Genomic DNA, 71,355 nt, shown 5'->3' with positions numbered 1-71,355 from the left:
CGGAGAGAAGTGAGATCTGAAATGGGGTGATTCATCTGCCGAACAAGGACATGTTAGAACTCCATTCTCTCCAGCTTCTGTCTGACCACCTCAGCTATTTCTTCCCCATAGAACATTTATAAAATTCTATTGCATCCTTGGGCGCAAAGAAAAAAGTTTTTAAATTTTAAATTAGAGATTTTATAGGTCACAATCTCTTACTATAATCCAAAATTTTCAAATAAAAAAATGGGGCTGAAAATATTCTTAACTACTGGGGAATTAATAAACACAGTTCTAGATAATCCATGGAACAAAAGAAATATTAAAATGAAAACTAGGGGAGCCTGGGTGGCTCAGTCAGTTAAGCATCCAACTCTTGGTTTCGGCTCAGGTCATGATCTCAGGGTCCTGGGATCAAGCTCTGCATTGGGCTCCAGGCTCAAGGAGGAGTCTCTGCTTAGGGTTCTCTCCCCTCTTCTCTCCCTCTGTTCCTCTCTCATGCTCTCTCTAATAAATAAATAAATCTTTTTTAAAAAGGGGGGGGATTAAAAACCATGTAGAAACAGATAAAAAGGAGAACATTTATTTCAAAACCTATGGGATCCCCCAAAAAAGCTCAACTCAGGGGAAATCAAGGCCTGAAATGCCTTCTTATTAAAGAAGAAAGACTAAAAATAAAGGAGCTGAATACACATCATAAGGAATTTTTTTAAAAAAATAAGTGAACAAAAAAAGTACAAAAAGGGAATTGATCAATAACTGAAATCAATGACATAGAACATAAGAGAAAAGAATACAAAATTCACAGAACAGGTGCTTTGAAACCAGAGCTGGCAGGAGAGATCACTGGTGTCTCAGGGCAGAACGAGGGGGGGCTCTGCTGCATATGTGTCCCCCTCGTGCCCAGCCCCGTGGGTCAGGAGTAGGCTCCCAGGTGGGAGTGGCTTCCTTCCACCTGGCCAGCGCATGGCATCGTCTGGCGGTCTGACTGCCCACCCGAGACTCCTTGGAGTGGAGTCGGGAGCACTTCCTCCCAGAAATAAAGCTCCTCCGTCTGGGCTTATTAGGCAAACGAGTCAGTTTTGTGTTTTCAGCAATGAAAGCTGCTGCGGTTTTGTTTTCTCTCTGTTGCCAGGAGTCAAGAGGAAGTCTGTGGTTAGACATCTTCGGGTGGAGACGTACACAAACACAGCGGCTAGAAATGAGCTCCTCGCACTCAGCCCGCCCTGCCTGGTGGAAGGAGGCTAACGCAACTGAACACACGGAGCAGGGGGAGGTGGGGAGAGACACCGAGGAACGACCAGACCTGCAACACCCCTCACCCCTCCTCTAGTCCCCGGCCGGCCTCTGCTTCCCATTCTGACAGTGGGATCCTGTGGATCCATTTTCTCTTGCAAGGATGAGGCAACCCAGTCTGCCTTCTCTAGGTCCAGAGACTGAATATAAAAGATCCCCGTGAACTGAGTGCCAGTCTCAGGAGATCTCTGAATCTCCTGGCAGGTGCTGCCAGCTGCCCGCACTGTGGGTCCCAGCCTCCCCCTCTTCTGCAACACAACCCTGGACTTGTTCCTATAAGCAGTTCAGGGCTATCTTCACTCTCGCTATACCTCATTCCCCACGTATAGAAACTGGAAGTGCCTTGGGAACCATGGAGCGTGTGAACTGAGCTTGGCCCCACCGGCTAGCACCAGGAATTGACGCATTCTGTTATTTGAAAATCCAACACTTCCAATCAAAAGATCTAGGTTCAGGTCTTGGATTTCCCCCCTAACTTGCTATGAGCTCCTGGGTGGGACAAGTCTCCAAAAATCTCCCTGCCAACATCGGAATGGCAGCCCTTCTCCTCCAGAGGCTGTAATCATAAATTCAGAGATCTATGATAATATATGGTATATGACAATCAGCCTAGAGATTGTAATCTCTAAGCACTCAGGATGTCAAGGAGAACACTTTGTGCATGATAAAACACTGATGTCCTTATTATGGGGCTGTTATCATGATAACTTCGGTCTGTCTCGAGGCTGTGACTCGTCCCTCAGCTCGGTCCTCCTTGTGGTTGACACGTAAATGACAGATATGTTTCACATGCCTTCATGACCACCGATCACCATTTGTCAACCTCATGGGAGCTGAGAACGTTGATTTCATGAGCAGGCATGAAAGGATATTGTTAGTGTTACCGTATTTACCTGCTCATTAAGGAAGGCTATTTTATTTCCTAAGTCCTTCACTTTCTTAGTGACGAAAATGTATCCATTCAGCCACTTTCTTAAAAAAAAGAAAAAAGAAAAAAGAAAAAGAAATGGACTCAGGGCTGGAGACCCCCAGGGTTGAACGGGACTTAAAAATCATCTGGTTCATCCTGCCCTCTCATCTTCATGCCCGTCCCCTCGAAATCTGTGTTGGGCATCTAACCTCAAATTGCTTCCCTTAGAGACAAGGAGTTGGCTGCCGGGGCTGTCCATTTCTCCTGTGAACACTGTCTGTTATAATACTCTTCCTCCAACAGCCTTGGCAGTTGCTAGGCTGTGTTCTTGGCAAGCCCCTAATGCTGTGCACACTTGACTGTGTAGGATGGCAACTGGCAGAGTCAGTGGGGGATGAAGAAGCCCACGGGAGGTGTGACCAAACCGGAAGTGCCATCTGAGCAGCATGAGGAGGGGGAGGGAAGGGGCCCATCAGCCACCCTTGGTGGCTCCAGAGGCAGCTTTTTCCTTCCTGCCATTAAAGAACTCAAGAATAGCGATTACTCTATTCATTCTGATGCTCTGAGCATTTGCTGGGACAGGCCGGGCAATGTGACAGGGACAACATTGAAATCTTGGGGGCTTCATATAATGGAAGCAGATTTCTTGCTGGTATAAGGTGCAGTGGAGGTTGGGAGCCCCACTTTCCACGCTGTTTGGAACACAGGACCTCCAAAGTCACTATGGCAGAGAGGGAAAGAGGAGGTATATCAACTCTTTTTTTTTCTTTTTTTGAGATTTTTAAAATTTATTTGACAGAGAGACACACAGTGAGAGAGGGAACACAAACAGGGGGAGTAGGAGAGGGAAAAGCAGGCTTCCCACTGAGCAGGAGCGTGATGCGGGGCTCAATCCCAGGACCCTGGGATCATGACCTGAACCAAAGGCAGATGCTTAACAACTGAGCAGCCCAGGCTCCCTGGTACATGAACTCTTAATTGCCTCACTCACAGCCTCTATTGGTCAGCACAAGCCACGGGCCCCAGCCTGGCTGCAGGAGAGGCAGGGAAGTATAGGGGATGTGTGGCATGGATGTGTGGCAGATGCTGTCTCTCCAGCCTGCCTCCCCCCAGTCCATCTCGGGGTACACCAATGAGAAAAGAGTGTTAACCCTGTGAAGAAGAGGTGCCCAGGGCAATGGAAATGAACCACACAGGTGAGGGGGACCTTTTGGGGCAGGGCCTCTGCCTGCTGCTGGTTACCCGTCATCCCTCCCATTGCCATGTTTGCCACATACACCCCCTCCAAAACCGTGGTCCTGGTCTACTCTGCTTCTCCTTGGCCAGCTCCCGTCAGAGCTCCATCTTGGCCATCCCAGGTTCTGGGGAAGATAGGAAGGGACAGACAAAGCTGGAGAGACCCGAGAAACGGGGGAGCAACCTGGCTGGCTGGCTCCATCCCTGAGTCCCCCACTTTGTAGAGAGGCATTTGGGTTAGCAGTGAAGTGGAAAGAGAACTGAAAAAGAAAGAGGGGGAAGAGCAGGAGGGACAAGAAGTGTGTCATGAAGACGCAGGAAGTCGAAAGCGATGGCATGTCCAATGGACTGGAAGCTGGGGGGCTTCAGGGCGCCTTGGGTGAGTGAAAGTTTCTAAAGAAGATTTGAAACACAAGATAAGGAGATAGAGAAGAAGCGGGACCTCATCCTTTATCATCTCTTTGAGAGATGTGCAGGAAACCTGAAAACCCTCTTTCTTTTGCTTGCCGCATTGTGCGGCTTTGAATGTGACTTTGTGTAGAAACTGGGTCACAAGGAATCCCCACATTTATGCGGGTTACGTGAATAAAAAACCAAAGTGGCCAGAGTGGTGTATTCCAAAGGCAGATGAGGCAAATGCATAAAAGTCAAGACGGAGCTACAATTGTTCAGAAATATACGAATATGCTTCAGTGATGCCAGGGGACGGGGAGAGTGTAGAACCCCAGCTAGGAGCCACTCCCACCCCTGTCGCACCCCTGCCGCTGTGTCGGAGAGCCTGGTGGGTTACGAGCACCCCTTTCCCTGACAAAGTGTCCCTGAGCCCCAACTCCTGGAGGCAAACTCCAGGACTTGGGAGTGTCCCCTCTCTCCAAGTTGTACCTCCACTTGTGGAGGCTACAGTGACATTAGCTTTGCTGGTTGCCACCTCCCCCTGTTGACTCATAGGAGACTTCCTGTCAACTAAAAACCCAGCATCTTTCACTTGTGCTGTTGACCCAGGTATCGCACATCCTGTGTGTGTCTGGTGGGTATCCAAACCCCAGTGCAAGCAAAGGTCTCTACTGTCCTTCATCTTGGTGTGCATTCATTTGGACCCAAGGTTCGTCTCCGCCCTGCTGAAGTCCTTTTCAAATCCTGGCCCTCACCTTCTGGCAGGAAACGTCCATCCTTCCCACTTTCCCACATGCCCCTCCACGACAAGGCAGTTCAAGGCCATGGGTCAATCAGTGCCTCAGGCTTTGGAGTCAGACCTATGTGGGTTCCGAATCTTATAACATCAATGGCTCTGGGAACCTGGACAGGCCCCCTCACTCTCTCCCGGTCTGTGAAAGAGGTAATGAATACAGCCTGTCTTCCAGGGATACCGTGAGTCATAATTCTATTCTAGTTATTGGTGACTGTTGAACAGGTTGTAGCCAAAGACAGGGTCTATTGACCTACCCCATCTAGGCTGCTCAGCTAGGCTCACGTAGCCAGAGTCAACCATTGTACTTACAACACGGCTATGTTGTGGGGAAGAATGCCAAGGCTGCATGAATTTTCAAAAGAAAACTGAAGATTTTCTGAGACATTTCCTATCTACCTCTAGCATAGGATCCTCAAACCTGCAAGTCCAAATTCACTCTCTACCCTTCGAAAGCTGCCCTGCTAGACAAGAGGCACAAGGGGCTATTTGGATTCACAGGAACCACATGCTGCTTCCTAGCTCCATCCACTCTCCAAGGAAGAGGTCCAGCTGCCTCGGCCTTCAAGGGCTGCCTCTTCCCTTGGGACGCATGGCCACCCCACACCACCCTCTCCCCAGCTCCAGGAGCTCTCCCCGATGCTCAGCAAGAACCACCCCAGCAGCCAGCCTGCTCTCTGCCACAATCGAGGGTCTAAATTGTGGCTGCTCTGACCTTGACCTTCCACCCCACTCCTGAGCTGGCAAGGCAAGAAGAAAAGCACAGGACTTGGAGAAAGATACACCTAAATTCAAATTCCACTCTCTTTCGCCAACTACCAGTCTCAGGCAATCTCCCACGCCTCTCTGATCAGATCAGCAGAACTGCAAATTGGGACCATTAACGGGACCATCTTCACTGGTGATTGGCATAGTGATGGGGGCAGGGGGAGGGACTGGCTCCTCCTGTGTCCTCAACCACCCTCCCCCACCATGCCCCTCTCTGCCTCAGTTCCTCCAAGATGTCACATTCTCTTTACTTCTAATTTTTCGCCTGCAGGGCACAGTGTAATGAGAAATGAAAATAGCTGGCCACCAGGAGACCTGACTTGGAGTCCACCCAAAGCACAACGTGACCATCAGGTCGCTTACGTGAATGGTGCCTCGGTTTCCATATCTTTATAATGAGAGGACTGAGTTAGAGATGGATTACGTCAACCTCCAGATCGCACGCCTGCTGCATGCCCATCACGTTGCCACTTGTTAACACGAGCTCAGTAGCTCCAATGAGGCATTATAACAGTGCGGGCAAAGCACTCGGGAGCATGGGCTGTGTGTGGCGAAGGCTGCCCAACCTCATCCCCCTTCTCTCCCTTCGACCACTTTGGGATCCAACACCCGTGCCTCAGTTTCCCCTCTGCAATTAGGGTGGTTATGAAGATTAAATCAGATCCTTCACACAGGGGCTTCACCCAGGACCCAGCACACAAGAAGACCGGCATGAGTGGTTCCCCCAGTAGACATGAGGGGGCATAAACCTGCTAATGTACCCAGGGCAGGACTGTGCAGTTCTAAGACAGAATGCTGTCTGTACGGGACCATGGAGGGCCCTCTAGGAGCATCTCTGGTACTGACTCAGGATCTGGTAGGCTGGCAGCCTGGTGCCTGGGAGGAAAGGATGTCCAGGGAGAGGTAGGGGTCTCTAAGGAGCTAAAGCTTCCTCCTACACATGGAAGACCACCAAGACCCCAGCAGGATGGGGATCCAGAGAGAACACACCCACACACACTCTGCAGGAACCATTGCCTCTGATCCGTCAGCTCCAAGGCTCTAGCCCAAAGCCCAGGGCTCCTGCAAACAAAACTGAATCAACAATTCCATCCACACACCTGCCTGGGTCCTGGCCTCTGCTGGGTGCTGCGATGGACACGTGGAAGAATTTTCTTCGATGCCATGTTCACTGAGCACTTGCTATGTGCCAGGCACTATGCAAAGCACTGGGACTTTAGAGACAAATAAACCAGGGTCACCAGATTTGTGTCTGAGACTGGCTCATGGCCCATTGTAGACTGAAAGACGAGTCCAAGAAACTCTTAGTAGTACAGGGGTCAAAAACTGAGTCTTAGAGCCCTAAAGTGTCATCATCATGGGGGCAGGGTAGGAAACAGCCTTTCCAGGCAGGAACAGCTTCTGTTCTGCATAGAGGTAAGAGATACCCTGGCCTACCTGGAGTGGGGTGGTGTGGAGGGCAGTGATGAGAAACAAGGCTAGGGACATAAGCTAAAAGTTTTGACCTTATCTCATGTCAACTGACAGACACTGAAAGGTGCTAATAAGGAGCACATGGAAAGAGAGTTTTGAATCAGATAGCCGGGAAGACTTCCAGGAGGAGGTGGCTTTTGAGCAGGCCCTTAAGCAATGGCCAGAACTTTGGAAAGTAGAGATGGCAATGAGTAAGGCAGTGAGTAAAGCAGGGCATGGAACAGTAGGCATGGGGCCATCTGGAGAACAGCCAGGCCAGCAAGAGATAGTGGGGAGATGTCACAAGAGATTAAGTGAGGCTGCATGGAGGAGCCCAGAAGGTCAGGGAAGGGAGAGAGCACTTGGGGTTGGTAAGTGTCAGAGGAAGCCTTATAAAGAAAATAGATCAGTCAGTGACTCAATCATCCCATGAGTTAGCCTTGAGTTGAACCATCAAGTTTAACAGGTTTGTGTGACCATGGGTGCCACATCCAGGTGGGCGGCCTCTGCCCACCCCCACCCCATGTCCCCTGCTTCCGCCTTTTCACCACGCCTTCACCAAACCTACCCATCTGGATCCCACCTCTTTGGAACCCCACAAGGAGCTTCGGAGTTTATCTTCTGAGCTAATCGAAATCCTTGATTGCATCTAACCTAAGCCCTTAATGTTCTATTTGAGAACACTGAAGCCCAGAGAGAAGGAGTGACTTATCCAAGGTCACACAGTGACACTTTCTAGCGTCAGAGCCAGAACTAGTGCCAGGAATCCCAAGGGCCCTTCCTCTTACACATCAGCCATCGGGGGGGCTCAAGGGCTTCTCTAATCCAAAGATGTGTCTTTGATCCCAGAAACTTCTTTCTCAGAAGTGAATTTCCTCATTAGGCCCCAAAGGAATGACTCTAGGACAGCGATGCCTCAAGCAACAGGACCAGTTCTGGAGAAATACCAGGACTGTGCAGTCCCACAGAAAGACCAGGTGAGTAACCAGCCTCCTTCCCCAGATTCAAAGCTGGCCTGAGCACTAAGTACAGAGCGAGGAGGTACGAAGAGCTAAGAATTTCACCTGCTCTGTTTCAGTTTCCATAGAAACCTCATGGAAAAGCAGTATGAACCCCATCCCGCAGAAACGCAGCCTCAAAGGGCCAAGAGGTGGCCCAAAGCACGATGGTGACAGCATCAGGATCTGCCCTCCAGCCACTCCCACCTTGCAAAAGGACACCATCCTAGCTGGCTCGCCCATCACGGACTCTCCCTTCAGGGCCTGGCCGGTCTCCCAGGGAACATCCGTCCTTCGCCGGGTCAGTAACAGCCCATCAGAAAGCCCCTGTTTAATAAACCATGTGTGCTAAATTATTGAAGGCATAGGAAAGTGCCATGAAGATTCAGGTCAACGGGAGTAGGGAGGAGGTGGACGGTAAAGGAATATTAATTGAATGTCCATGAACTAGACAACCTCTTGGGTTTTTTTTATAGCAACTTTACACTAAGCCATGTCCTTTCGTTTTACTGATGAAGAAAACTGAGGCTCAGGGGGGTTTATAGACTGCCAGGGACAAACAGCCAGAGTGGGGTCCCACTGGGGCCAGGCTGACTCGTTGGCCCTGTGTTGTCCCCATGACGGGCTGGTCCAGGAGGAACTGAGGGGATGGAGGGAAGGGGAGGGCCGGGGAGAAGCCAGAGGTGGGGGTGGGGGACTGGTGGGGGTGATGCTTAGCAGTGCCTCAGTTTCCCTCATGAGCTTCACTTTCTCCTGAAAATTGTTACCAACCCTACTGTGGCAAGAAGCGGATCCTCAGGGGCAGGGAAGCAGGCAGCAGAGGAGAAAGTGAGCGACTGACCTCTCTTCTCCCTGTATCCATTTCAGGCTTTAGGGCTTTAACGTATAAATGAGGAGGGATACAATTCAGTCCATAACACTAACCAGGGAAGGAATTTAAAAACAACATCTTGGGGCGCCTGGGTGGCTCAGTGGGTTAAGCTGCTGCCTTCGGCTCAGGTCATGGTCTTGGGGTCCTGGGATCAAGTCCCGTATCGGGCTCGCTGCTCAGCAGGGAGCCTGCTTCCTCCTCTCTCTCTGCCTGCCTCTCCATCTACTTGTGATCTCTGTCTGTCAAATAAATAAATAAAATCTTTAAAAATAAATAAAAAATAACAACGACATCTTAGGAGGCCTCCCACCTTTTGCATTCCTCTCCAGCAAACCTCGCAAAGGCCGCACCTTCTCGCTCCACCTGAACACCCTTAAAGAGTAGTTTTGCTCTCTGAAACCTTCCTGCAGAAGCCAGCCCTGGGAGGCATTGGAGAGGCACAGGCCACCTCCTGTCTGCAGGGGAGAACACTGTCTGGGAGGCCCCACCTTCTCAGGTCCTCCCCCCTGCTGGGGGAGCCTCCCCTACTCCTGCTTTACCTACCCACAGGGAAAAGTAGGTTCACAGAGTCAAAAGTACATCAAGGCAAACCAATGAAGACCGTCGGCTTCATGACAAGCAGCTAAGACCCTTCTGACAAATGAGTTAACCTCTGAATTTCCCTTTCTCCGAATGGGCATTATCGTGATAACATGATGTGCTCCCTGGGATTTCCAGAATCCCCGGGAGAGATTGCATCCCCTACCCCTTCCTGTACCGGCGGCCTTTGCCTGTGACTTTGCAATTCTTCTCACAAAGAAATAGACTGTCTCATAAAGACTTGGAGTCTATCCCCCTCTTTGATTCAGAGTTAGGCCGTGTCACCTTCTGGCTGATGGGATGTCAGCAAATGTAAGGCACGCAGAGGCTTGGGGGAGAACTTGAGGGACTAGTGTCATTGCTTTCACATACCCGCCCCCGCCCCGCCGCGTTGCCATGAGAATATGCCTGAGCTAACTTGGTAGAGCATGAGAAACCCATGGAGTGGAGTCAAGTTGTCCCAGTCTTCCCAGAGGAAGCCAGCCAAGATCAACCAACAGCCATCTTATCCCTACACCTTTACAGAGCTCAGTAGAGGCCAGAGGGTGCTCCCGGCTGACTCTGTAAATTAAGGAGCTAAATTGTTTTCAGCTTCTTGTTTTAAGCCCCTGAGTTGGGGCTGGCTTGCTACTCACTCCCAGCAATCGCTAGCGGACACCATCACGGGGTAGCATGTGACCGGTGCCCAGGGCGTGTTTACTCCCCGCATTGTCCCACTTGCCCCCATCCCTTCTGACGCACACCCAGTTCTCCCGGAGCTAGCCAGAAGCCGTCCAGCGTGAATCTCATTGTTCCTCCCACCTCAGATTGATTACAGACGCTGACTGCTCAATTTTGATTAAATACTAAATCATAAGCTGCTTACAAAATGCCTGCAAAAAGCTGACATTTATGAAGTCCAATAAACTACTTGTAAGAACAGGAGTGCTAGATTGGGAGAAAAAAAAAAAAAAAAAATCTTCATCCAAACAAACATCGGTTGACAGCAGACAGATGGTCAGAATCCCTTACTTGTAAACTAGAAAAATTAAGATTTGGCAAGGGTTGTCTGAAAATAACTAGCAAACATCAAAGTTTCCCCTTTCTATGCTGGTGTTTTTCTGGGCCCGACTTCAATATTTGCACAGGCTACTGCACGGAAAAGGTGTTGCAGGCCTCCGCGTCGCTGGCAAGGGAAGGCTAAGACATACCAGCAACGATTTATGGGAAGCAAGGTTGCCAACATCCCAAAGAGTGAACGCTTAACAGCCAGCAACTGCACATTCCCATAAACCCCCAGAACTCAACACCGGGCCTTCCCTTAATCTGCTGAGGTGGGAGGGAAAGGAAAGGCAGAATTTTCTAACTCGATTTTCCACTCGGATCGGCTTTCACAGGGGTGACTGTGAGTTAATCCTATGGGGCCTTTGGTGATCTTAATAGAAATGGAATCCAGTCTTAAAACCACAGGCAGGGCTCTCCTCACCTTTGTGAAATCAAGGAATGCGGGTGCTAAAAGTGGGCTTTGGCTCAGGCCCAAACAAGCCCCATAGGTCCAGAAGAAGTGCGGGCTTTGGCTGCCCTGGTTCTCATTGTTTTCCTAGCCTCTCCACGACCTCCAAAGGGCTCAGAGGGTGAGCGTGTGTGCCGATGAGAGGGACTCATGTGCTCCTTGTGCACGGGGATCAGCATAGTTCCAAAGATGGCCCGTGTGCCACCCTTTGATGGCTCTGCCCCTGCTGCGTCAGGTACGTGGCTGGCACACAAGCAGGTGACCTCACACGTGGCAGAATCCGGGGCCCCTGCTAGGAGAGCAGCATCTCGTGGTGGAAAGATTGTAGACACCGGAAAACTGGGAAACCAGGAAACCCGGCACCCAACCATCGCTGCCTCCTTCTGGCTTCATGTGCCAGACCTTCAGACATGCTGAGCCTTGGGCTCCCCACCCTCCAACAAGGGGAAACCACGCGTACTTTGCTGGGTTACTGAAGGATGATATGGACAAGACGCAAAAGAGAGAAACTCAGAAGCTCATCATGGCGATGTATGGTGAGTGCCATGACGAAACTATGCCCGGGAGCATCACAGGAGCATACAGAACACCTGGTCTACTAGGATATGATTCCTGTGCTGTCTTTAAGGTTGTGTAAGAGTTAACCAGCAGAAAAGGATAGGAAAGAACATTCCAGAAAAAGACCAGGTGAGCAAATTATTGCCTATCAGCTTCTGTTTGAACTCTCCAGTGGTGGGGGTTTGATGGGTATTCTATTTGAACCCTTCAGGAACTCATAGCCTACCGAAGAACCCATTCCACCTAAGAAAGCTCAGGCCCTTGGAAAATCCTTTCTCACAGAGGGTCTCTCTATGGCTTCCACTTACTGGCCTTATTCCCAACAGGGTGTATACTGAAGGTGGCTCCTGGGTCTTTACCTCTCTGGGTAATAGAGTCCAGCCCTATTAGGTGTTGCTTGTGCATCAGGGAGTGAAGTCACCTGGAGAATAGTGACCCTGGAATGGAGCCGAACATCAGGGTAGTGGGCCCAGCTCAGGGTGGAGGATCTAGGGCTCAGCTCAGGTTCCACGGGCCCAAAAGAACCACAGTCTGAAGCCCCAAATAGCAAACAAAGGGCATGGCTTCTTAAGGTCGTTGGCAAAGAGGAAGGGAGGCCATAAGGGAAGGCAGCTCACCCTGAACTTTCAGGCCCAGCTCCCAGCTGGGCCCTGAGGATATCCCAGGGCAGTCTCCACTCGGAGAGCCGTGGGTGGGCCAGCCGTGGGTAGATGCATGAGGAGGCCCGCCTGGCCCCGTAGAGGGCTCTCCAAGTGCTGTCCTGGAGATAGAGAATGCAAACTTGGAGATGGAGGACTTAAGGGGTCCTCGCAACGATGCCCAGCCCTAAACTGTGCCCCCATCCGCCTGCCGTAGACTGGACTCCACCAGGAGTTGTCCCTGCATGCAATATGGGAATAGATCTCTCCAGCAGAGCCAACGAGGTACTTCAGGCACCTCCTCAGACAGTGGAAATGCCTCCCTCAGAGGGCTTACCTCCTATGACAAGGAGACGAGTAAATCAAAATAAAAGCACTCAGGGCACCTGGGTGGCTCAGTTGGTTGAGTGGCTGCCTTTGGCTCAGATCATGATCCTGGACTTCCAGGATCGAGTCCCGCATCGGGCTCTCAGCTCCTTGGGGAGTCTGCTTCTCCCTCTGACCTTCTCCTCTCTCATGTTCTCTCTCACTCATTCTCTCTCAAATAAATAAATACAATTTAAAATAAAAAATAATAATAATAAAAAAAGCACTCAGAGCGGCACCTGGCACGTAGCATTATATTAACAACATCATCATCATCATCATCATTAATATTATTATTAGCCCAAGTACTCAGTTAGTGAGTATAGCAATAAAATAAAATAAAATCTCCATTTTGGTTGGTGCCACAGTTTGCTTCTGTACCTGGTACCTGGAAAACACAGTGAAAGCTAGAACTCTGTAGAAAAGCAAGGTCTATCCTCACCTCCCAGGATGCTTGCCTCACTGCCAACTTGACTTTCGCAGCCAGCAACTGCCTCTTCCTCACCTCCCCTGAGAGTTGCTCATAGTCACCACAAGCAGAGAGACGAGGGAGCAAAGCTGGACGCTGGTGACTTCCCCTCAAATCCCAGCTCCACTCTCCAGGCACTGTCCTTCCCGGGCCAAGCGACCACCGGTGGACACCGCCACGATATTTAAACACTTCCCTACCGCGATTCACCTTCCAAATCCCCCAGTAACGTTCCCTAATTAATCACCCTGTGTACTGCATTCTAAATTAATTAAATTAAAAGTCATTAAATCCAGGAAATTGAAATTAGTCTAATTAGATTAGAGGCAGATCCAGTGACTGTGGTGAGGGGTGTCATGTAAATTGGCCAATTTCAGGGTAGAAGAGATAAACTCTGATTACAGACACGCTGTGAAGAGGGAGAGGCAACCCTTCCAGAGAAGGCTCGGAGGTCAGAGCAACACTGTTAGCCAGGAGAGTCACCGCCACAGCTGAAGCGCTCCCCTGCGCCCAGCCTGCCTAGGGAGTCCCCACAAAATCCCTCTGAGCCCCGTGCTGGCATCTTCCCTGCCTCAGAGATGGGACAGCAGAGGCTGTGTGTGTGGAGGACCGTGGTAGAGGCCCACATGGTTTGACCCCAGAGCCCTGCTCGCCCTCTCGCGCAAGCCTCCCGGGTCAGCGTGCAGAAATGGCTCTGGGGGCTGGACAAAGGACAGCATTGGACGGTGTCCCCATGCCCACAAGCCAGCTCGGTCTGGTACAGTCGAGTGCGACACCCCCTCTCAGACTTTTATCCTCTCATAATGCGTACGGCGGGTAACGTTCACGCGTCCACTACGCGAAAGGGGGTCTGGGCCAAATCACGGCTGTCAAGAGCTGTGAGGCGTCCAAGATTTCCCCTCCTCCCAAGCTAACAAGCTACCTCCCCAGACTCTGAAGATTCCTGGGTCAGAGACAAAAGACTTCATTCCTCACAGAAACAGCAAGAGCCAGAATAGGAGCATTTTCTGGCCTCGTTCCCCAAACCCCAGACCCCACAAGCAACATGGAAAGGGCCAGATGGCGCTGCACACACGACGGGTTGCATTGCCGGAGAGAAACCCCAAGCTTAGGGAAAGGGAATCTCAGATAGGGAACAGCGAGATGGCCCGCCCCGCACTCCGGAGGGGGACGCTCTCCTGCAGCGCTGTTTGCTAGACAACATTCTTAAAAAGATAGCCCAGAAAAAAGGCAGGCAAGGGCCTCTGCTCACAAAACAGGCAGAAATACCAAAGGCCGGCAGAGAATTTTCCCCCAACCACCTCCACCCCTTGTTTTTAGTCTCAGTTTCTGGCAAATTCTCCCTTGAGCGCAGCACTCCACCAGCCGCACTGATTAACGAGACCGAGAATAGAACCAGTTCCGTCCTGTTTATGTCAAGCAGCCTTGAGCTAAGGCAACTACCAACAGGACTCCAGGCAGAAAGAGGAGACTGGCCTGCAGGATTGACCTCAGCCATGCCCTCCCTAGAGTCCTAGACCCAGCCACCTGAACAGAGGTCATAATAATCAGGTTCTACCTGAGAAAGCCAGGGGTATTCTGCCTTATGGCTCTGTACTGACCCTTCCACTTGGCCCAAGGCGATGATCCAAGTAGACAGAATGTATTAGGAACTGCACACACTCCACTGCACCTGCCAGGAGAAAGCATAGGGCAATTCCATGATTTAAAACAACCCGGGCAGTGAGCTGAGATTGACAGGAGTGCCCCCCAGAGCCCAGGGCCAGGGGAAGTCAACTCAAGCTGGGGACAAATCTCGTGCCTCCTTTCCTAAGTGGAGGCTAACTTGGTAGGGATAACTAGACATAGGTACATGCAAGTAACAAGTCAGTTTCTATCAGGGAAGCCCCTCCAAGTAGCTTCAGTCATCTGGGGGTTCAGGGATATACCCTTGGTGTCTACTTAGACACTTGAAGGTCTCCTAGAATAATGATCCTAAGGTTTGGTCACTGTGTTTTCGGAATGGACACACATTAGTATCTGGCTTCTCTACATGAGAAATACAGTCCCTGGGGGGGGTGCATACAGAGCCCCCAGAAAGAGAGTAATCTTTACAACTGTAAAGAAAGTGGGGTCCTCATCAGTCAGGGGACACCAGCTGACAGTATTCCCAATGGCACCTCAATGGGGGTTCAGCCATGGGGTCCCCCATTCAGCTGCAATCAGTCTAGTCTAGTCCTTGATTTAGGAGATACTGCCTGAGGGCAGACGGTCACAGCTTGTTCTGTCGGCCCATTCCCCTAGCTGGGTGATGTTCACAGGCCCTTGGAAGGACTGAGCAACAGCGGGGGAGAATGGGGCGGGGCAGAGAGCAGAGGGGCTGACAGTGTGGGAGATGCCGGAGCTGGGGCCACCCCTGCCTTCCCTATAGACTTCGCAGGAAGACGAAGGGGAAGGGGGACCAAATTATGGTCAGAACTCCCTGATGGGGAACAGCAGATCCAACAGACCATTAAATTTAAGGCGCTTCAAGAATTTGGGAGAATTGCCCCGGCGCATTTTCTTTTGCGATGTTCCAGGAGTTGGTTCAGAAAGATGAATCCCATGAATGCCTCTTGCTCCCTAGTAGCTCACCTCTGAGGACAGACCTAAGGTACTTCCTCCCCAGCGGCTGGGTTGCTGCCCTTCTGCTGCCATTCCAGGGGGTAGAACGTCACCCTTTTCCCAAAAATCTCCGACTCATACTCCGTGCAGAAGGTTCGTGAGTAAGAGTGGCGAGAGCATTTTCATAAAACATATAGAGACCCGTTACATCCCCCACTCTGGCCCATGTAGGAGGACTCGCTGAGCCACGTTCTCATCCAGGTGGTCGTTACCCTAAGACTCCGAGAGCATGACAACCCAACAAGGGAATCCAGGTGACCGAGCCAAAGTTCAGTTTTGAACCCATAGATCTCCCTTGGGCCTCCCTGGGGTTGCTGTTGGGAAAGAAAACCACATCCTGCCCAGAATGGTCCAGAAGGAATCCCGAAGCTTCCGAAATAGATCCGAATAACCTCCCAGCCTCATCCTTGCTCAGGAAGCAGCCAAGGAGAGAGGCTTCCTTTCTGGGTCAGCGGTATTCCATGACCAAACTGCCTGACTAAAGTAGGCGGACCAGGGCCGGCCCAGTCAGCAAAGAGAGGAGCAGGGGGGAGGGTGGGGAGAAGACGAAAGGAGAGACCCAGCTCAGGCATAGCCACACTCAACGGCATCTCCCGTATTCCCATTGAAAACACTGACATTCGGGTTACTTTCCAGTTTCCCCACAACAGAGGGAGGAACTCACTTTATGGGCTCAAAGGTCCATCCCAATCATTCCAACAGCACAGAGGGAACATTCGTCCTCAAGCAGAAAGCCTCTCCCTTTATCAAGACAGAAACCACTGGCTATTGGGAGAGGACGGTTTTCCCATCTTCTACGCATCCCTAGGTCCAGCCCCTCCCCAGTCCTCACGGGCGGCTGGCATCCCACCAGCTCATTAGAAACAGCTCTACCCAGGGCCCCCAAAGGCACAGGAGAGCTTCCCGGGTGGCTGCTTAAACGGGATGCAAAGGTACATTCTAGACTTTCCAGAGCTGGGTATACACAGCGTATCCTTCAAGGGAGGCTCCATGATATTAATTTTTACAGCTGAGTTGATAAGGATGAAGCAACAGGCGGGGAACAATGAGGCTGCCTTCCCCGGGCAATCCCCTCACGGCTGATGTTGCAAAACCAGAGCTGTGTAATAAGGCAGCTCGGTGTGGGCATGAAGGTTTGCTGCCCGGTGGGCCCTTCCGAAGCGAAGGGGCCATAGCCCACCTGCCTCGTGCCCCCCCCCCACAGATGCCTCGCGTGGTGCAGGCTCTCTGGCGATTAGAACAAGGGGCCTTGGTAAGTCATGAAAACCCGCGTGGGCGCCTGGCTTTGAAGACGCCAGTGGGACACGACTGCGAGCAGGTTGAAGCAGGCAGGGGCAGTATGCCTCATCTCTATTAGCTCCCAGCCAACAATTAGCCTGACCTTTTCCTCAGAAATCATACCAACTGCAACTCTTCCTCTGCTGCTTTGCCTAATTTGTTTCGCTGCTGGGGGGGGCGGGGAGGGGACAAGTCCTGGAGAAGAATTAAAGCAGTTGGTTTCTTGCGCCCATCAAAGGCAGGATGGGATGCTGCGTGGTGATTTTCAAGGCAATTCAGAATTAACTTCCAATTACCCAGAGCGGACTCCCTCCCTGCCTCTCGCTCGCTCTCAGGCACACTCGTTCGCTCGCTCTCTGCCTTCAGCCTGACTTTGTTCACAAAGCGGAACTGTTCCCAGCCTCCCTGTGCTGGGCTTTCAAGCCAGCCCATGTGTTTCCACTTGGCCTGTTTTGGCCTCCAAAGGAGCCGATGAGGAGGCACAGAAACCGAGCGCTTGTCCAAGGTGCCAATGTGCTCCCCGGCCAAAAGACAGGGTCTGGCGCGTGATGGCTGGAGATTGTAAGGCATCGGCCAGGTAGGGTGGCCTCCGGGGCCTGCCAGGACTCAGCATGTCATCCCTGAGTGCGCCCCCCCCAGGGAAGAAAGTGGTGAGGAAGGGAGGAAGGGCTGGCAGACTGTGCTAGAGTCGGCAGGGACGGGCATCCTTTAGGGGAAGCTTGCATGGACCGCCCCCCGCCACTTCTGCTAGAGCTGCTTCTACAAGATGTTCTCTCTCACCGCCCCTGCCCTGCGGAGCTCAGCTGCTCCCCTTCCCTGAGCATTCAGACCCACTTCCCCCGCCCCTGCCCCTTGATCCCAGGCGCGTGCAGCGAACTGTCTACTTGTTGGGAGCTCTGGGGGTATGAGAACCCCACCTATAGCCAGACAGCGAGCCGGCTCTGAGGGAGACACGCCCCTCTTCCCCTGTCCTGTCTCCTCTCCTAAAAGTCAGCTTCATGACCAAAGGGACCATACAGCCCTCGGGTGGCCCCCAGCACGTAGCCCAAGCCCTCAGTATCTTAGTCACAGAACCACATAAGTACTTGTAAATTGGATGATGGTTTCCTTCCAACGTGGTAAGCGCTTGTTTTTCCCCTTTAATGACTGAAGGAAATACACATGTTAAGAACATTCCCAGCCTCATCTCTGTTCCTACTTGCCCCAAGGCTGTAGACAGAGTCACCGAATTTCCCCTCCACGTCAGATCCAAACGGCTGGACAGTTTCCCGTGCGATTAAAAATTCAGCCTTGAAGGGGCTTCTCTTTTCCCCCTACTAACTGCCTCGCTTGGAGAAGCTGGGCCAAGCTATGAGCTTCTGAGTTCCTCCTGCCTGGTGGTGAGTTTGGCTTTGCCATAACCAGACCAGCAAGGTCCCAGACAACTTTGGGATCCTGAAGAAGGCCCCGTAAGAACTGTCTTCAAAAGGACACACCCCACTACATGGTGAGGTTGTACAAAGGGAGCTTTGATCAGTTGCAAAGAGCCCCCAGGCTGTAAGAGATGGGTGTGTGTGTGTGGGGGGGGGGGTGTTGCTGGCCCTTTCAACCAGGCCAGACTGATGTCTCCACTAAGAATTTAACTAGGCGGGTCAGGGAAGGCCCAAGGAGGTGACCTTGGAGCTGAGGCTTGAGTATAAAACCAAGCCTTGGCAGGTTCGGGAAAGGTCATTCCAGGCAGAGGGAACAGCTACCCTAAAAGCTCTGGGGCAAGACGAAGCTTGGTATGTGCAAGGAATCCAGCGGAAGCCACTGTGGCTAGAAGATGGTGGGCTAGGGAAAAACAGGGGTTGGGAAGGGGGCACAGAGTCTGTGTGGGTCCCGCATCTCGTGATAGGAAGTACAGGCTTTAAGTTTGACAAGAAGCAGTTAAAGTGCTTTACACAGAAGGGTGATATTTGGAGGTCATTCTGGCTATGGTAGGAAGAATGGGTGTCAGGGAACCTGGTGGGGGGTGGGGAGATGCCTGTGAGGAAGCTCTTTCAGTTGACAGGGGAAGGCTTGATGGCTCGGCCCAGAGAGATAAGGATGAGGAAAGTGGGCAGATTCTGGAGAAATGTTCAAAATATAGCCATTACATTCTAGGACATCCTGGGGTATGGGGAGGAGGAAAAGGAAAGGACCAAGGGTGACTCCCACGTTGAGCAGTGGGGCTGGACAGCAGGGCTCCTTACCTGGATTGGAACTACCCAGGGAGGTCTCTAGACAAGGCTTCTAGCTTGCTGTAGCCACTGCCACCTCCTCACTATTGTGATGGCTACTGGGGTGCTCTGCCCAGATCCCCTCTTCAGAGCCAACACACCAGTCCTCACAGCTCATCCCTCATCAGAACCCGTCTTGGACCACAAGTGACCGGCCCTCTCACGGGGACGGGAGGCCAATGACCAGCTGAGGCGTGGACACAAAGCCCAGCCTTCTTACCTCAGCTGGAGACCACGGTGAAGGGCCATCCCACTCCAGAGCTCCCTGTAGGATGGGCTGGAGCCTTGTTCATAGCTCTCTCGTGGGTGTGCTTCCCCCTCTCCCCACCCCCGGCCGGGCTGGCCTCCTCACCTCTTGATTTGTGCACACTTGATGCCCAGCTTCTCACGCAGCCCTCTCAGAGCCAGAAAAATCTCATCTAAGTCAACTAGTATTATCATCATTATTATTATTATCACAAGATCATGTCACGGGTCCCATCCAATCTGAAACCTTTCTTATGAGGAATTCTGAAATTGCCTCTCAGACTTCCCTGATGCCTACTAGCCGAAGATTCCCAGCCCACACATCTCAGTTCACCACCAACACCCCATCCCTAGGAAAGAACTTCCTGTCCTAGATTTGCAAAGACAATACTCCTATTTCCTCTGCCTTTGTCTGCGGAAGCAGATGCTGGTTCCTAGGCTGAGAAGGGGCAGGTACCCTGGGAGCTCTGTGCATGATACACAGGGGATCAACAGGAGCCCCTTGATAACCCAGGCTCACCCCCAACCCCCGCAAAGGGTGGAGAATATGAGGACAAGAGCACAAGGGCCCCCTTCCCTGTTCCACAGTCGTATACTGTGTTTGCAAAAAACGTGTTTTCATCTGCACACGTGCGTGCATGTGTGATGCTCTCCTGCAACAGAACACACCCTGTGCTGTGGCCAGACAGACACTAGACCCCAGACACAATGGTGTAGGTCATAACCTGTGCAAGTAAGTGCACCCCATCGAGAAGGCGGTAAGGGGCTACAATCCAGCCCGCAATTTTCTGCCCAGCCGGACACCCTGGTGTGGTTCCCTTCTTCCTGGAGACATCGTTTTCTAATTCTGCTCCCCAAACCCTGCGCCCTGACACAGGGCCAGTTCTGCCCAGAGCAGGTGTTTTTCTCTAATTTGCATTGAGACCACGGTAAACGGAAGCAAGGCGTCCGGGTTATTATACACTTGCCTCTCAGCTCCAAGTGCATCCTTCTCTTCCCTACTTGGGTGATGCCGGGCAGGAACTCTGCAAATTGCACCGGCCCTTCGCTGTCCACTTCCTGATGGACCCACTGCACTGTCACCATCACAGGGGCGGGGGACTTGGTCTATCCCATGGACTTCCTCTTCCAGGTAGTACGGCCCCCCAAGCCACAGGTCATTCTGGTTTTCCTCTTTTCTGTCATAGCCTGAGAACGAGCCACAGCATGTGGCCCTCAGAGGCAGCAGCCCCCATCAGGCAGCACCCCCTCCTCTGGGTGTGAGCCTCCCAGCTCCGCAGCTTCTTCTCCCAGCTCTGGGTTCTCACCACCCCCATCTCCTTTGTTCCCCCCATCTCAGGGCACCAGCTGCCTTTTTGCAGTTACAATCTTTTATGTGTCCTCGGTGAGCACTCTGCCTTTCCGGTACCTCAAGCCTGGTTGCATGGGTGTTTTACCGGAGTTTCCATGGGCTCTGTTTCCTGGCTGACCACCGTGGAGGGCATAGGGAACAGTAACCTCCATCCCTCTGAGCCGCACATAATCAGATGCCCCGTTTCATTTTAGGTACTCGTTTATTCATTTGACAAATGTTGGTTTCTACTGTAATCCCTGTGTAGTCTACACATTATGAAGGATTTCGTTTTATAGACACAGACACGTATGTAAATGCTGTTGATGCCTCTGGGATACGTACAGACATAACCAGGAGAACCCATGGTAGGAGGACGGCTGCAACTCATTCACTCTGGGAATCAGAGGGACGCGGTGGGGAGGAGTACTTTCCACGTCACCTTCTGAGTTTTTGAAAACAAGCCACTTCTTACTGTTCTACTTGAAAAGCTGATTACCACTCATGTGTTCAGTGCCGTCTGAGTGCCAGGCGGAGGGGAGGCCCTGCAGACAACCAGATGTCTTTACCTTCCACGACTCTCTCCCTGCCCAGCCCAGGCTGACACCGCAAACCAGCACCGCTGCGTATCTGGGCTTTCCCTTCTCATCTCAGAGTCAGGGAACATTCTCGGAAGATCAGAAGTTGATGGCGGAACCTCCAACAGCGGTAGCGGTCCCCAGACCGAGTCACTTCACTAAGCGAAGAGGGTGGTGAGGACACAGGCAGGGGGAGGGAGGCTTTGCAATGTCTTGTGCACAGGGTGGAAAACCAAAAGCAAAGAAAATTCGAGTAGGAAGGGACCTCAGAGCTGGTAGAGGACACTTAAGCCGCAGCCCTGTGTGCAACCGGAAACCCTCATCATTCCTACCCCCCTCACATAGGAACCATGCCGTATGAGCAGAACTGACCTCAGCCCCAGCTCTAGGGGCAGGCCTGACTGTTCCAAACCAACTTAGACCATCCTAAACCCCCTTCCATGGGGACTGGTTCTGGTAACTTAGACTTAAGCCCATCAGTTGGAAAACCTCTGCTTAACGACCATGAGAAGTGACACTCTTTCCAGGGGCCATGCTCAAAATATTTAATAACCTCCAGGTCAGGCCCTGAGCCACTGGAACTAGTGTAGGCTCAATCAGAGCAAAACTGGATTGAAACCATCCATTTGGTAGCTGTGCTTAACACCTTTACATAACCCCGCCTCCCTCTCCCTGGCTGTGAAATCTGTGGCTACAGTTGCTGCTGGCAGCCCTTTTGTGATCACGAGGCTGGCCACCCTGAAGATTAAAAAGGCTACCCAGAGGAGGGTTGAATCAAGAGCCCTGGTCAAACTATGCCAAGGACCACAGTCCTTTATTGTTTCTGTCCTACTTGTGTGAAGTTTCTCCACCTCCAGACTGATGGCTGGGTGAGCTGGTGGTTAGCTTTTGTATCCTCTTATCTATTCCCTCACTTCATCCATGGCTGAACTGAGATCCAGAGCTGGGAAAGGCCTTCTTCAAACTCTTGCAGCACCAGGACCGCAATCTTTTGTCTGGCAGCCTGGTGTGCTTCTAATAAACCATAAAACCTCTTCTACCACGCTGTCAGCAGCAACCGGGACTCAGTATGTGTTTGTTGAATGAACTAATTACACTGAATATGAATGGACCAGAGGGAAGTGCTGGCAGGGGCACGGGATAAGCAAGGGTTTGGAGTGAGAGAGGGATGACACGGAGGGGGACGACGAGGAGGAACACCCATGAGTTTATTCTATTTTAGTCACATGAACACATTTGCCATAAAAAGCCTTCATTAAACTCGAGGTTTTCTGTGGATAAATCTCTGCTTGCCACTATATCCAGAAACAGTAAATATCCAAAACACAGAAAGCCTTTTTGAAGTTTATTACAAAAATAACTAAGAGGGCTCTGCAAAGATCTTGGCATACCTGGTCCAATCAGGAATTTGTGGTTGGGTGGAGGGGTGGTCTCAGCGCTGTGCCCTTGTTCTCAGAACAGAGGATTTAAAACCTGAGTTTTCTTGGGGCGCCTGGGTGGCTCAGTGGGTTAAAGCCTCTCTGCCTTCGGCTCAGGTCATGATCCCGGGGTCCTGGGATCGAGCCCCGCATCGGGCTCTCTGCTCAGCGGGGAGCCTGCTTCCTCCTCTCTCTCTGCCTGCCTCTCTGCCTGCTTGTGATCTCTGTCTGTCAAATAAATAAATAAAATCTTAAAAAAAAAAAAAAACACCTGAGTTTTCTTTGTACATAAAATAGAAATAATATAGGCCCACTATAATAGATCTCAGGGCCAGACAGCTCAACATTCAGCAATGTGGGGTTCCAGGAAAAATATACGGTGCATACAAATTGATTATGTAACACCGGTGTGTTCCGAGGAACACCCTGTAATCCAACACACTAATATTTCTATAGGAAAACAGATAAATATTTACAGTAAATAATGAAATAATACAGTAGGTAATTAAGACCCTAAATTAACCTCACATCACTGTAGCCTGGCACTTACCAGGTGAGTTATAAAAATCTTTGGCTATCAGGACAGTTTGGAGTTTGGGAACTCGACTGAGATAAAGATCCCACCAGGGGGACCTGGGTGGCTCAGTCAGCTAAGCGTCTGCCTTCGGCTCAGGTCATGATCCCAGGGTTCTGGGATCGAGCCCTACATCGGGCTCCTTATTCAGTAGTGAGCCTGCTTCTCCCTCTGCCTGCTGCTCTCCCTGCTTGTGTGTGCGCTTGCTCTCTCTCTCTCTCTCTCTCTCTCTCTCTCTCTCTGTGTCAAATAAATAAACAAAAATAAAATATTTTTTTTAAAAACCCACCAACACCCATTCCCAGTCAGTAATAACAGGGAAGATCAGTACATGCTCCGAGGCCACAGACTGTTTCCAACGGGCATCCTATCTCCATGGTAGAAGCATTTCCCGGAGTTCCCAGGGTTGCGCAGACACACAGTGTGGGATCTCCCCTGAGCCCGGGCAAAGGGAACAGTACGTCCATGGGAATAGGTTCTAAAGCTGAATCTCTGGGCTACACCATACTGCACCCTCGCCTGCAAGGCAGGACTCAGCACCCAGTCCCTTGAGCCCCACAGCAAGCTTTAGAGGCAGAAAAGGAGCTTGGAAAATGATGCCAGGACCCACTCCATCCCACCCCTCTCACTAGCTCCACAGCCGTTATGAACCTAAAGGAGAAGAACCCGCTTTCATTTCCTTCCAAAACACACTGGTTCTGCCCTTGGCAATGCCCTCCCGCTCTCCTATAGCTAACAGCATGGCCGGTGCTGAGAGCAGAGAGAGATTACCCGCTCTGGTCCCAGGTACTGGGACGGTCCATCTGACAGGTGTGAAAAGCACCTTTTTGCTCTTCTGCTTTAGTCTACATTTCCTTGTTTTCTGTTCAGTTTGAGCACCTTTTGGACACAGGTGTGTTGCCCAGTCCTTGCCGCCTGCTCCCCATTCAGTGGCCTGGGCCCCTTGGTTTTTCTGTGGACATGCAGCTCTCTTGGTGTATCTGACCAGCTGGAGTAGCACAGAAGTCTCCCCTCCACTGTTTCGCACGCCATGCTTCTGTTCATCCAACCTGACAACTGGGCACTGGGCACGAAAGCTTGCAAAGTAATGCCCCAAGCTGCTATTCCCCCAGGGTGCCTGATGAGGCTACAGGGAAGTAGCTAATGAGACCCATTTTAAGTTTGGGACCAGAAGTCCTCCATTACCTAGCAGGCCAGGTCAAGGATGGCACAGCCGAGGGAGTGGAGTTCCCTGGGGAACCGCAGCCTCACAAGCACAGTGCACAGTGCAGGGCAGACTGGAGAGCCCTTGGAGGAGGTCCTTCCACACTGTTCTTCAGGCCACCGCATGTGTGCAGGCTGAGAAGTCTCCAAACTCAGCGCTGAGGTCGCCCAGGCCCCCAGGTTAGACCTGTGAGTGGGCCCAGGACAAGCATGAGGCATGGGAGGCATCTGGAGGTGGGCGGGCTCTCCCTCGGGGGGCCAGCCTGCGCTTTGCACGACCTGGGAGAGAACACCCCCCAACGCAGAGTTTGAAGCCTGGGCCTTTGTTCGCCAGCCTGGGGTACAGAGCAGAAGGGACGGTCCCCTCGTCTGTGAGAAGCTGAGGAAGAAGTGCTGACTGGAGACATTCTCCCTCCTTTGTGGCTTTCTAAACCCGCATCTTGCATCTTGGCCCAGTCATTCTCAGCAAGCCCTGTGGTGTCTTTATAAAGCTCTGTGTCAGCCAGCAGGAAACAGAAATCAGCACACTCTTTGAAACAGAAAGGAATAGAGTACAAGATTAAAAACAAAGCAATACCCAGGAAAGGCTGGAGGGCCCCCCCCACCCCCTGGCCTCCAGGAATGTCTACGGACAGCACTGAGCTGACTACAAAGACGGCCGCTGCGTCTGGACCGGCCAGGAAGGTGGAGAATCAGGGACCCTGTGTGTTCAGTCTGGAGATCAGAAGCCAGGGTCGCAAAGCCATTGCCACTGATTGTCTCTGCTCCAACAAGGCAGCCACTTAGACACAGAGACATGGCAACCAGTGGCCTGTCTCCCAACCTTGCTAACCCACAGACATGGGCTAAACGTGATAGGAAGCTGGCCTCACTTCGACTTTCAAAGCTCAGCTCGATGGTATCTGACTGGCAGCACCAAGCTCACTATTAGAACTCTAGCTGCAAGGGAGTCTGGGAAATTTGGGGTTTTTTTTCCTTTCATCCTTCCAAACTTTGGGGCTGAGGAAGGTACCCTAAAAGAAGAGGCCAGTGCCTATTCCTTAGGGAATTCCGGTGCTAGCTGTTAGGGTAGTAAATGTCTTGCTTTGTTACTTGTGTGTGTAAATTTATGTATGTAAACAAATACTTTACATAGAGCCAAAAGCCGTGTATCTCGGTGTCTTCATCTATAGACAAACCATATCTAACCAGTTCTTTTGGGAACAATGGTTTAAATGGTATGCAAATACTCACAAATCTCCATAAAACTTCAAAATAGCTTAGCTTCTCCTCTCCAGTTCCCCTGCTTCCCTTCCCCTTTACCTCCAGCCCAGGTGGCCACACCCCCACTAGGTATGAATCACCGGAGAGTTGTAAATCAGAGGAGAAACCAACAGGACAGCTGTACCTGCCTCCGTGTGCAGCCCCAGGAACGCAGAGGCTGTGTCTCATAAGGGCCACAAGGTCCAGCCTCTCCCTGGCCTGGGACTTGTGTTCTTTCTCCATAAGTCAGTTGGGATGGGGCTGGAAGATGTGTCAGTGGTCCATGGAAGGAAGGTGTAGAGCTCCACATCCTTCATCTACACTGCTCCAGACTCCTGCCTTCACACATACGTCTCTGCCAGGAGCTCTCAATCGCAGCACTATTGACATTTGGGCGCGAGAACTGGGCTGTCCCGGGTATCATGGGATATTCAGCAATGTCCTGGGCCTCTACCCACTTGATGTGGTAGCACTCATCATCCCCCATCCAGGACAACCAAAAATGTTTCCAGATATTGCCAAAAGTCCCCTGGGAAGCGAAACTGGCCCCCAGCTGAGAACCAGTGCCCCGGCTGACACCTACTGTGTGTACAGAAATGTATATACACATACAAACAATTAAATATTTCTATGTCCTTATTTTAAGTTGGCATCTGGTATAAACTTTTCATTCAATCAGCATATGCACAAAACAGAAATGTAACATATTTTCTTCCTTTTCTCCTAAAAATTAATGTCATCTGTGATAATAGTGACATTTGTGGTGATTAAATAAATAGAAGCATCTTACATCTTTCTGTAAAGTTGGCACTTACCTTACCCAGCAATGACAAGTGGCCCTGGAGATCATTCATTTATTTCCCGTGGTCCTTCCCACCATGAGTCCTGGCTCCTTGAGCTCTGGGAAGCCAGATGGACAAATCCAGCATCCAACATGTATATTTGTCTCTCTCCAGCCATGATATCCCAGAGATCCTTGTGCAAACCGTTCAAAAGAAGAAGAAGAAGATGACAACAATGACGAAAACGATGACAAGTGGAAGCCCAGGGAATCCCCACTACACAAGGTTACCTTTTCTAAATCAACCCCAATTCAGTATATTAGCCAGGAAAGGCAAGACCATGGGACAGTAACAAATACCCATTTTATAGAGGTGGAAAGTTAAGACTTACAAAACTGAGGTGATTTTTCTACTCTGTGCAACCATTAAGCAGCAGAACTGGGATTAGAATTTGGGTGCCCTGACTCCAAAACCGGTTCTTCCTGACCCCGAGAGAACTCTGGAAGCTTCAGGGAGCCGAGGATACCCATGATACCACAGCAGGGTGATCATGCTTCCCACACCTCTGGACGTTTCTTTAAGGGTGCTTCTGCCTCCAGAAAGATTAGGATTATTACATCAGGAATGCGAGGTGTGAAGAGAAACAGTCAACTCTTTCCACTTCAAAACAGGTTTTTGGTACTCAGAGCAGAGACAAGCTCTTGGAAGCTAAGATTTGTGATTTGCAGGAACTACTTTTAAGTTCTAAATGCCTAATTTTTAGAACCGGAAACAAAACTCTGAAGGAAATGGGGCATAGGATGCAGAATGGAAAAAGGACAAATGGAAGCCAGACCGCCAGATACCTATGGATACGCAAGGTGGGTGGGAATGGGTGGGAGGCAGAGAAAAGAGTGGGACAGAGCTTCACCAAGGTGGGAGGCTGGGAGACGGAGCCACATTCCCGAATCTTCTTGATGTTCAAATCTCAGTGGGAAAGGAAATAACAGAGCCAGAACCTCTGACAAGTTCGAGGAATAAAAAAGGAGGAGCCTTTGGGTGAAAGCAAACTTTGGAGAAGTAAAACTATCCAGTGGAGGATCTCAAACGTGCGGACCCAGACTGGTGCAGAAAACAGACGTGGAGATGTGGAGACGCCTGCAGAGAACAGCAGGGCTACTGGGGAGGCAGAGACTCCCAGGGGATGGACAGCAATAGGAGATGTCCTGTGGGATCAGAGGAGGACACAGTTGTGTCCCAGCCCATGTCAACAAGGAGGGAACAACTGCCCAAAGACCAGACTAGATGGCAAATCTTAGTAGACACCAGGGGAAACAGATAGTGACAAGTGTGCCTTACCAGGGCAAGGATGCAACAATGGATGACAGCTGGAACCGAGAACCGCATGTCCAGCAAATATCCAGAGACTCCTTCGGATTGGCCCAGCTGGTGTCACATGGCCAAGCCCACTGAACCAATCACTGTGGCCAGAGGAGGGCATGTTCCAATTGGTCGAGGCTTGCTTTGTACATCCACTCCCAGAGCTCTGACTGAGCCTCAACCAGACCTATGGACCAAAGTGAGGGAGGGTAGAAGCCTAAATAAAATCAGGGCTGTTATTAGATGGAGAAATAGGTCCTAGAGAGACGAATGAGTTCTATGAAAGAAGGTATTTGGGGAAAAAAAGCCTCAGGGGGATGCAGACACTATGGTTGCTTAGCAAGTCTGCATTCTCAGTGTCCTCCTTGGGCTCACACTATCCCTAAGGGGAGCAGGGGCTTTACTCCAATTTCTACTGGAGCACTAAAACATGCAGTGGAGAAATAGATCTATCTGTCAGACTGGCCCAGATGAGATGTTGCATTCCTCCACAGGCTGGCTTTCCCTGGAAGACAAGCCAGATGAGGACAGACTTATCCTGGGAGATTTGCAGACTCTGACACCAACCCACCAGGACCTCACACAGGAAGGCTTTGGTTGGGAGACCAGGACAGGAGGCTTGTTTCAGTCAGGGCTGAAGCTGTCCTGTCTGATCTTGGGGAAGCCAGCTCTGGGACCCCAAGAGGAAAGAAAAAGGGCAGGGGAGCAGAGCCCATCTCTCAAGATGGCCTGGGCTCATGCTCATTGGTCACCCAGTCAATGTCCTAATCACCGAGGCTCATGGAGATGAGCAAGGTTGCCCACGGACACATTACTCTTACTAGAACCATGATTTGAACCCATAGTTATGGTTCTCTTTCCACAGCTGCTATTATCTGGGACATTGGCCAGCCATGGAGTATCAACCCTACTCAATTTTATGGAATGTTGTAGGGATGTCCCCTCACCCCACACAGATGGGGTAAAGGAAGCTATGACAGGCTTCCCCAGTGTCACACAGCAAAGTAGTAGAGCCTGCTGGTCCCAGGAGAACCCAGGTCTTCTCCTGCTTGGCCCAGTGTTCTGTCCTCTGCCCCTAACTTGTCCACCATCCCGGGACCTGCATCCTACATGGGCCAACCATCTAGGGTACTGTTCTGGAAGTAGACATGAAGCCACAAGTCAGGTGTTGACATCTCCATATCCCCATCACAGTGCCAGATCCCAGGGCTGCCACGCACGTATCTGAATGTACTTCTTGGAAGAATGAACCCAGTCTCCATCCTCACAACCCCAAGTGTGGTCTATGGACCAACAGCATTAGCATCACCTGGCCTCTTTTAGAAATGTAATATCTCAGATCCTTCCCAGAAACCACGTATTTATTTGGACAAGATCCCAGAGGATTCTTCTGCATATTTCTGTTGGAGAAGTGCTGGTCGGCACACCTTCTTCTGAGCACTGGGACCTTTGCCAGCCTCCAAGGTTTCTGACTCACCAATGGTTCCTGCACTTTGTTGCTGCCATAAATGTGCTCCCGGTGGCCCCCATGGGTTTACACTTGACGGTTGCCAAATACACCAGGCCCTTGGGGACATGAAGATGCTACTGACTTTCCAGTTTCCAAGGAAGTGAGTTCACAAAGTCCTTTGTGGTCCTTTGTGGTCATCAAAGGCCAGGAAAGGAGGGACACAGAGGCGTCCTGGATGTTCCTGCTGCTGATCCTCCCTCATCTTCTGACATGGAATGCCTGCTTGCCTTTCCCTGCAAATACTGGGTTTGTAAACAAACCCATGTGTGGATGTATCAGGGAAGTCCAGGCAGGAACCCTGCATTTTCCAGGACCTGCATCTGGGTTTTTACAAAAGGCTACCCTCCTTGGAAGAGACCTGCTTCCCCACTTTCACTGTGGTTTTTCTTCTCAACTGCAATTTCGTTGTGTTTTGGGTTTTTTTTTTTTTTTAATAGATATAAGTCCCCAGTTTTTGGTAAGTAGTAAAATCCTCATTTCTCTTCTCTCTCCTCCTTCTCCACTGAGTCTCTAATGACTGATACACACATATTTTGCAGAATAGCAGGTATCAGTCATATAAAATCTTGGAGAAAAAATATGAAAGAAAATAGAAAAGTTTTAATAGTCTCCCCGTTTAGCACAAAACTCTCAATGGTAGGAATACTTTTTTTTTTAAGTAGCAGGTTTTTTTTCTTTAAGCTTTATTCATTAATTTATTTGACACAGAGAGAGAGAGAGCAAGAGAGCACAAGCAGGGGGAGCAGGAGAAGCCGGCTACCCACTAAGCAAGAGCCCAATGCAGGACTCGATCCCAGAACCCTGAGATCATGACTGGGGCTGAAGGCAGACGCTTAAATGACTGAGCCACTCGGGCGCCCTGGTAGGAATGAATACTTACGTGTTCATTCCTCAACAAGGGACTGTTCCCTCCGCACCGTGAGTCTGTGGAAGTATACAGATGTCTGTTGACACTACTTGGAGGGTAGGCGGATGAGGTGGGAGGGAGGAGGCAGGCCCATGAGACCATATGTGCTATCACCAAAAAATGAAAATTAAAAAGAAAGCAAAGTACGGAGCCCCTCGTCGTGTCTTTATTTTTTGTTGATGGGATTTAACATAAAATACCGCTGACCCAGCTGAAATCTTCAGAATCTGAAGTCGACATCAGATCCCCATGCACCATATTTTTGACTTGCAAATACCTTCCAAGAATAGCAGGAGTGTCCTTATTAAGCCCGGCTTGTGATGCTTCCGTACCTCGCGCCGTCTGCTCCAGCACTGTATAATTCATGGACTTGCCTTATGAAGTTCGGGAGGGATCGAAACCATGACCAGCCCGTGAACTCAAGCTGACACTTCCATTATTTTAAAAGGAATACGGCGCAAGCTGACATCTGACCCACGGCTCAGCCCCACCTGGCAGGGACGCCAAGCGGGCTTTACTTGAGCCAGGTCCCGAGACCGGCTGTCCACAGAGACTCTGGGGCCGTGGGATTCAGCGAAGGGACACATACCCCCCCCTGCCCCCACTGATGCCGGGTCATGACTTGCCATCTCTGCGATCACGGCCAGCACAGAAAACCAGCTTGTGGGCCCGTGGTACGTGGAGGTGAATTTTGTTAATTTCAGCAAGAAAGGGCAAGCCCCGTCGTGATCATCATCACCATAGTTACCATATGGGAGCTCCTGCAGCCTGCTGGGCCCTGGACCCATCATCTCCTTGAAGCCACACAGCAAACTCAGATTTATTATCCCCTTTTACAGAGGATTAAATGTTTCAGGTCCAGAAGCTGGCCTCAAGCCACATCGACAATGACCAGAAAAGTCTGGATTCACACACAGGTCTGTTCGGCTCCAAAACCGATGTTCTTAGTCTCTGCTCCCCAAAAGGGGGTGCATAACTCCCAGGGCTTGACACGGCAATAGGCCCATGAGAAGAAAAGAACAAGATCATTTTTTACATTTTGAAATCTCACTTAAAACGTCTGTCCTTGGGCATTTTCATCGTATGCATAACATAGTATTACGTTTGAACCTGCATAATGAGTAAACAAATACGTGTGCATCTTTGGGTAGCTGGTAGTGAGGCCAGAGCTGAAATGCTTAGAACGGCTGCTCTTGGCTCCTCCCTGCACTGACCCCCTGCCCAGGGGCTCCAAGAACAGACTCTAGGCGATCAGGCTGGCCCTCTTTCCTGAGGACTCTTTCTGAGATCTGGCAAGCTTCGCTTCTCCGGCCTGCCCACTCCACCTGGCAAGCCAAGAGAGACCACTTGTTTTTGGTTTCTAAAGATTTCTTTATTTAAGAGAGAGAGAGAGCACGCAGAGGGAAGGGAGAAACAGACTCCTCGCTGAGCAGGGAGCCCGACGTGGGGCTCGATCCCAGGACCCTGAGATCATGACCTTAGCCGAAGGCAGAGGCTCAACCCACTGAGCTAATCAGGCACCCCCCACCCCCAAAGGCCACTTCTAATTTACAGTGTGAGCTCCAGCCAGCCAGGGCACCAGCCAGGGCACCACCCTGGGCCTCAGCTCCTCATCTGTTGGCCTTTACCATAGAGATGTACACTTACTATTGATTATTGCCCCCTAGGAGTTATGGTCTTGCGTCGGGAGCCTGAGCTCCATTCCCAGGTGGAAATGTGACCCCTTTGTGCACTACTGATCCAACTTCAGGGCAGGGGGACACGCTCCTGCTGCTGTCCCTTCAGTCAGGGGTATCATCTGGCCTGGGATGCCCCCTGCCTCCAGGGCTCAAGAAGCTTCATTTGTGGACCTGGTCCTGCTGCGGCTTATGCAGGGGATCTAACAAGCTGAGTGTCGTGAACACCCCTGGACGGTCAGAAAAACTTTCTAAAACTTTCCTCTGCTTCTGCCATCATTCATCCAGCCGGGCCGGATGACGGAGCCTCCCATTCCTGTAGAGGAGACTTACTGAACCCCTCTAGGGCTAGGCACTGGGGTTCCAGCCCAAAAGAAAACCCACAGTCTCTGCAGGGAGGTTTCCAAAGTAAGCGGGGGAGACAGAAAGGAGTGAGAAACAGTGGAATGAGGACCATCCCCTTTGGAGATCATAAAAGAGGACCACCCAGCCCTGGAAAACGGACACCAGCCCCCAGGTAAAAAGGAATGTCCTTATTCAAGATCAGACTCAGAGCCTCAGCCGGGGGTATACAGATACAGATATGGAAGCTACAGTTCCAGAAAGACTCTCTGACCCCCTCTACACCTCTCTCCAGGTAAGATGTGAGTGCAAAGAAGAAAACCCACAGCTACCAACACTCCTGCCTCAGATATGCCCCAAATCCTATCTGAGAGGTCAGCTTGGTTTGAGCACCCAAAGGAGCCCCTGCCACCTAAGACCAAGGGTGGGGGAACTAGCTGGAAGCTCAGACCATGCAGACGGGCCCTGCCCTTCACACTTTCCTGATGGCTGACTTGACTGTCTTCATCTCCTTCCCCCCCACCCCCTCTTCCACCCTGCCTGGGGACTTGGCTGCCACCATCCTGGGGATGGAGATATGACCATCCTCTGTCTGCAGCAAGTCTGCAGGGTGGTGCTCTGGTCCCCTTGGCAATGCCCACTGTGCCCCCATCCCCTGCTGTGAAGCCAGGAGACCATCTCCAGGGCTCCTCCTCAGCTCCGGGCAGGCCAGGAGAGACCAGAACCTTAACTGAGTTCCCTGCCTCCCTCTGGGCATCTAGAGACCTCAGGGAGCCCAGTCTGGCTCTCAGGGTAAACAGCTGAGAAGCAGAACATGATCACAGCTGCCACTCACAGCTAGCGACACAAACACAAACAGGTCCTTGGGTGCCCAGAGCTAGAACATGGGGAGCAGAGGAAGCAGGATTCCTCCAGGACCAGAAGGCCAGGTCAGAGCAGGGAGTGGGGGACACGCGGTGCACCCCGGGAGCTGATGAGAGCAGAAGCTGCTCTATATTGGGCACCCTCTCTGTGCCATGCCGCATACTTGACACTCACAGCTCATCACTCCCCCAGACATCACATGGTAAGCCTGGGACTCAGGGTTATGACCCCCGCCGTGTTAGAGATGAAAGATGCTAGAGCTCTGAGAGGAAAACTGAGAACCCGAGGTCACGGTGCTAAGAAGTGACAGATGAGCCATTTGAAGCCTGCCTGCCTGCTCCAGGACCTGTGCCCCCTCTACCTTCTCAAGGCCTTGCGTCTCGCTGACTCCCCCTGAGGCCAGACCACGTGTCCGCCACGGGATGCACACAGAAGCACAGAATCTTGAGTCGGTGGGCTTAGAGCTGAGAGGCAGAGACATGCACCGAGAAATCAGTTCTAGAATAACAAACCATGGGGTTGACTAAGTGAGAAAAGCACATCGAACTTGGGAGTTAGCCCACTCAGGGTTTGGGCCTGAGCCTTCTGAACCTGAACCTAGGCACCCTCATCTGTAAAATGAGTGGTCCCGAGGGACCCCATGAGCACCAGCACAGTACTTGGCCATGAGTGGGCATCTCATGAATGTTTCCTTCCTTCTTTTCTTTTTCTGTCCCTCAAGATAAGTTCATTAAGACTTTGGAGAAGGAAGCACTCCTGGCAGGCTTCCTGGAGGAGCTGACCCCTGCGTCATCCCCGACCCACTGGACCTGTGGCATCTGATCTCAGTAGAGATGAAGGTGTTAAATTATTTGCCCAGTATGTCACTGTTTTGAGCTTCAGCTCCTCATCTGTGGAGCAGGGATAATTACGGTTACTTTATAAATAATCATGCACATGGAGGTACCAGCAAAGTGTCTGGGAGAGAGCTAGGAGCCCAGAGAACGGCATTCCAGGCCAAGATCTGCCCCACCATGACACAACCCTGGGCAGACTTCATTGTCTCTTCTAAGAAACAAGGAATGTTAAGTCACTGGGTGAGTTGTGTGGCATCTCTGGGTCTCCTGCTTCCTCAGGAGTTCAATGGCCTGCTTGTAGCTCTTTGAGGTTTCTTCTTATGTCTAGAATCCCCCGAGGCTCCGGTTCTAAGTCAGGGCCCACCCTGTCCCAATGGCCTCCCCACCCAACATAGGCCATCCAAGACCCTGCAGCCCTGGAGAACAGTATTCTGGGTCCCAGGGTGGGAAAGGAAATGTTTCTGGGCCATCTCCTATTCCCCCAGGGCCTTCGAGAAAAAAAAAAAAAGGGGGGGACGAAGAGCAAAGAAGAAGTGTGCCTTGAAAACAAAATCACAGGATGTAAACTCACCCAGCTAGCTGAGGGCAGGGCAGCCCTATCACCTACAGAGGAAACTCAGGGCACTTCCTGCCTGTGCTCGGAGCAGGGCTGGCCAGGATGTTGGTGGAGACAAGCCCCAGGCAAGACAGAGTGCTCTGACCACGTGTCAGGTCGCACACAGGGGAGCAAACGTCTACTTCTGATCAATGGTGAAGAGCTAGTGGCAGGTGACAAACCAGATGAGGACCCACAGATGGGCCCCGGGCCCCTGAACATAGACAGTCTCCCTACTCTTACATTTCCCGCTTCCAGGGTACATTTTCCTCAACAAACCACCCTCACGCCACCCTCACTCCGTGGCCAGGTCAACCCCACCCTTCCTAGACCAGGATCTAGAACTCACACATCCTTCAGTGGGGCTCTGGGGTGGGTGGTCTGCCAAGGTTCAGGGCTCGGGGTGCTCAGCTCCGAGTCCCTGCTGTAGGCTGGGGCATTCCACCGAGAAGGGGGGTTGTAGAAAATGGCAGCACAACTCCCCAGTCTCTACAATGGAGCTCTGTTTTATGGGAAGATTCCTCCAGGGTCCCTCCCCATCATCCCTCTCAGGGTGACCTTCCTCGGGAGGAGGGTTGTGCAGGAGCCAGCGATAAGGCTACATACCCTAGCCTGACCCCAGCTCTCTCCCTCTCTCCCTTTCTTCCTTTCCACTGTCCCCTCCATACACAGGAACTGAGCACCTACTACACGCCAGTCCTGTCTGGGGGACTACCTATGTAGTGGTAAATGAGACTCAGCTATCTTGTGCTCTAATCCCACACTCTGACCCATTCTCCTCCTGAAGCTGGGGACCTAAGGAGGGCAAGAGCGGAAAGGGCTCCTCCACCTGTGAGCTGAATCACCACCCCCATTTCATAGATGTGGTCACTGAGGGCCAGGAAGGAACCCAGCTTGAGGTTGCCGGTCTTGAAAGCAAGCTAATGCCTTCCAGGACCGAGAGGGCCCCCTGGGGGTACATTGACTCCATGCAGTAGATGTCCCTGGGGCACCTGCTGGGCACGCAGTCCTGCATCAGCCTGCGGGGACACGTGGGGGAGTCAGGACTGACCCAGGGGTAGGAGGGTGCAAACACACAGAGCTGCCTTCCTCCTCAGGCCGCTGCAGGGGCTGGGGAGGCTGACATAGAAGCCCAGGCTCCAATGCCAGCAGGGCTGTTCCAGCCAGACTTGAGGAATGCCCAGCCACTTCACGTTTTAGAGATCATGAAGGGTACTAGCTGCTCACTGTCCCCAACCCACATGTTGGCATGGAGCCAGGAGCTAACAGGACCGGAGGGGGGTGGGAGGAGTGCCCCCTGCCCCTAAAACCTTGCTCCTGAGTTGACAAGAGTGAAAAATGGGGAAGATGGGACCCAAGACACCTGTCTGAGCCACTGGCCTTTCATTCTCTAGCCCTGCCTGGCTGTCCCACGTCCAGCATCCTTCCTCCCCCCGGCACCCTCACGTCTGCCCCATCCTGCACTCCAGTCATTCAGGGACCAAATGAACAGAACCCTAGCTGTGGAATTCCAGGACAGCAGGGCAGAGAGGGGGTTGGGGACAGAGCAAGACTTGCAGGGTCATTCCTCACATGGTAGGAGTGATGGGGAGTGTCCTAGGGCTGAGGCCCAGAGAGGTGTCATCCCTCGCCCAAAGTTGCACAGCAAGAAGGGGCAGCGCTTGGCCTGGAGCCCGGGTCTGTACCATCATCTCAGACTTCGACGACTCCTCCGAGTGGGTGGCCCCCTGCTGGTTCCACTCCCTGCCTGGCTGTCCAGGCCTGCTGTTCCTGCAGCTTGGAGAGAGAGCCTGCTGGGGTGGGGGTGGGGGGAATTGGTGCAGAGGAGAAAACAGAAAGTGCCAGCTGATTCATATTTCTAAATGTCATGTTATTCCAGGAGCGTTCTCGCTTTGCCACCACCTTCATCCACCAACACCCCCACCCCCCCGCTGTCTTGAAGGAGGAGCGGTCACGGGAGGCGGGCTACTGTGAGACCAGGGTCTGGGGGCTGCATCTCCACCCTGTCCCCTGGATGAGTGGAGGGGTGGGCACTGTGCTGGGAGCCTGGGAGCTTGAGTTCAAGCTCCGGCCGTGGAATCGCGTCCCTGGGGCCCCTAAGCCTGGCCCCACCTCCTTTGTACATTTCCCTGTACAAATCGGGGAGGGGGGGCTGTGCTTCCCAAGGCAGTGGCATATCAGATTTGCCTCAAAAGAAAACAAAACAAAACGGTCTCGGGCTGCACCCCTACAGATTCTGATGCAGTAAGTCAGAGACGAGGCTGGGAGTCCATATTCGATCCGTGTTCCCTAACCCCTGCCCAGCCCAGTGGTTCTGTACATCCTGTCCCAGGAATGTGCTTCCATCCAGATTCTCATTCGTCTTCGGTATTTATTTACCTCCTCCGGAAGGCCCTCCCTGATTTACTCACCCCATCTGCCACCTCCAGAGCTCATCACTCCTGGCCCTGCCTTCGCACCCACGCTCATCTTAGTACTCCCAAAAGACATTTAAAGTCATTTGTGCTTGTTGTCAGCGTGTGTGCCCCACGTGGGTTCGGGAAGGTAAACCTTCCATGCAGCATCGAAAAAGGAGCTCAGCCCTTGAGCCAGCAAGTCCCAAGCTTGTGGCCTCTGTGAACTCTCCCGAGGTGTAGTGTGCAACAATTAGCACAAGGCTTGGTGGAAGGGGGCAGTCAGAGGCCACGACAGGACAGCTGGGTTCATGCCGGAAGGTTCCTGGGGGGCTCCTGACTTCCAGGGCGGCCATGGGAGATTCGGACACCTGCCACCTGCTGTGTGCCTACAGGCAGAGGACTGGGGCAAGCGTGGGTCCTCCACAAAGAAGAGGTGCTGCTCAGAGTTCTCCAGAACCTTTCAAATGATGCCAGGTGCTGTCCTGCAGGAAATGGAATTCCCAGGAAAAGAATTCCCCACAAACGGTTCCATGGGAGGGGCAGGAAGGGAGGGGGCTGCTGACAGAGGCACATAGGGTCAGGGGGACCCGAAGGGGGATCCCGAGGCTCTGTGGTGCCAGGAGGCACTGGAGCCCCACACCTAAAGAGGCAGGGGCAGATGGCATTGCCAGACCCCAGTGGGAGTTAGAGTGCTGGGAGAGGGACTGCCCCCCAAGACTGCAGTCACAGAGGGTGGTGGCCATTCTCAGGGCCACAGCATCACAGCAGGGAGAAGCAACAGGGAAAAGACCCATCTTTCTCCTCCCACCTTCCCATCTCATTCCAGTGCCTGCCATTGACCAAGCCCAGGCTGCAGCCAGAGGCACCAAGCAGTCCCTAAAGGTGCCCCCACCACCACCACCACCCGGGGCTCAGAGAAGGGCAGAGAGAGTTTTGCTGGTTGTCGAGTGGGTAGAAGGCAAGCAGAGAATAATCAGCTACTCAGGCAGCCTGGCAATCTCCCAGCTCCTCCACACCCCCGCCCACCTTCTCCACTCCGCAGGGCTGGGGAGGGGGGGGGGGACGTGCCTGACACAGCCATGGGAAGATGGGCTTTCAGCCGCCGCCGCTGCCAGGAGCACACAGGACGATGGCAGGAAGTCACCGCCCCACTTTGGGACCTGCTCCCCTCATCTGTAAACCCCAGGGGCTAAGCTAGCCAGCCCTTTCCAGTGCTGACCTGAGGTTTTCCTCCCCTGCCTTTTCTCGAACGGAGCCCTGCTCGGTGGCAGGAAAATGGGCTCGGAGAAGCAGGAAGCTTAGCAAATGGAAAATTAATTCTGGACGGTAAAGAGCAGAGGCTGTTGTTTGTGATGTATAACTTACTCTTTGTGTCAAACTGTGTACTGTGAATATCAGTGGGATGGCAAGAAAACCGAGATCTATTGCTTCGAGTTTAATCTGTTCCCCGCGTTGGAGCAGGGAGAGGGAGGGGGAGGAAGACTACCACTTTAATCACAGGCCCAACTTGAGATGTCAAGCTGCTCTCGGGCGTGTTAGTCAAACGGTGTTGTATTATGGGGCCTCCCAGACAGCGCCCCACACTGCAGCTCGATCTGCCGAGCCGTAAATTAGCACACCTACTTTACGCTCTTCAGGTAAAACCAGTAATTTAGCTGAAAAACACACACGCACGCACGCAGAGCTTGGGGAGGGGGGATGCGCGGAGGGTGCAGGGGGGCACTCAGGAGAGGGGGCCGCTCCCCTTGAGCAGGGAATAGCCAAAAACGTGCAAACCGGGATGAAATGACCCGTCGGCGGCACCTCCTGTCATTAGTGCGTGGGCTCCTGGTGCACGCCCCAAAGCCGGCCCACCTTCCCTTCTACCTGTCCCGTGCCTCCCCGCCCCCCGCACCCCTCTTCGCCATGAACCGTAAATTACATGCTGACACCTTTAATTTGTGCAAAGTATGCCTGGCTGCGCCTAGCATCAGCAGCCGGCTGCTATAATAAGGTCAATCTATATTCATTGTCGCAGCCCTTGACGTGCCAGATAACACAGGGAGGCAGCACTGTGGTGGCTTCTCCGGGCGGGGGGCGGGGGGGGGTAAGTGGGGGGGTGCCCACTGCCGCTCAGCGCAGCCTGGCACCAGTTGGTTCATTACTTATGCATGGCATGAGCAATGTTATGATTTAGCTAATCACCATCAGGTATTCATCCTACTGCTGCCTGGAGACGGCCGCGGTGCACGCCGGCCTGCCTGAGCCAGGGAAGGAGCCCCCACCCCCACTCCCGTGGACACCGTGGAGAGACCACTCGGTGGGTCTGACCATCCTTGCTGGGCCATGGCCCCTGGTACTTTAAGATTCAGGACTATAGGGGCGCCTGGGTGGCTCAGTGGGTTAAAACCTCTGCCTTCAGCTCTGGGCATGATTCCAGGGTCCTGGGATAGAGCCCCACATCGGGCTCTCTGCTCAGCAGGGAGCCTGCTTCCTCCTCTCTCTCTGTCTGCCTCTCTGCCTGCTTGTGATCTCTGTCTGTCAAAAAAATAAATAAATAAAATCTTTAAAAAAAAAAAAAAAAAAAATAAGGACTATAGAGCCCCTAGCTGTCGGGGGTTACTCCAGGAGGGGGGTACGGGAGGAGATGTGGGGTGTCCCTGGATCCCAGGGTCCAACCAGGGGTGGGTGTCTCAGGGATGGGTCACACAGCATGAGCCTAGGCATTGGAGTCCTAGGGTTCTGGATTCTAATCCCAGCTCTGCCTCTTACAAGCTGTGAGAGCTTCAACAAGTCACTTAACCTCTCTGGGCTGAATAGACCAACAATTCCAATCCTGATGCAGAGAGGGTAAGGAGACAAATACACGAATACAGTTGCTGGTGGGTCAGTCCATGGCAGCTCCCATTACTCAGAGCCCTAGTGGGCCCATCACAGGGGCTGTTGGGTGGATGTCTGCTTTCACGTGGGGAATTCAGACCCCAAAGTTGGCTAAAGGATGGGGCTGGGGCCAGTGAGTGAGCGACTTGGTCAAGACACTTCCCAGATCCTGAAATGTTTATGCTGAAGAAGATTCAATCACACTGAAGAAGCAGGAATCCATGGCTGGCGGGGGGGGGGGGGTGTCCCAGCAGGCTGGAGGCAACAGATGAAGCACAGGCTTCTGGAGGAGAAGGGATGTGCAGGGGGGCCAGCCAGACCCTTCCTGCTAGCAGTGACTGACGGAAGACAGAAAGGAAATGGATCCATCCAAGGCAGGCCAGGCAGCTGGGGTCCTAGCAGGCTTCTGTCTTGGTAGTTTTGTCTGTTGCCCCTCAGAACGAACGACCATCAGTCTCCTGGGGGCCACCCTTAGGATGAGAGGGCACCCTCTCTCCCCTCTTCATGGCACAGTTAGGAGAACACAACATGGTTCCCTGCTTTGTCCATAGCCAGGTGAGCCGAGGGAGGCACACAACTGAATTCAAAATCCTCTATCTGATCCTCATTTTCCTTATTTACACAAACGGAGCCAAGAGTGAGCCCAACGGCACACCCGCATGGTCCAGATGAGGACCCCTTTTCTCTCCAATCAACCAGCTTCAGGTCTAAGGAAGGGGGTCACCTAAGTCCTGCTACAACACCAGCAGCCAGGCTAGACGCTTCGGTGATCTGGAAACATGCAAGCTCATCCTACTGCCACGCCTTTGTCCTCGCTGCTCTGTTCCCCAGCAATACTCCTCCCTTCTCCCTGTCCCCAGACCCAGCCCATCATCCCAGGTCCTGGTCAGATCCTGCTTCCTCTGAGAAGTCTTTTGTCACTCCTCAGTGTCGGGACTGTTCTCCTGCCCACAGCACCAACCACCCTTTCTGACTGGAAGTGGGCTCGTGATGCGTCCTCTAGTGATTTGGCCCCCGATAAAGAAAGAAGGGATGGGAAGGTGAGCCATTCCACACAGACTAAGCAGCGTGAGGCCCCTGTGGGTCTCCCCCGTCCCCACATCTGTAAAAGGACAGGCAAAGGCGGTGTGGGTTGTTCTTGGCTGCCCCAGGCATCACAGTGCTAGGCGAAGCTTCCAGTAAAGCTGGCTGGGAAGGGACTGCAAGGGCGAGGCCAGTAGGCATCTCCATGGAAACCAGTGCCCGTAGGTCGAATTTCCCCCATCTTGACAGGCTAGGGACTCCCAGTCCGAATTAATTTACTTTAAAGAATGCAAAGGTTCTCTCCCATGTAGCCTGGCGCCTTGAGGTTTCTTCCCAACGCCCAGTGCAGTCACCTGCCTTGTCCCACCTCTGGCCCGTGCCCTCTGCTCCTGCCTCCAGGCCAGCACAGAGCTGCATCTCCGCATACCTCCCCACACCTCACAGTGACCCACGCACCTGCGCCGCGAGCGCCTGCCAAGTCACAGAGCAGCCGGTGTTCAATCGCCCTCGAAATACGCTGCATCTCTTACCAGCAAAACTTGGGCAGAGTGGAGGGCGGGGCCTCCCCAGGCCAGCGGGGCCAACAACCTCCCACCGCCACCTGCTGGGTTCGCCTGGCTGGGCACTCCTGCCCATCAGCCGCAGGTGAGGTGCCACCGACGGGAGAGCCACCTGACCGGCCCGGGGCTGGGCCCACACCCTCATCCCAAAACATCCTTATCATTCACTAGCTCGTGACCATGATTATGCCACTTTGCTGCTGAGGAACCAGAAGCGTGGGGCTGGTGCATTCCTTCGTAGAGCAGCATCTGAGCCCCACACAAAGACGGAGGTTTTGCAACCCGTCCTCCGCACCAGGGACTCAGAGCCTGTCATCCCTAACACCCATTTCCAAACTTCTTGCCCTAACTGGCTGTCCCACCACACACCACTTTCCCACCTGCTCCCCAGGAGAGGCTGTTGTCTCTTCTGTATCCCACATGACCTAGGGCTGGGACGTGAGGTGGATCCCCTCTAAGAAGTCCTCCCCCTTCAAATGCCCCAGCTCCTCTGAGTTCCATGCCAACTGACTTTACCTCTCACCACCATCCTTGCGGCAGTGTCACCCACTATCCCCCGGGTCGCACCCTGCATTCACAGCAGACTTAATGGGCCCCTTCGCCCACCGGCTTTCTCTCCGTCCCCATTGGGTGACTTCACGTCCATTTTGAGGATCCATCCAACAGGGAGGCCTCTCCGTTCCTCCACCTGCCTGGCTCCAACCATCCTATCCACCCAGCGGCCATGGGCATCACACCCAGACCTTCCTTACCATCTACACAATACCCACTACAAGCCCCCGATCTGGGACCACCTGCTCCCAGCTATTCTTCCAGACCACTCTCCCTTGGCCTCACTGAGCCCTCCGGCCACCAACCGCCACTGTCTCAGGTTCAATACGCATCGGCTGTGCTCAGGTCCACCCTACACCAGCGTCCTCCCTTCCTTCTACACACTTAGACACCATGCCCAAGCTCAGTGCCCTCCAGCCATGCACCTACGTGATACCTGTACCCTTCTGAAGCGCACCGCTGCAGAAAAAGCAAACTGACTTTCCTCTAAATTCACGGCCTCAAATTTCAAAGGAGCACTGCCGCCGAGCAGCTAGCTGCCTTGGCCGCCACAACCCCGTTCTCCCACACAGATGCCCTGTCCTTTCTCCTCTCCCCACACCCCTCGCCACCCCCACCCTCAGGGGTCTCAGGCTTTGCTCAGAAGATAGTAGCAATCAGAACTCCCTCAACCTTCCATCGGGGAACGGGCATGCCTCCTGCACCTGCACACGCCCCCCTCTGCTCCCTCCCTCCCAAGGAGTGGACGAAGGCCACTACTCTGCCCAAGAGCCCCTGTTCCACATGGGGTCTGGATCCCACCTCTCTCAAGAGTCCAAGACTGGATGTCTCCTCTTTCTGCACCCCATTTCTCCCTGTCCCCCAGGTCACCCTGGACAGGATGCCCATGGTATAATAAACAAGCTACATTCTTCACCACGCCTCTCCCTAGCTCCCATCCTGGTTTTCCTGTTTCCCCTTCACTGCAGAATGTGCTGAAGAATGCTCAGCAGCTCCTGTCTCCATCTCTCACCGGCCATTCTGTGCCCACCACTAGAGCCCGCTCCCACGCCCCTGGCTGGGAACGGACCGGCAGTGGAGCATGGCTAGTGGGCGAGAGCAGGAGGGAAGGGGAGCTCAGGGCCAAAGAAAAGACCCTCACTGGGAAGGGTCTCGGGCTCAATCAAAGACGTTGGATGTTTCCCGTAGCCATCTTCAGATTTGTGTTTTAGAAAGGAAGTTCTGATGGCACTGGGTAGGAGACCGATTAGGAGGACATGGAAGGGGTGCAGAGGAGAACTCAGGGAGGTCTGAGGGGACAGAGGAGGGATGTAGAATCACTATCAGGACTAAGGGGCCAAGCATGTCCATCATCTGGTATGAAACACTCCTTACCCCATGCTATCCCATCATGAAACATACCAGACTGGGTGACCCCGGATTGGTGACCGTCTCTCTCGCCCTCCCCCAGCAGTAGGCACCCTGCTCTCAGCCCCGCCACCACCCTCCCCTCGCAGCTGGCATGTGGTAGGTACACTCCATCAAGGAAAGGGTGGACCACACAGTGGCAAGGCCGGCTGGAGGGGAGCAAAGGGCCGGGCTGTGGAGGTGTAAATGCCAACCTCAGAGCCCAGACTTCGTCCTGTCAATACCAAGGAGCCCCCCAGAGGGCTGCGAGTAAAGCAGGGGCACAGCCAGCTCTGTGTGTGACCTAAGCTCATCCGACAACTGAGGAAGATGAATCGGAACAGGGCAAGACTAAAGGGGAAGACCTGTCTCCAGCCAGCTCAGACCCTCCGGGCAAGGAAAGATGAAGTCTGATCTTGGAAAGAGGACTAAAGAAAGGCCAGTCTTAGAAACACCAAGAAGGGGGGCACCTGGGTGGCTCAGTGGGTTAAAGCTTCTGCCTTCTGCTCGGGTCATGATCCCAAGGCCCTGGGATGGAGCCCCGCATCGGGCTCTCTGCTCAGCGGGGAGGCTGCTTCCCCTTTTCTCTCTACCTGCTTCTTTGCCTGTGATCCCTGTCTGTCAAATAAATAAATAAAATATTTTTTAAAAATAATAAAAGAAATACCAAGGAGGTAAGATTGGCGAGGCAGGATGATAAACGGAAATATAGTTAATCAGTTGGTGGCTCAGGCAGCTGGATAGATGGGGCAGTGGGTGGGGGGGTGGTAATGAACTTCGCGGGGGACGGGGATCGTGTTGAGTTTAAGCTCACCGTGGAGCACTCTAGGGAGAGATGCACTGGTCTGGCAGCGAGGCGTGCAGGTGGGATGCTTAGGGTGGGGAGGCCCAGGGCTAGAGATAGAGACTGGGGATCCCTCTGCCAGGTGAGGCAGTGACCGCAATGGCATGAAGACCAGGGAGTCAGTCACCCAGAAAGGTCATGCCGAGTAAGAAGAGCGGATAGTCCAGGACGGAGCCACGGAGACTGCCTTCCTTTGAAGGTCAGTGGAGAAGGTCAGTGGAGAGAAAGGACCACAAAGAGACAGCCAGGGAAAGAAATCAGGACAGGGTGGTATCCCAGACACCAAGAAGGAAGGTTCAGGAAGGATTAGGGGTCATGGAGCTGGTAGCAGCAGCAGGTCTGGCTTTCACTGGTTTGGCTGCCTGCGGGTCCCTGATGACCTTGCCAAAGCACTGCCATCGAATCAGGGGTGGAGGAAGTCACACTGCTGTGGGTGGGCTAAGGAATACAGAGGCAGCTCGATTCATTAGTTAATAGCTTTGTGATCATCGTTACACTTCCTTCTTCCAAAAAGAAGCAATTTCTCAACTGTAAAATAGAGATGAATATAAATCAAAAGAGAAGCATAGGTAAAGGACTAGAATGAGGGCAGCCACACAGTGCTGGTCAAAACAGGTTCGGTGCACTTGCTTCTCATGTTGACAGGCATATAGCCAATAAAGCTGTTAGAACAGGAAATTAAAATTGACATGCCGACATATACGCCAAAACACTGGAGCTGGGACTCAAACAGATCATCATATAACCGTGTCCCTAGAAGCCGAGTTTGCAACAGCCAAGAAAAGTGGGAGCCACCCAAGCAGCCATCGACAAATGAATGGATAAACAAAATGTGGGACACATGTCCAGGGGAATAGCACTCAGCCTTACAAAGGAAGGAAATCCTGACCCAGGCTGTGACATAGAAGAACCTTGAAGGCATTATGCTAAGCGAAACAAGTCGGTCACAAAAGAGCTAAGAGTGTCTGGTTTCACTAATAGCAGGTGCCTAGACTAGGCAAATTTGAGACAGAAAGTAGAATGGCCGTAGTCAGGGGCTGGAGGTGGGCAGGGTAAGGAGTTCGTGTTTAATGGGCACAGAGCTTCAGTTGGGGAAGAAGAAAAGAATTCTAGAGGCAGGTGCTGTTACTGGTTGCGAAATATGAAAGCACTTAACACCACGGAACCGTACGCTGAGAAATGGTTAAAATGGCAAGTTTCATGTTGCATATATTTTACCACAATAAAAAAAAATGCTCAAAGAGAAGAAGAATATATATTATAGTGTGGGCTAATAAAATGATGGGGATTGAGCATTTCATTATGTTCTGAGCTTCTTGGTAACCAAGACATACGGGGAAACTTTTGAGGCTTGATGTTTAATAAATGGAAAAAGTTACGATGGCAAGAGATTTCAAGTCCACCCACCCCCAGCGCCGGCCAGGACTGGGTCGGAGCAGGCATTTTTGTGAAAGAGTTAGGAGAAGCAATCATAGCATCAAAGACAAAGCAGAATATTGACAACGTTACAAAGACACATTCATCACAGAGCCATTTCTGGTGGTGAGTCTTGAAGAAACATGAGAGAAAAATCAATAAAACCTCACTCAAAAGGTCTTTCCGGTGGGAACAAAGTTAACAAGGTCTAGATGTGAAGATTTCCAAGATGGGACTTAGAATTCCCTAAGAACAAGTGTGTTCAACTTGGTGGTACCTGGAGGACTTCCAGGGGGAGGCATCCATGAGGCAGGTGCCAATCCGCCACCAAGCTCAGTGGAGAGGTCCGCTCAGTGGAGGTGGGGGTATGAACATCAGCAGCACAGAGCTGCTGTCTGTCTAAAGCGTGAGGGTGAGAGCGTGATGGCCAGGGGGGACATGGGAGTTCTAGGAAATGCTGCCCCATGATCACCCCCACTTCCCCAGGGCCCACCCAGGTATGGAGCAGCAGGCAGCAGCTGGCAGCACAAGAGGGGAGCAAGAGCTCATGTCCTCTGACTTTACATCAGCATGTGCCATTGTCCTGGGCCCCTTCTTTGCACCAGAGAAAGGACCCAGTGCTGGATGTCAGAAGGCCTGGGTCAGAATCTCACATCAGCACTTCTGTTGTTGTGCCCTTGGATGACTTACACATAGTCATGCAACCTCAGGATCTCCATCTGTAAGTGGTGACAATAATTTTGCAGTCCCTCTCTTCCCTGCAAGGTTATTGGGAGCAGGAGGGTGACTGAAGAGGGCTTTGGCCCATGCTGATCCATGGCTTCTCTCTCCCTCTTCACCATCTCAAATAGATAGCACAAAGAAACAGTGCCCCACCCCCATGCAAAGGCTGCCAGTCAGGAACTGCCCTTACTGGGGCTATCAGCTGGGATGAGCCACGAGACAGCAGAATGCCGCCTGTAAACCACTGATATGTTTGAGTGACCATGTGTCCATGCCCTACAGCCGATCCTACCTACCAAGGCAACGGGATGCCCTTTCACCAAGCAGGGGAAGCCAGGAGGCTGGCCAGGGGCATGGGAAGATGGTGCTTTGTGCATGGGTTCAACTGTGGCCATTCCACCCAAGGAAGCCTAGAAGCCATGGGATGGCCATCAGCAGGTAGGGTGGACGTGGTGGACACTGTGGGACCCTTGCAAAGGGAATCCTGAAACTAAAAGTAGTGAAGACTTTAACAGTGAGATGACTTCTGGGCATTAAAAAGGGCCTGGGGAAGATCGGGGGTTCCGACGCATGCCCAAATTCGCATGGCACCCAGTGGCCACAGCCAGACCTGAGTGGGACCCTCCCCGTGTGCAGCCCAGGGTGTTTGACACAGGACAGTCTACAGTGCTTGGCCTTGCATGACGCTGTGGGGACATGCTGGCAGAACCCCGTCAGACACATCAGCTCTTAAAACCACAGCCTGGATGGCTGTGCTCAGCAATCATGTGTTTAAAAAGCAATAAGACTAAATGCTTTTCCGTTTCCCCTTTGAGAGACCATGTATGATAAATGATAGGCAATTTCATGGTTGGAGTTTCAATTTCCGAAAATATTAGTGCTATTCCCCAAGCTCCACTTCCAAGATAAATTCTTTTTGGCAGCCTCCTCCGTTGTCTCCTAATTCCCTGATTCTGAGCATGTTTGGAAGTCTGGTGTAAATTTCATGGGCTCAGCCCCAGCATCCCACCCGGCCTGGTGTGCCCTGGAAAGGGGTAATCCACCTGCCCCTTTGGCAGGTTCTTTCACATTTGCTTCAAGTCCCTGCGTATTTACAAGTACCTCCGGGTTTCCCAGCCCTGTGCTAAGTATTATTATGGTGGTTGTAAGGAAGCTACAATCAACCATTCAATCAACAAATACTAATGGTGCATCTGGTCTCTTCAAGCTCGAAGCAAGAAGATTAACTTGCTGTCTAGTGCCCCTCTAACACCTTGTACTGGTTCCACTGTCTCCATTTCATTGCTGGGAAAACTGAGGCTCAGGGTAACCTCATAAAATTAGTGTGGACTACTCAGTAGACAGGGTGAGATGAGAGACAATGAACATTTACTGAGATCCTATGACAGTTCAGGCTCTGGGCTGAATGCTTATCCAACCCTCAGCATAGGAGGCTAAGCTGTTTCTCCTCCTAAAACTCAAAGTAGGTGTTATTATTCCCATTTTATAGATGTGGAAACTGGGGCCCAGAGGGGCCAAACAACTTACCCAGAGATTCTCATCCTACTGGACCACACTGCCTCGCCTGATATCACAAGGCCAGATGGTGTCCCAACAGCCATCTTCAAACCATGGGAGAATCCCTGTTTAAAAACTTCAAAACAACAAGCCAGTCAGTAGGAGACCAATCTTCCATTGCCCCGCCCCTTTACCTCTCATTCCTCACTACCCTCTGCTTGCGCTAACCCTAGTTCCCCTCCTAAATTTCTCAGGCTGGTGTCCTCAGTGTATCACCAACACCTAGGCCCATTACCTGCTTTCTCTCATGCTGTCATCCTCTCTTCTCCACCAAATCCTCTTTATCGTGGCTCAGCTTGGATCCACATAACCACCTATTTTCTCTCTACCATTTACTCACCCTTTAGAGGGCCTCTCTCTTGCCCAGGATGACATCTCCTTCTCCCATAACCTCACAGATTCTTATCAAAAGACTGAGCACAAAGCAGGTATTCCAAAACCTTAAGGAAAACATAGAGGCAAGATTAAAATGAAATGGGGCAAAATGAGACTAGATCTCTCAGAATAGAGCAAGGGGAAGGAACTGCAACGGAACGCAATAGAATAGGAGCCAAGAAGAAGAGTGCGGTTCAGATGGAAAGAAAGGTGTGTGTGTGGGGGGGGGGGGGACAGAATAGACTAGAACAGCATGGAACAGAATAAAAGAGGATGGAGACAAGACAGTTAGAACTAGACCAGGACAGGCTGGAACAGAATCAACCAGGACGGAACAGATGAGGTCAGAACAGACTGGAACAAGGTAGAACAGACTAGAACAGGGTAGAATAGGGTTCACCAGAAGAAAACGGAGTAGGAAAGACTCAAATGGGTCTGAACAGAAGACAGTGCAGTAGACTAACAGCTACAGCCCTCTGTTAGACAACTAAGTGAAACAAAATTCAGTCCATCCATTCAATACATATATATCAGGTGCTAATCTGGGCTAGGTAATAAAAAAAAAAAAAAAAAAACAAACAGACATGGTCCCTTCCCTCCCAGAACATACTGTCCGGTGAAAAGGGGGAAAAAATAAGACATACAGAAACATTAATAAATACATAATCACAAATTATGAATTTCTATGAAATACCATGAAAGAATGGGCAGGAGTCCATGATGAAGAACAACAGGATGAAAGTAATAATATTAATAATAAGGAGGTCAGGAAAACTGAGACCTAAAATTGAGGAGGTACCTGAGACACTCGGAGAACTAGGGAAAAGGACTCTAGGCAGAGGGAAGAGTAAGTACAGAAGCCCAGAGGCAGGAAGGCATTTGGCCTGTTCTGGGAGCTGAACACTCAGTGTGAACAGAGTTCAGGGTGCAAAGCCCAGGATGACAGGACAGCTGGGGAAGAGACAGGCATAGGCCGATGTCATGGTGGGGGGAGGGGTTGGATTTCATCCTAAGAAGCCTCTAAAGGGAGTTTCATACCTCCTCCTTGGGTGGTGTCAAGGAATGACTTAGGGCAGGGGGACCAGCAGGCATCTTCTGAGGTCATCCGGGTCATGAGGCTGGCGGCTTGGTGCAGAGGGACAGCCGCACCAGAGTGGGAGAGACTCAGCCGACTGGAGAAACATTCTGAAGGTAAGCCCAGACCCCAGACTTGCAGAGGTTTTGGACCTGGGGTGGGCAGAAAGGGGGATCTGAAGAAGCCTCTGGGGTTTGGCTTCTCTTTTCCGAGGTGAAGCTGGGAAGAGATGTTCTGGGAAGGAAAAATCAAGTTTCCTTTCAGGAATCCCGGGGCTTCAGATGCCTGGGTCATGTCCAGATAGAGATATCAAGTAGATCTGGACATACAGGCCTGGAGATCTGAGGAGAGTCTGAGCTGGAAATATCAACTGAGGAGTTGTCAGCATATAAATACTGTGAAAATCATATAATGCAGGGGTGCAATGCAGAACTCTATCAAAGCACGTTCCGTGGGCTCCTGGCCCTGGAATCCCTCTGGGTGCTTGTTGAACGTACAAGTTGCTGGGCCCCCTGGGGCCACTGAGACAGAGCCTTGGGGTGGGGCTCCGGAGCCCACATGGGTAGCAGCCACCCTGGAGTGTTTGCATGCTGTCTAACATGTGCAAAACCCCGGTCTACAGACAGAACAGAGGGCACTACCTCTCTCACTGAGAAACATGGTTATTTGCCCCTGAAGAGGGAAAACCCAGCAAAGGTGACAGAGAGGGAGTAGCCAGAGAGACAGGAAGAATCGGGGGAGGCTGGCGTCTCACCTAGACGAAACTAGATAAACTAGTTTCGGGGAGAGATGAGAGGATATCAGGACATGTGGTCAAGTGGGCCCCACTCTGCTACGCCCGGGAAGCACGGGACAGCCCCCACACCCCGTGTGGCAGGGCTCATGCCTCCGGGCAATGCTGGGCCCCAGTGGAGTGGGGCGAGAACTGAACAGGCCAGAGGAGGACACTTAGATGACAAAGTGGGGGAGTGGAATGGGCCATAGCAAGATCTGTTGCCAAATCAATGAACGTTTGGGGACAGATCAAATTTCACACGTGATTTTTATCCCCTCTGGTAGCCGCCCCAGGAGGCCTCTGGCTGGGGGAAGCGGACATGCTGGTGGTCAGGTGGTTCTCTCCAGGTCCCAAGATGGCTTCCTTTTCCCACTTTCCTCTCACAGGAGTCAGTAGTCCTCTCCCAACCCTGAGAAATCACCCTGATACCCCAGCCCCTTACCCCAGGCTTGTCCCAGCTGCTGTCTCTCCCCTCTCCAACCAGAGCCCTTAACAGGCCGCAACCAACTGGTGTAGGAGCTGGAGGCCCCCTCCCCGCTGCACCCCCGGGGACCTCACCTCCAGGAGTGAGTTGCTGAGGCCGCCATTTCTTACACACACAAAACAGGGTGACAAGACGTCACTTCCTGGCATCCCAGGGGTCATCCTGACCACTGGCCAAGCTGCTGCCTGGTGGAGCCAGAGCCCTGAACCTCAACAGGGAGAGGTTATGAAATGGGCACCTTTTGAAAGACACATTCAACTTTCACATTCATAAAACAGAAACTGGAAACCTATGGCTTTCATAACGCAAACCTCAGAAAGCAAGCCAGCAACATTTCCTTGTTGGGGAGGTTCCTGAAAACAAACAGAGATTTTCAACTGGGGACAAACTGCTGGGGGATCTTTCAGAATCCAAGTTGGTGAGATGTTTACATTTTTCGAAAGGTTAAACATTATGGGAAGGCGGTGACAGGAGTGAGTCCCCCCAACCCACCAACCTCCACTGGCTTCCCCTAGGTCTGAATCCGATTCTGTTACAAGTGTACTCCCCCAGCCCACGTCCAGGAAGGGCCACACACCTCGGAAGACCTGAGGAGCCCCTGTCATCCATCTGGAGGCAAATTCCTGGCAAGGAGCAGCTGGGAGAGACTTCACAGAAGTCCCTGAACCTCTCAAGAAGAATCTGCAGCAGCAGAGGGATTTTCCCCAGGAGAGCAAACGACAACAGAGCGCCTGTTTGTTTTCGATGCAGGAAGGAGCCGGAACATCTGCTCCAAGAAGCCACTTGAAAGATAATCAGGCAGCAATGTTGGCAAAACAGCTGTGTGGCAGGCAGGGAAGGGGGCGGCCAGGAGCTGGGAGGGTGGGGGGAGTGGGAGGAGGGAAGCTAATGCCTGAGCTAGGCGGGCAGCCACGGGCCCAGGACCCCTGCTCGGGCAGGGAAAGCCCCGCCCCTGCCCCGCCCCCGGCCCTGGCCCCGCCCCCAGCGCTCAGGGCTTGCTCTCTCGCGGAGAGCAGCTCATCTGGGTGGGGGACAGGAAGGGGGCGACGGGGGCGACGGGGGCGACGGGGGCGGGGGGGGGGGGGGGGGGGGTAACGTGTCGCTCTGCTGAGGTCCCGGATTGGATGGTCCTCCTGAAGAAATGCTGGGTTTGTTCCAGATTTCCTGCAGGAGTCAACTCAAATTTATAGGATGAGCCTGACACTGTTGAATGTTTCCTACACCTGTGGCCCTGGGAAGCCTCTAAGGTTAAAGAAATCACATGCTCGCGCCTTTTTGTTCCAGAAAAGGCCATTGCAGTTCAGTACCATCCTTTCCCGCATGACTTCGATGGGACTCAACTCTGCCCCCTTGTTAACCTGTGACAGAGCAGACACAGTTCCTCCGAATTCCCATTCTTTGTCTCGTAAAGGAGGAGCTACTGAATCAGTAGCTACTAAATTTCACGTGTGATTTTTATCCTCTCTGGTAGCAACCCCAGAGGCCTGTGGCTAAGGAAAGCGGACATGCTGGTGGTCAGGCGGTTCTCTCCAGGTCCCAGGATGGCTTCCTATTCCCACCTTCTTCCCACTAGAGTCAGTATCCCTCTCCCACCCCTGAAAATCACCCTGAGGTCCCAACTCCCTCCCTCAGGCTTGTCCTGTTTTGTCCCCCCTGCTCAAATAGAACATTTTATCAACTAAACAGTCAAATTCCTTTCATCTGCCTCAGCCCCCACCAAGATGTGAAGCTCCCTCAACCAGAATACAGCCCTTCCTTAACTGCCCCTTGGGCTGGGCTCAGGGAAAGGCATTCTCCTCTGCACTGTGCCTTTGAGTCAAGTCCATCCTGAATGAAGTCGTGTTGGCTCTTTGCCTACAGGAGGTGAAGGTCCTCCGATCACCTCCTGCAGTCCAGCTTGCTCAGTGCCTAATGTGACACCCCACGAACCACTCTTTGGGACTAAGAAGACACGAAACCTCCGAAGACCCAGGATTCTATCTGCCACTCACCTAGAGGACAAAGAAGCAAGTCACTACTCAGTGAGCTCATACTGGGAATTGAGCTCTGCAGGGTTTGGCTTGACAACCCCTATGCCCAGGGCCAGGCAGGGTGGGGGTCCCTCAGGCCAGTGCCTGCTCACTTTTCTTTCCAAAAAACTGTTCAAGTAACCCAAAGAAAGGCAATAAAAAGAGAATGGAGAAACGCAGAACAGAGACAAGAAACAGAAAAAAAAAAAGATAATTCAAGATATATATATATAAATTCTATTCTATTTCTATATACTAGCAATGAACACATAGACAGCAATATGGTAAATACAATACCACCTGTAATTGCTCCCCCCAAGAAGGGATACTTAGAGTGTAAATAAAATAAGAGTTATAGGCTGAAACTATATAGTGTGGATGAAAGCAATCAAAGATAATAAATGGAGAAACATGCTGTATTCGTGGATAGGAAGACTCACCCTAGTAAAATTGTCAATTCTTCCAAACTGATTACAGATTTAACACAATTCCTATCGAAATCCCAGCAAGGTTTTTTTGTAAACAAGATTATTCTAAAATGTATAGGAAAAGACAAAAAAAAATGAAAACAGCTAAGACAGTGTTTAAAAAGAAGACTAAAATGGGAAGAATCAAATTTCAGGCTTAGGTGCTCACTGTAATCAAGACTGGATAGCTATGGCAGAGGGAGAGCCAGCCAGATCAATAGTACAGGTCAGAGAACCCAGAAACAGACCCGAGCAAGTATGCTCAATTGATTTTGATGAAGGGGCAAAAGCAGTTCAATGCAGTAAAGGTAGCCTGTCCAAGGGCTGGTGTTGGAACCCACAGGCTTGCTGGGTTGGCTTTCAGACTCCCCTGTGTTTTTGGAGAACCCAAATAATGCATGAAGCGAAAAGAATATAAGGAACCCAAGGCAATTCAGTTGCTATACAAAATTAAGGGGCAGTGGGAAGGGGAGGAGGAAGGAGAGCGTGAGGCAGAAAACACCTGATCTTGAGAAGAGAGCTGGTGGGAAAGCGTCAGGTGTGTTTAGATGGGGGGGAGGCTGTGGAGCTGCTACAGGGCCAAGAGGATGGAAGGAAAGACAGGAAAGACAGTGGAATTTTAAGGAGGGTCAAAACGTGGATTTCCGGGGTGCCTGGGTGGTTCGGTGGGTTTAGCCGCTGCCTTCAGCTCAGGTCATGATCTCAGGGTCCTGGGATGGAGTCCCGCATCAGCCTCTCTGCTCAGCAGGGAGCCTGCTTCTCTCTCTCTCTCTCTCTCTCTCTCTCTCTGCCTGCCTCTCCGTCTACTTGTGATCTCTGTCTGTCAAATAAATAAAATCTTTAAAAAAAAAAAATGAATTTCCTTTAATGCCCTGTCAGAGATCCAGTAAAGACTTAAATCGGCTTTATTTTTTTTTCTAATTTTTTAAAGATTTTATTTATTCATTTGAGTGAGAGAGTAAGTGAGAAGCGGGGGTGGGGAGTGGGAGCCAAGAGACAAGCAGGGGCAGGGAGCCCATGGCGGGACTGGATCCCGGAACCCTGGGATCATGACCTGTGCTGAAGGCAGACCTTGACCAACCGAGCCACCCAGGTGCCCTATGTTTCCTAGATTATGGTTTAACGTGATGGCACAGTGAGACTGGGCACTGTGGGGCCTGACCTTATACTAGAGTTATGCATTCTTCTCACCACCCTCTCCATCAGCTCTGCAGAGAAACCACGCTGTGGAGTGGTGGACAACACGGGCCACGCCCCTCCAGGCTGGGCGTAGACCCTCAGAGGCACCTACCCGCAGATCATGCTCCCATTCAGCTCTTTACAGTCCTCAAGGGTGGCACAAAGACATCCAGTTGGTGGTGGGGAGCCCTTTCTTGGCAATGTTAGTGATTAAAAAGTGACACAACAGATGGGTTGTGTCAGATGGGTTCTTTAGGAAGGCCAATTAGGTAGTGATGTGCAGAATAGGTTGATGAGGGGAGAGATTGAGCACGTGTACAGGTGAGCATTGTGCCCCCCGACACAGTGTCTGGGACAGAGTATGTTCTTAGTAAATATTTGACTGAGAGCTGGCCCAAGATTTGCTGATGTGCGCTAGGATAAAGGCAACAGAAATGGAAAAGAATTGACGGGTGTGAATGCAGGGCTCTTAAAGAGGACATGACCACCAGATCTCGGGCACTGGAGCCTGGAGAGACCTTTGGCTGCAGTAAGAAGGGAGAGAGACCAGGCATGGACAGATGACCACAGTGTGGGGTCCTCTGAGTGGGTGGTGCTGTTGGGCTAGCTGAGTAAAGCTATCCAGTGGGTGGGTAGACATGGGGTGCTGGGGATCCTTCCCACCGAGATGACTTCTGGAGCAAGGGAGGCAGAATGAGAAAGTTCCTGGCAGACCACACAGCCCCCTTTGCACTCTGTGAAGGGAGCAGGAGAAGTTTCCAGTCCTGCCATCACCCATGTGTCCTCCCTCCTCCTGTCCAGTCCCCAGGAGAATGAGACCCCCGAGAGGTCAAATACAAGGGTTCCTCACATGACATCTGTGCCCAGCGACAAAGCAAGCACCTCTGCACTGCTCCCCGAAACTTCTGTTCTCTAAGCTCAGGTACCCCAGCCCTGGACACCCCACCCATCCCCATCCCTTCCCCCACTCTTTGTTCTCTCCCTCCTCTATTCCCTCCGCTGTCTGCATTCCCCTCCCTCCTCCCCACCTCTGTTCTCGCCTTTAGCCTTTCGGCTTCTCTCTGCTTCTGCCCCCTTCTTTTCTGCTCTCTCTGTGCGCACACAAATTCCACAAGCACGAGTCAATTTTAAGAGACCAAGAACTAACTCAGGGAGACTCGTGCAAAGGGCTCTAGCTGACTGGCGTCCACAGGCCTCCTTGGCCCCCTTCAGTGGGTGATATATTACAGAAATACATTAAGGGGCCGTCCCGCTGACAGCAAGCTAAGGTACTATGTCAAGGTACCAGCCCTGGGATGATGTACGTCCCCCATAGATCAGGACACCATCGCTCTGATTACACTTCAGCACTGCGTGTCGGAGCACCACGGGGCTGTGATGGACGGTGGAGATCCATCACCAGCCGATGGCCCATTCCCAGCCCAACATTCATAATCAGAGGTGATTTAGGGGCCGTGCTGGGATACCTCCCAAGATGCACACACAGCAAAACTGGACTCTTTCCTTTCCACTGAGAGAAGTTTAGGGAGAGAAACACTTGTAGCCTATAACGTCAAGGCCAAGGGTTCGGGAATCAGACAGCCCTCCCCGACTTTTCCATTTAAAAGCTATTTGACCTTGGGGCACATTTTCCTCCCTCCTGGAGGTCATTGCCTTGCATATAAAATGAGGGTGATGATACTGTCCTCCCCGGATTCGAGTGAAGCTCCAATAACATAATATAGGTAAAGCATGAAGCACAGTTTCAAGGTCCTGGGACCACCCTTCTACCCCCTGACCTGTTCAGGGTGCACACAGCAGCTGCAACCCCCAGTCTCCTACACACACTCTTCACCTGCACCCCCTTTCCCTTCACCTCCCTCCTTCCATCCCTGATGGCTCTGTGGCCAGCGGGGCAGGTCCCCAAGGACACCCATCTCAGGTCAGCCATCCAGCCTGACTTTCAGGATTGCCCATCAATCCTCTCCCCACTCATTCTTCATTCAGTTGGTAGGTGTCGAGCACCCACTAGGTGCCAGACCCTGTTCTAGGCACTGAGGACACAGAAGTGAATGAAACAAATGAAAACGCCTGCAGTCACGAGTCAACTCCCTTGCGTCCATCAAGTAATCTGTCCGTCTTGGGGTAGGAGCCCTGCCTGAGGGCCCTGTGAGCACAGCCTTGACCCAGACAGACTAGGAGATGACCGTGACTTTTAACCATGCAAGGAGAATGGCATCATGACAGCTTTCTCGGGGACCGTGGCTATTCCTTCCCTCCTCTGATCCCGAGCTGCTGAAGCCCAGAGAGGGATGGTAAGTGACCTAAGGTCACACAGGGGGCATCAGGTTGAGTCAGGGCTGGAACTCAAACTCCTCAGAACTTTAAAGTTTACCTTTAGATCTTAATTGCGCAGCATCCCATCTTCCTTGTCTCTCAGGTAAAGGAGCCCCTGGATTCCTGTCCTTAGGCAAATTCCACCTCCCTGGAGAGAGAAGCTACAGGTGCATGAAGAATTAGAACTTACATCACGCCAACATGGGATACCTCATTCATCCTCCCATGGCCCCGGGGCGTGGTGGGGGGCAAGCACCCCATGATTCCATTTTATAGTTGGGAGGACTGAGGGCAGGAAATCGGGTCACAGACTCTGTCAGTTTGGCCTCTTCTCCACACTGCATACAGAGGAGTAGAAAACTGAGTCACTGCACACAACACACACACACACACACGCGCGCACACACACACACAGCTTCATTTTTAATATTTAACCATATTTTTAGTATGGTAACCATATTCCTGTATTTTTAAATTTTTTTTTTTTAGATTTTATTTATTATTTGACAGAGAGACACATGAGAGAGAGGGAACACAAGCAGGGGGAGTGGGAGAGGGAGAAGCAGGCTTCCTGCTCGCAGGGAGCCTGATGCAGAGCTCAATTCCCGGACCCCAGGATCATGACCTGAGCTGAAGGCAGATGCTTAACGACTGAGCCACCAAGGCGCCCTTAAATATTTGTTAAAGATTTGATTTACTTATTTGAGAGAGACGGAGGGAGATCATGAGCCCTCGGAGGGACAGAGGAAGAGGGACAAGCAGACTCCAGCTGGGATATACATGAGCTAAAGTCAGATGCTCACCTGACTAAGCCACCCAGGTGCCCCTTAAATATCGTTTGATATATGCTTTTTAAAAATGTATTCTACAACAGGGGCGCCTGGGTGGCTCAGTGGGTTGAGGCCTCTGTCTTCGGCTCAGGTCATGATCTCAGGGTCCTGGGATCGAGCCCCTCATTGGGCTCTCTGCTCAGTGGGGAGCCTGCTTCCCCCTCTCTCTCTGCCTGCCTCTCTGCCTACTTGTGATCTCTGTCTGTCAAATAAATAAATAAAATCTTAAAAAAAAATGTATTCTACAACATAAATACATGCTATTTATCAACCCTTTGTTATCATAGGTCTTAATGATTTCTAATATTCAGGTCTGATAAATAAAATTGAGATGAATATTCTGATACTGTCTCCAGGGTTTTCTTCCAACGGATTCCTAGAAGTAGAGCAGTTGGATCAAAGCTATGAAAACTGAAATTCTTCTGGAAAGATTGTGCCAATTTATGTTCCAATTTTGTCACCTGGTCGCTAACATTTACGCAGCCAGCAACAGCAACATCCATCCCAACAATCAGACAGGTGAAAACAGAATCTTGTCTTATTTTGCATTTCTTTGGCAAATAGTAAAATGAAATATTTTTTTCATACATTAGCCATTTGTACATCCTATTTCATGAATGTTCCTTGCCAAATTTTCTACTGAGATGTTAGCACCTTTTTTTTTTAAGGCTTTGTAAAAGCTCTTTATACATCAAGGCCATTAACCTTTTTCCATATCTGTTGCAAATATTTTTCTCAGTTTGTCGCTTCCTTTTTCACTTTTGCAGTTTCTTCTTAAATACCTATCAGGAGGTTTAGGGTAGGCAATTGCTTTTGTCATTTCTTCAATTGTTTTTGAGCTTAAATGGATGTTCTCTAATTTAAATGTTCCCTTGTGTTTTCTTCTATTGTTATGGGTTTCTTTTGTCTCCTGCTCTCATTATTTGAAATTTCCTTTAGAAAAAGGTATAAATGACTGTCTCCCAAGTAGTCAGTTTTCTCAACACCCATTGTTAATCCGAGTATTTCCTACTGATTTGTAATGCTTCCCTTGAACTCGTGTTGCTTTTATGCCTGTAGTAAAGTTGGTTTTACAGTTATCCATTATGTCCTCTTGATGCCCCGTGTTCCTGGAGCTCGTACATTGACAGGGACAGTTGCTCTACCTTTAAAATAAAACTTAATATTGCTAAGCAAGCCATGCCTCCTGTTCTTAAAAGTACGTGAGCTATTTTTAGTTTGTTACTTTTTCAGACTCATTTTAGAGTTGTCTTGTCAAATTACCAAATGTTTCCATTGAGATTCTTACCATATTTTTGCCAGATCAACATATTAATTCAGGAAAAATAAATGTCTTTTCATTGTTCCTTTTTCCCCCAAAGCCAGTTGTGTTCTCCACTTACTTGAAAGTTTTCTTACACAAAACTAATAAAGTTTTGTGGCTTTGTTCATGAAAGTTCCACCCCATCCTCATGGAGAATCATTCAGAAGTAGATTATGTTTTTGTTTGCTTTTATCTTCCAACTGGTTATTGTGGGTATGCAAGGAATTGGTTTTTGTATATTCATCCAGGGAGGAGGATATATCTGTATATTATCGGGGAAGAAAATATCCTCACCAGCAATGTTCCCAATGATGAGTCAAAGGAAACCCAGGGAGAGCAAAAGAAGAGCTGTTCCCCCCCAGAGACTCAGCCCATCCATCACTCTGGACAGGGGAATAAGCAGCAGGCGCGGTGATGCCCAGGCCTCTGGCAAACTCTTAGAAGTGCTATACACACATTTTATTGTGCCTTTTAATCTCAGAATGAGGCCAAAGGAAGCTGTTGGTGGATCAGGCTGTGTCTGAGTGTGAGTGGGGGACTGGGGGCCACACATCCGGCCAGGAGAGCCCGTGTGCACACAGGGGCTGCCTGAGTCCTGCCCCACCTGCCCTTGAACCATGGATGCTGAGAACAAGGAGAGACACTCAGGGATCATGGGGCTCATGGGCTGGCCAGACACCGGCTCCTAGGAAGGGCTGCGGGAGGGAAAGGGTTTTTACCCCTGCGTACCGCCCACACTGGAAACGTTGTGTGCCCACCTGCGCCAGCCCTCTACTCCCGCCCACACCCCCTTTGGACTATGGAACTTTTGCTTCTGCGTTTTGCTGAAGTACATATTTATATGCTCTCATGAAAGAGTGTATTGGGCAGAGGAAATGGAAAACTTGGGGCCTGATTCATACTTAGCAGTACTTAGAAAGCCCCAGAACAGCCCCCATGGTGGGGATCCACCCACCCACCCAGCTGCCTCATGATGGACGTCCCAGTTTGCTAATGGTGGCCTTGTGGATGACATAGCCATGGGGAAGCCCTGTGGCATGGCCCTCCTTATTGTAGCCATAAAGGCTCAGATTTCAACAGAGCCTTGGACCCCAGATGTCAGTTACACAGAGGTTTCCAAGTGCTTTTTAAGCAATGGAAATCTTTTTTTGATTAGAAGCCCTTATGAAACCCTAGTCATTAGAACAGATATAAATGGAACTGCCTTCAGTTGCATGGGGGGAAAAAGTCCTAAATCTCCCTACACAAGCATGCATGTGTGTGCGTGTGTGCGTGCTCTCTCTCTCTCTCTCTCTCTCTCACGCGCACATACACACACACACACACATACACTTGGAATCAAGTGTGTCATCCTGCGAAGGCACCGGGGACATTCCTACACACTGCTAGGATGGTGCCAGACACAGACCTCTTTTTAAGGGTGGGGAACTGAGGCCCAAATGGAAAACAACTCTGTATGAACATCAAGCAGCATCTTAATGGTGGATGTAGGGCTGGAATCCTGGCGTTGCTTGTCATCCCAAGACCAGTGCAGAGACAGAAGGGCTGTGCTCATGGAGTTTAACTTGGGAGTCGGGGAGTGATGAAGAAGCACGACTAAGGGCTGTCAGGATGTTCACTTGGATAGCGTGGTCTCGCCTGGAGACCTGCTCCTAATCACAACACTTGTAAGAATGCACTGGAGTCCTGAGTTACTCATGGAATCAATTAATCCAGGCGAGCTTGAGAGCCAAGGGTCAAGGCTCCAGCTTCTGCCCTGGGTGTCACTGTGCCAGGGACCTTGGGCCAACGACTGTCTGACTTGAGTTTGACTCATGATCTCCGGGATCCCTTCCAGCTTCCGTGCTCCACATCCAGCCAGTGCATGAAGCTTTCTGACCTACAGCTGATGCAAGAACTCCTTTAAGGAGCCAAAGGTCTCTATTTGGGGAGTGACCTCAAAGAGCAGATGGAGGAGTCTGAAGATGGGGGTGGGGGGGAGCAAGGCTGCTAAGGCCATTGCGGGGGTGGGGCAAGGCCACCCTACTCTGTAGGAAATGAAGAAAGAAACGGGATTACTCAGAATGAGGAAAGAGAGAGAATCAGAGAAAAGGGGGAAATTGGAGAGCAGAAGATGGTACAGAGCTGTGAATGTCTGGAGTGGTGCATTGGCCAAAGGGACACTTTAAGAATGGAAACACCTGCTGTTGAACTTGAAGTTGTTTGCAATGATGTGATGTAAATCCTTCCTTTATTCCCACCCCCATCCCACCCTATGTCTTCAAATCAGTCTGTCTCACTCATGAATGCTTTGTGCCAGTGAGCTGTTCCACGGAAAATGAGAAGAGACTGAGATGCCCATCTGGGTGTGAGGAACCTGAGGCAGCAGGATCGGAGGCTATGTGTCCCCTAAAAAGTCTCAGAAACCTCAGGGTCCCTAAATCTCCACAGAGAAGGAATTTTCAATGGTCTAAGTACATCTCACCTGGATTCAAGAGGCAGAGAAGCTCTCACATAACACATAAGCTGATTTCAGTCTTATAAAATACTTGTGTTATACCTATCACATGTCCAACCATGAGCTCTGGGCTATAGGAACCCCAAGACACAAAAGGCAGGAGTCGTGACATTTCACTGTGTCTGATCAGGACCTCAGGAGCAGATGAAAGACAGAGGTTCCCCAGTCTAATGCCATACCCTTTGACTCAGCAGGACTTTGACAGGCCCTGGGATGTGCTGATGACATGATCCCAGCCCTCAAGGAGCTTACAATGTCATTGGCGACTTAAGTAACAGGATTCACTCTGGCCTTCTTCTGGTCACTATTGGTCAAGAGTGGTTCCTATTAGTTCCTGTTGGTCAAGAGTTCCCAGGCCAAGCAGAGAACAACCAGTCACAACGGAGATCCATAAGTCTTTACCTCAGATCTCAGATGGCCAACATCACTGGCAGAGCAGCTCTTCTCTGCCACTGTGAGCCCAGGGGAATGCTGTCCCTTCTAGATGGAAAAGCATTGGCTTGAGTTCTAGAACGTATAGTACATGCCTTGTTCTTGTGTCCCAGCCTGTTTCCAAGACCTGACTCCTTTCCTACCTGGACCAATGATTCCTCCTGCCCTTCTCTGCCTCAGCTGGACCCTCTGAAGCACCCCTGGCTAGCCTGCCCTACAGCCCTTCTTCTAGGACTCCCCTCTGAACACAGTTTTGTTGCGGGCAATGTGATGGAATATTGGAAGACGGTGAGAAGGATTTCTTTAATATAGCCAAGCATAGCTAGAGATGTGGAAGCCAGTCAGGGATCAAAGAAAGCATCAAGAGGTACACCCAGGAAGTTAGCCCAATGAAAGGGAGAGGGTTCTACAGGCTGGGTTGGGGGCAGTCTTCTGAGGAGGTAAAATGGAATCACAATAGAAAAAAAAAAAGAAGAAGAAGAAGAAGAAGAAGAAAAAAAAAACCAGTTTCATTTGTGAAACTATTCACTCACTCATTTGTGCAACAACATGTGTTGAGGCCCTTCTGTGCAAGGATACAAGTATAAGGGAACTCAACCTTTTTCTTAAGAAGCATACCATCTACTAGGGGATGGCATGGTCCTTAGAGGTTGGCAAGACTCTGAGCATCAGAAATCGGTAGAAAGACATTCTAGGCTCGGGGAACAGCTGGAGCCCAAGCAGGAAAGCAAGACTCAAGGGCCAGTGGGCTGGGCAACTTGGATAGAAGAGAAGGACATGGAAATATGTTCTAATTCGAGATCTTTCCTATGCGCTGAGGCGGGCCCAGGCCAGGTGCTGGGGACTTAGGGTGAATAAGGCAATCTCTGCCTTCCTTTGCCAGGACTTATACCATCATTCTAGAAAGTGCAAAGAGGCCACACGGTAGCCAGCTCCCCTTCTCAAAGCGTTGTACACAATCAGCATGGGTTACACAGCAGACCCAGGCAGCTTCATATCCCAGTAGAGGACAGGACAGCAACCACTACAGGGACAGCTGGCAGGGAGGGCCCTAACCACCTAACAGGAGACAAACTTTGGCGGGGAGGAGGTAACCTCCCTGCATCGCTGGTAAGTCCCTGGTTCTGCCTGAGAGAGGCAGAACCTTAAAGAAAAGAGCCCCAGAAAAACCAATAGCAGGGCTGGTGCTCTTGAAGACATGCTAACCGAAGTATACAGACATAAAACCCCTACAAAGGCAGGGGAGGGTAGAGTCCCAAAGCGTACAGCTTGCCCTTGCAAAATGGCCCTGGTCAGAGCAGGTCAGGGACTAGGTCCCCTCTCTGAGATTTATGTAGTGAAGCCTTCTCATGTCAGGGCTGGGGAATCATGGGCAGTTTTCTTTCTTTCTGGTTTGTTGCCCTTTTCTTGTTTTGTTTTGTTCTCAGTGAGATGATGCTTTCTAGATGGTGATGCTTTCCTCTGAGGCAGGCAAGAAGGAAGTAAGGAAGCCAGCTTATTGGTGGGGCATGGGGCTTGGGAGGAAAATGCCTTCCCCTGGGAGTCAGGAAGTCTGGCCTCAGTTCTGCTCCCACAAGCTGTGTGACCTCGGGCAAGGCCCTTCCCTTCTCTGGGCCCACTCATCAGTGAGCCACTTTCCTCTCCATACTGGGCCAGGGTCCATAACTTATAAGAATAAGAAATTATTACTTTTAAAGAAGTAACAGCAGAGGGAGTGGGGCGAGAGCTGGGGCTGCAGACAGAAGAGTTTCTGGGAGCAGACCCTGCTCTTTTGTCAGTGTAACCAGAAGCTGTTAGGCGATGGCCCTACAGCAGGAGTAAGTGCCAAGGGTGGTTCTAGAAACAAACTGTGTGGGGTGGGGTGGGCATTTCCTTTGGTTTAGGGATAGGGCTGGCTTTCTAGCACCCACCAACACAGCCAGAGGCTGACATACAGCCTTTGGGTTGTGGGGAGTTGGGAGCCTCCTACGTGCTCTGGGAGATGCTGAGGAGGGAAATCAGAGCAGGCCCAATATGCCCAGCTTGCCTTCAGTGCCGGGAGAGGGAAGAGACCGGCTCCTGGGACTTTCTCTCCACCTCTTTGCCCGCCCGTGGATGGCTTAAGTAAACCTCCTTTGGGGGTCCCCAAGGTCATTTACAGCTAGTGGAGCAGAACCTTCCCCAGGGGCTCGCCTTGGTCCTGCCCAGCCTTCAGGACTCACTGACGTTGACGAAGCCAGTTTCTTAGCCCCAAACCCATTGTGTGAATTAGATTCTTCTCAAAACAAAACATTCTTGGAGTCGGGACAAAGGTCAGGAATGCTTGCCTTTGAAAAGTCTCTCCATTGTTCTTTCTGCCTCGTTTTATGTCCTTGCCAGAGCCTGAAGCATTGATCTCGTGTTCAGAGGGGGTCTGGGTGATGGCCAAGCCTGGTGGTGACCAACTGTCAGACCAGTGGGGCTGAGCCTCCACAAGTGACTTATTACACCGTCTCCTCCCCGTGGTCCATGTAGAACTTCAGACTGGGGGCCCAGAGGTAGGTGGCAGGGAGCTCAGCTGGTGGAAGGTCTCCAGAGAGGGAGAGGGGGGCGAGAGAGGAGAGGAGGGGGAGGAGTAGGAGAGAAGGGCTGGAGGAGGGAGAAAAAGAGGGAATGGGAGAGGGACGGGGCAGGGGGAAGGAAGGGGGAGCCATTTACTTCCCAAAGACTCAGTTTCTTCCCCTGTAAAAGGGGGACACTGTTCACCCTACATCAGGCTTGTGAGTTAGAAAGCATCACTTGGGTAAAAGTCCCAATACAAAGCTGGGACTCCAGAATATCAGAGAGGGGAGAGGGAGCTGCCTGGGCCCGGGATCCACCGCTCTTAACAGCCAGAGCCAAGAATGGAGCCCAGGGAGGTCTGAGTCCGAAGTCAGGACAGGCCACACCAAAACGCCACTCCCCAGGCTTCCTGGAGGCAATGTCATGGAGTCTGAGACTTACTCATGGTCTTTCCAAATAGCTCGGTGACTTCCACCTCGAGGTGCTCAAAATTCCCCACAGACCCCAAATAATAACCCAGGGAAAACACCAGCTTAGGCTGGGATTCACCAGAGGAAATGACTTAGGGAAAGACCAGAGGAGTTGGCAGAGAGACCCGTGAACCCCAGGTCTCTTTTCAGGGTGACACTACCTCATAACTTCAGGCCCTAGAGGCTGCCCAGTCTTCCTCACTTGCCTCCCCACAGGTACACACAAGGTCTCACATGGTTCTTGGAACCTTCTCCGTGTGGGTGCTGGAGTCCCCAGGCCTCGCTCTTATTGGAAGCCAGCAAGGGGACCCTACAGTCACCTGCGAGGCAGGGATGCAGGGGGGCCAGGGCCCCACTCTGAGGAGGCTGGGAGGCAGGATCCAGCTTTAGAGTCTGTCCTTTTGCAGCTCTGGTTTCTCTGAATATATGTATGAGGAAACGGGAGATTTCCCCCATCAAGGTAGAAATTTACATAATTTGTAGATCTCCCAAGACACAACAACTATAGATTCTTTTAAAATGTGTGGTCCGGGGCGCCTGGGTGGCTCAGTGGGTTAAGCTGCTGCCTTTGGCTCAGGTCATGATCTCAGGGTGCTGGGATCGAGTCCCGCATCAGGCTCTCTGCTCAGCAGGGAGCCTGCTTCCTCCTCTCTCTCTCTGCCTGCCTCTCTGCCTACTTGTGATCTCTCTCTGTCAAATAAGTAAATAAAATCTTTTTTAAAATCTCCTAAAATCTCCCAGATCCAAAGTCCTTGGCCAGCTAGGCACTTAATTAAACAGAGACTGAACGTTCCTGGATTCACGTTCAAGACCCGATTGAGGAGCAAATGTTAGAGGTGATGATCAGGGGTGGAGAAATTTTCAATGCGCCAATTAAAGTTGATCAAAACTGATGTGCCAGTTAGCAATCACCCATCAGCCCAGGTGCAGGGGGGGCACCCAAGGTATACAGAAATGTGGCTCTGCTGCTGCCTGACATCGGGGACGCGTTTTCATCTCTGGGGCTTCCTTTCCCCATCTGCAAAATGGGAACAGTAATGCTGTCTTCTTACAGGTACTGTAGGAATTCGATGAGGCAATTGTAAGGGCCTATTTAGCCAGAGCAATTCCATCCTGTTAAATAGTGATTTTGTTGTTTATGCAGTAAAACTTAAACTGACCCTGCCCACCCCCCCACCCCTGCCAGAGGAACTTATTTAAAAACAAGTCCCAGAAACCAGACCCAGGTAACAAAGCCCAAATACAAGGGTGGGTCAGACCAGGTGGAGGTATCCAATCAGTGGGGGCGCATACTGTGTCCTAGCTACCAAGGAGTATGGGCTTGGCCCTTTGGGCGCCTTTTGGGTGCCAATTCTGACCAAGGTGATAGGCTAGTTTAAATATGTACTAGGGTAATTTGTAATTCAATTGGCCACCCTTGTGTGACGTAGCATGACTGTGCAGCTTTCTCTGTGTGTTACAATCTCATTGGCCACCTGTGTGTGGCCAGACCCAACCACATGTCCCTTGTCCCTTAACAGTTAGTCAGTAAGGCAGGGAGGGGTCGCCTCTTTGTAAGAGACGGCCCTGGCTGGTCAGTTTGATTCTCGATGCTTGGCGCAAAATAAAGCTTTGGTTGACCTTCGCTTTGTATCAGTCTCGTTCCTTTGACCATGGACCCAACAGCAATCACTATAAACTGTTCAGGGCAGGGCAAGATGGTGGTAAACGCTACTTAGCATCACTGTTGTTGCAAGGGAGGCTGGGAACTGATATTTATTAAGCCACTCCTGGGCATCCCTGACCCCTGAAGACAACTTTCAATCCTTAACGGAATTAGTCCTCTCTCACTGTCTTCATTTTCTGGATGAGAACACTGAGGGTTGGGGACTCATCACACAATTATTCCCTGACAAAGTGGAGAGGCAGAGCTAGGTCTGTCTGATATTGGGACAGAGAAGATCCAATCAAGTCAAACAAACGGGTACTTTTTTTAAAAAAGTTTTAAAGGTTTTATTTATTTGTTTTGAGAGAGAGAGACAGGAAGGAGCAGTGGAAGGGGCAGAGGGAGAGGGAGAAGCAGACTCCCCACTGAGCAAAGAACCCCATGTGGGGCTTGATCCCCGGACTCTTAGATCACTACCTGAGTTGAAAGTGGACACTTAACCAACACCCAGGCATCCCCAAACGGGTACTTTTGTTAGGACTGTTGGGACCTTAAACTCTCTAGTATATTCTGGACCAGCCTGTTCCATTGAACATTCTGTGATGATGGAAATGTTCTAACTTAATGCTGGTTAACACGGTAGGTCACCAGAAAGGTGGCTGGTATGACCAAGAAACAGAATTTTTAATGTAGTTCAATTTTAGTTAATTTAAATAGCCACCCATGGCTAGTGGCTGCTCTTTCAGACAGCACTAGCCTACACAATAGCTCTGGAACCCTCTTTAACCTTGCATCTAAGCCCCTCCCCTGCCCGTCCCTATGTCTCCCTGAGGGTGACTGGCTTGCTCAGGTCCCCATGGTCTTGCACTCCCCACTCACATCCCATGTCAATCCCTGTCTCTGGTCCCTTGGTTCTGGTGACCCTCCCTGCCACCCCCCTCTAGCTCCTCCCCCTGAGTGTGATGTCAGGTTCTCTTAACTCCTGTGCTCATGTCTCCTGTTACATCTGCTGAAAACTCCCCAAGCCAGACCCAGAAGCTTCAGACTCTTCACCCTTACCTTAATATTCACATCTTCCCCCCAAAACTTACCAAGACCCCAAGTCCAGATCCAGATGCCCTGGCGGGGGGCAGAGTAGGTGGAAGGAGAGCAAAGGGACAGACTGTTCAAAACAGATGCAGCCAAGAAACCCCAGAATATTTGGTTGCTTCTGTATGGGAGATACAAAAAGGTAGGGCACCTGTTGGAACTTACACACTAAGTGGGGGGACATGATACACTGAAAAGACCAGAGAGAGAGAGCCACATCCTTACAGCACAACTAAGAGGCATTACAGCTCCTCAAGGTCAAGGGTGCTCCCGAGGCTCAGAGAAGAAGGAGACCTCTCTGGGCTGCACTCATGACAGGGACTCCCAGGCGAAGGCGGAGGCCTGCCCACCCTTTTCAGCCCACAGCCCCTCCATCCAGCTTGCAACTCTGAGGGCTGCACAAAGGACATCTTTCCTCCATCTGCAAGCTGGGATTGGCCAAAGAGGTGCAGGAGGAGAGAGTGGGACTCTGTGTTCCTCTGGCTCCATCTCTGCCAGGTGCGGGCTGAGCCATGATCAGTTTCCTCGACTGAAGGCCATGACTTCTGCCAAGGGCCCGCCCTGCCAGCCATGGTTCCTTCGTGGTTCTCTTGCAGTTCTGCAGGTGGCTCTCCAGGCCACGCCCAGCCACTCCTTTAAACAGTCTCTTCCTCGCTCATTCCGAGCACCCCCTTCGGCTTCTCCTCGTGACCCCGCAGATCCACAGTCTCTGCAGGGTATTCCAGGATGAGTGGGATTGAAGCAGGCAGAGAAGAAACTAAGCAAATCAGGAGAACCCCAGGGCAGAGAAGCAAGACAGAAGCGTCACAGTCTTGCTCTGAACGGAGACCAGCGGGCTGAGAAGGGGCTCTGGGTGGGGGAAGCTGGAGCTGAAGCTGGGGCTGGACTGTGGGTGCCTCCATCAGCAGGAGCTGGGACTGTACACCTGGGAAACCAAGAGACCCATGTCAAACTGAGACGAGGCAGCATTTCAGGGGCCCTTGTGCCCTGTCCTTCCTATGGAACCAGTTATGGCTATCACATAGGCAACTGGTTGTAAGAGTCTTATTAGCTAGAGCCACCTGGGTGGCTCAGTCAGTTAAGCATCTGCCTTCATTCGGCTCAGGTCCTGATCTCGGGGTCCTGGAATAGAGTCCTGCACCCCTGAGCAGGAAGCTTGTTTCTCCCTCTCCCCATCTCCCCTGCTTGTGCTCTCTCTCTCTCTCAAATAAATAAATGAAATCTTAAAAAAACACAGAGAGAGAGAGTATCTCCTGAGCTACCCAGTGACCACACAACCAGCTTTTAAACACACATGACACTACTGGTCAATAAACAAGGCTGCCCTTGAATAGACTTCCACTCTGGCTCTCATGACAATCAAGTGAGTAAAATTCACTCATATTCAAGTGTATCTATCCTGGATCCAGTGACCTACGGAATCATGGTTCTGTTTGCTAGACAGGAACATTCTAATCCTGCCTCTTCACATCTTATTGGTCAATCAAACGCGAGGACATATTGCATACTACATAGTGTAGATATATCGTAGTGATCACTGTACTTGTCGATTTCCCCCTGCATAAATCAGATCTACTTTCGTTTGGGGGAAAAAATGTTTCTAATACATATTTTATGCCAGATGCCCTTTGAACAAAGTATGGCATGCCTCCAATGCTAAGTGCAATGACATTGGGGCTATTCTTTTTTTGGGGGGGAGGGGAGGCTTTTCTTTGACAATACTTGGCAACTCCTAGTAAAGTGTATTGACCTCTGCTGCCTTTAGAACTGAGAGAATGTGGGCACCTCAGCCGGCTTCTTTACAAAGACGGAGCTGTCAGACTGGCCGTTGCTCCCTCAGCTGAAAAGCATATAGAATTCTTGAATGGAATCATGCATCTAGAACTATACTAATGCCTTAAAAGATGGGTGGAAAAATTCTGACTATATTTCTCAGGACAGGAAGGGAGGGAGGGAGGGATGGAGGAAGGGAAAGAGGGAGAAAGGAAGGAAGGAAGGAAGGAAGATTGTGGCGTCAAGTGCTCCTGCCTGTTTATTTCCTGAGTGTCGGGATGACAGTAAATTGATCTTCTGCAGTTTTGTTGTGGGTTTGTTTTTTTTGTTTTTTTTTTTAGAAAAGAATTTTATATTGTTTATCCTTTTCTTCACAGGTCATTGATAACATTAATTACCTAAATAGACCCAACATTTCAGGGTTAAGTGTAACCGCTGACTAATTTGTACTTCTTTTCCACCACCTTAATGAACTCATGCAGATGAAAAGTCCACTGTAAAGCACAAGGACAGTATCAGTGACCCATTAGAAGATCCCCCATTAAACTACTGCTTTGTGAATATCAGCAAGTGACACGGACAAAATTCGAAGTATCCATGGATTTGCATGGAATGGTACAGCGTGTCTATAGTGAGTTTCTGCAGACTGTTATCTGTTAATTTTATTTTTGACAATTTCTGCCCTGGTATCTTAAGCAGAACAGCCTTTCTCCAAATTAAAACCAATTAAAAGCTATTTAAGGAACACTCTGTGACAACAACGTTTAACAGAATTAACACCACTCACTGCAGAAACAAGGCAGCAAAACTTGCAAAACTTATCGATGATTTCGCTCACGCCAAATCACAATGATGATGCTGGAAGTTTGCTTCCAATTTCCAAATTCGTCTGTGTTGACTGAGTATGGCTTGGTACTGACATGTTTTATTTTAGAGTCTAAGTCTTAAAGTTTACTTATATAGGTTTTTTTGTTATATCGGGAAAGAATGGTAGTAATTAATAGTTTCTTCTTTTATTGTATGTGGGGAAGGCACTACACTAAATATCCACTTTAAATCTGTTTTTACAGATGATGCCATCGTGTTAAAGGGACTTTAAAATGGTTTTACCCGTGTGCAGAAGAGCAAAAATGAAGGGTTGTTCTGAAGGGCCAAAGGGGGGAACTGAGAGCTCCATCTGTTCTAGGAACCAGACTGTGGATTTTTCTACATTATTAATTTTTATCTTCCCAACAACTTTGAAAGACAAAAATGTTTATCATCCTCTTTTGATAAGTGAGGGGGCTTCACATCAGAAGGTGAAGTAACTTGCTCAAGGTCACGTAATGTGCCCAGACACCAAACAGCTCTGAAACACTCATAAGGCCAAAGAGAGCTCTTTCCCATGAACCCAGGATCACGGGATGTTGCCACCCACCTAAAGATCATCTGAAACGGTGGAGCCAGGAGTCACTGAGGTAGAACTTGGCCTTCTGATGTGATCCGAGGGCACATTGGGCAACAGTCCAATCCCTGGCACAGCTCCACATGCTGCCCCATTTGAGTTGAGGGTGCTCGCAACATTAGCTCTCCTGTTAGGCTTACAAATTAGGTGCTCAGAGGGCCAGCCCGGTGCAGGGATGAGTGTGAGTCTCAGCTCTACCATATACAGACCTGGAATAAGACACCCAAACCCCACTGCAGCTGCAAAAAAAATGTTTTAAGTGGATAGCAGGGGTTGGAAATAATCTATCTGACATCAAAGGCTGTCTACAGGAATAAATTAAATGATTTGTGAAAAATCCTTGGGAAAAAAAAGCATATACACAGAAGGTGCTTGACGATGGTGGCTGCATTAAAATGAAGCCTGGAGTGCAAGGCCATTGCCCGGGTTCAGAGTGTTACCTTAGATCCTTGCCGTTCAAAGTGTGCTTCATAGATCGACAGCATTGGCAACCCCTGGGAGATTGCTGGAAATGCAGAATATGGGCTCTACCTCAGGCCTCCTGACTCAGAAACTGCTTTTTCAGCAGGGTTCAAGTGTACACATTCCAGTTTGAGAAGTACCACCTTAGGCTTCCTGCTGTGGTTCTCTAGGTCTCAACCGTCAGAGAGGGAAGTTAGCGTGGTTCACTGTTCAATTATTCCTCATCAAAAAATAGAATCCAAAGGGTCATTGAAGGTCATCCAATCCAGAAACGATCAATGCACAACACAGGGGACTGCCATTCCCTTCCCAGTGACCAGGCAGACATCAGTAATCAATCATAATCATCGATAATCACTTGCAATCGATGAGGGAACATCTTCCCCGAGCTCAGAGGTAGCAGCCTCATGCTCCATATTGCACTCCAGAAGGGCACTCTTTCTCTTAGAGTGAATATGGATATGAAGACT

General features: G+C 51.1%; 1 long non-coding RNA gene across 2 annotated transcripts; it reads right to left on the bottom strand.

Moving 5' to 3' along the window:
• Positions 1–23,282: 23,282 nt before the first annotated feature.
• Positions 23,283–51,388, bottom strand: LOC101678265. Of its 2 annotated transcripts, none has more exons than XR_006603896.1 (7): positions 51,027–51,388; positions 49,154–49,342; positions 48,081–48,180; positions 47,711–47,816; positions 27,674–27,881; positions 26,369–26,528; positions 23,283–24,840 (listed from the first exon to the last, which is right to left on the bottom strand). It is a non-coding gene; the product is annotated as an uncharacterized LOC101678265 (long non-coding RNA). The 2 variants fall into 2 exon arrangements; XR_199892.3 differs by lacking the exon at positions 51,027–51,388 and adding an exon at positions 50,524–50,664.
• Positions 51,389–71,355: the final 19,967 nt, after the last annotated feature.

The sequence above is a fragment of the Mustela putorius genome, unplaced genomic scaffold, assembly GCF_011764305.1.
Source record: "Mustela putorius furo isolate JIRA1106 unplaced genomic scaffold, ASM1176430v1.1 tig00003972_pilon_pilon_pilon, whole genome shotgun sequence".
Taxonomy (NCBI): Eukaryota; Metazoa; Chordata; class Mammalia; order Carnivora; family Mustelidae; genus Mustela; species Mustela putorius.
Note: the sequence above shows the minus strand (reverse complement) of the source record. Positions and strands in the feature narration are given on the sequence as shown.